The sequence below is a fragment of the Poromitra crassiceps genome (assembly GCF_964638095.1).
Source record: "Poromitra crassiceps genome assembly, contig: HAP1_SCAFFOLD_72, whole genome shotgun sequence".
NCBI classification, from domain to species: Eukaryota; Metazoa; Chordata; class Actinopteri; order Beryciformes; family Melamphaidae; genus Poromitra; species Poromitra crassiceps.
In genome coordinates this window covers 331,858-403,946 of record NW_028152252.1, presented here as the reverse complement: position 1 = coordinate 403,946, position 72,089 = coordinate 331,858, and positions in this window count along the sequence as shown.

Genomic DNA, 72,089 nt, shown 5'->3' with positions numbered 1-72,089 from the left:
TAAGAGATGTAAAAGGGTTAGATGCACATCCCACCGTCAAAAAAACAAAATCGAAAAAAAAATTTGACGTAAAAACACGTCATTGGCAGTGAACGGTTGGATTTTGTTTGACGTAAAAACACGTCATTGGCAGTGAACGTGTTAAGCAAAATCCTGTTGCTGACGATAGCCAAGATGATCGAGTTAATTTGTGCTGCTCTAATACATTGAAATAAATATGAAAGTTAGTCTTAATAACTAGCGGCATCCCTACTTAGTGAAAAATGCAGCAGTCTGGAGGATACGGCACACAAATTCAGCCATATTTAATTTGCAGGTTAGTTTTCCACTGATGTGTATTGTCAGTGACAGGCCCATCCAGACAATTTAATATGGAGGGCTTAGGGCCCAAACACTGACAGGGCACTGGAACCAGTAACTGTGAAATCTCTTCTCAGGTCCCTGCTGGAAGACATCACCAGTCCTCTGCTCACTCGGGACGCCACGAGAGGAGCCGCTCCCGATCACCTCACAGGAACAACAGGGAGAACCACTCCTCAAACAGACCCGACAGGAAGGTCCAGCAACGAGCTCCCCACCAACTGCGCCTGACTGTGGCTGACAGAGGATGACGAGAAACACATCAAGCTGAGCGCCCATTGGTTCAACACAGGTGCATCACAAACCCACAGTGAAGTGTAGAAACTTAAATTTTATATCTATTCCAAGCTGTCACTCTATATTTTACATAAATACCACCTGTAATGCCTACATTAACAATAAAATAAGTAATCTGAAGGGCTGGGTCATTTGAGCAGTGAGTGTGGGTGGCGCTAATGCATGTTTTAATCTGTTTAGAAACCGCTGTTGGACTGTGTTTAATTACCGTAAATTCCGGACTATAAGGCGCACCGGTGTATAAGCCGCACCTTCAAAGTTGACTATTTTTTTCTTATATAAGCCGCACCGGACTATAAGCCACGGGTGTTTTAATGTTTTTTTTTTTTTTTTTTTATTGTGTTTTAATGTTTAATTACCATATGTATGCTCCCATTTATTAACATTTCAACAAAACAACATAACACAACACCACCTGTGTTGTTATTTACAGTGCACACAGTGTCATACAGTGTCATACAGTGTCATACAGTGTGGTGAAAAGAGGGCAAGAGAGGAAATTAAAACAGAAGTGGATTTATAGTTAGAAAGAGTGCTAAAAAAGAGCTTTTTTTTTTTTTTTTTTTTTTTTTTTTTGAAAAAATCCATAGATAAGCCGCACCGTTATATAAGCCGCAGGGGCCAAAAAAGGCCAAAAAACGGGAAAAAAGGTGCGGCTTATAGTCCGGAATTTACGGTAGCTTATGGCTCATTTCCACCACATTTTACTGCCCTGCACAGCTCGTCACCAGTCGGCTCTACTCGTTTCGGCCCGATGGATGTTCTGCTTCGACCGCCGTTCATCTGCCCCCGCCCACAGCTGGTCGTCATAGCGACCGCATATCTGTCCTCCGCCTAATAGCCGAAGTAGGCTATAACATAACGTTACAATTAAATCCATCCACAGAACTTTTAAACTGTTTATGAAATACTGGTGCCTCTAAATGACCTACAGTGTACATGGGCAAATGTGACAATCGGCCAGGAGAATGGATATCACTTTGTAGTTAGTCAAACTCACAGGCATGCGCTGCGCGCGGACGGGAGAGGCGCAACAGAGTGAAGCCTGTACCCCGGCGGCTTCTGACCAGGCAAGACCGCGGCTTCACCAAAGACCCGCTGCGGCCTAGCGGAGCGCTGCACTCAACTAGCTTCCTGAGCAGCTGACTTTTTTCAGACAATTGAAATCACCGCCGCGATTTTATTTCACCAGAGGCGAAGGCAGCAAAACAAAAGACTGATGGAAATATACATAACAGAAGAGAAGGTAAGCCCACTAAACTGGTATGCAGCATTGCATTGACACGATTCTGCCTGACCAATCAGTCGTCAACAATGTTTTCACGTCACCGTATGGTACCGGGTTCACAGAATAGAACCCAGACGAGGCAGGTACGACAAGTAGCACGACTCGAGGCCAATACAACCCGGGCTGGGACAGTTTTTACCGGTGGAATGAGACCATTTATCAAGTCGAGCGGAGCGGGACCGCGCTACTACCTGCAGTGGAAATGGGCCATAAGTAACTTTAGTGTCACTGTAGAAGTAGAATGAAAATAGTTCTCCAGAGACAAATATCTCTGAACCCAATACAACTATCTGATATTACACTAATCATGAGAGTGATAATTGTTCAAATGATTATCATTGTAATAATAATGTGCAATATTTGTATTGTGGAATAAACTATATTTGTCAGACAGTGTAGTTCAAACCCCATAGTAGGCTGTGCACAGGAATAAGATCTAAATATCTGAGTGCTGATAGCATTGATATAGCATTGCTTTGGCTCACACCATTTTGCTTCCACAATTGAAATAAACCTATTGCAGCCCCACGGCGAGCTGTGAAGTGAAAGCAAAGCATTGGATTAAGATAGGAATAATTTCATTCCAAAACAAGATATGAAGGGGGGGGGGGGGGGTGTAATGTAAAAAATGTGGCGTGTAATCAAATTTACAGTAATAGTTATTTTGAGCTAATTTTTTGTTGTTGTCGTAAACCCAAAAAATAACGAGTCATGTTTTGGGCTCAAACGCTTCCTATAGACATTGCTGTCGACTTTGAACTGACAGCGATCTTGCGCGTTGTCTTCCAACCCTTGGTCTGGTCTGACAGGTCACATGATGTCATCAACAGGCACAACAGCATGGAGCGGTGGGTCCGACTCTTTGGGTTGTATCTCACACACACACACAATGTCGTTCACGCTATCATAAATCACTTTCTCTGAACAGCTATTTGTAAACCGTCTATTTATAAAGCATCTCGAGATAACTTGTTATGATTTGGCGTTAAATAAATAAAATTGACTTTTCCATACTGCTATAGACCTTATTCGATTGACGTCACTCACGTACGGGCACGCACACCGCCGCCATATTGTTGACATAGCGCTGCAGCTTTAAGTGACAGCCTATGTGAGAGCAGCGTTTATAGGAAGCTAGCCGCCGTTATCGTTACCTGTATCATTCCTGTTGTGTTTGGATGGTGACATGCGTTACACACGGCTGTAGTAATGACAGCAATAAAGTCCCTGTGGTTTGTTTCTATCTCTACCGTCCACAGACGTGAAGGGAGCGAGACGGAGGATACGTCAGCAGCACAGGAGAGGTGTGGATAGTTAGGAGAGACAGGTGAAACTTTCTGACAGCTCCTCACAGCAAAGTTTGTTCACCTCGTTTTTTCTTTTGTTTATTATTACAGGCATTAACGGCAGCATACAAACAACTGTGGGGTTTTTATTGCTGTCATTACCATCGCTATTTTGTAATGGAACAGAAATGACAATAAGGCTATTACTAGTTGTCAGCTGCAGCGCTGTGTGCGCGCAGGACGGTATGTCAACAATATGGTGGCGTCAGGGTTAGCGAATAAGGTCTATTATCAGAATCTAAGTTATCCTTTGGCACAAACGCTTTAGCTTTGCCATAAAATGTCTGATTGAAAAAGTAATTGATTATCACAAATTGTATTCAGTGTCCCACACTCAGATGTATGTGCTCCTAAGACTTTCTATGAATAGAAAGTAGAAAATAATTAAACGCCACAATAAGGGATTGTGTTGTGTTGGGCACGTGTAGTTTGGTAAGAAGAAATTATATATTTAATGAAATTTAGACCCAGTAGCAGCCTGTCGTTCTGTGTTGGTTTAATTGTGCTGTAGAGCAAGTTTGACATGTTTCACACTGGTGTAAAGCAGTCACCAGTTAAGAGGTTATTCATGTCATTGAAGCACTTTAACTGCTCAAAATTGATTCGACTGAGGACAGCTCCACTCGCGGTAATGTAGCATTGATTGCATTCAGGCGTAGCAAACTACTGGCCAGGAAGTTATAGCCAATTATATTACATAAGGCTGCACTGAGCAATAGACTACATGCACAACTTCTTTACTTCCTGAAATTAGTACAGCTTCTTTATTTCCTGTCCTACACTATTGGATGAACTGATGAATCAGGTGTGCCTGATGACTGTTGTGACTGCAGCACACCTGACATTAATCACTTCATCCAATAGTGATGACAGGAAATAAAGAAGCTGTACTCATTTCAGGAAGTAGTGGACTTGTGCATGTAGCCCATTGTCTCTTTACACTATGAAGGGGGAACTTAGTCAGATAAAATGATCAGAAGGTAAGAAAGCCATGGATGGATACTGCAAGGGGATTTTGGAGTTTGACTTCAGAGGTATGAGAATAAGATGAAGCAAAACGTAGGAAAGCATAATGGTAACATTGGTACAGTATATATTGTAATTCCACAATATATCCCCAGAAGAGATGGGTATACTCATGGTGCACCGTTGGGAACATCACAAAATGATTTTCAACAACACAAAAGTTTCTAATTCAGTAAACACTTCTAATCTTAATGAAATAACGTGAAGAAGGAAAATAAAGACCACGTGTTGGTGTCACAGTTTTGGACTCAAGTAGAGGTTGTGAGTGAAAGAAGCTGAGAGCAGCTGATGTATACGGCTGTTCATTGACACTTCACTGTATTACTGCTACACTACGCACCATCAGCCATCTTCTGAAGGTCCTTGAAGATGCGAAGGTGGTGAGCCAGGTCTGTGGCCAGAATGATGTCCCTCATCAAATCCAACATGCGCTGGTAGTCCTGAAAAATAACGAAAATAATATGAATATCCACATAAAGTGATATTATTTATAGTGAATTAAATCTATCTGTGAGAGAGAGAGAGAGAGAGAGAGAGAGAGAGAGAGAGAGTGAGAGAGAGAGATGTTTGGGTAATGTGTGGAGGGCAGACCTCTCACCTTCATGGGTGTTCAGAATGGCGATGGCCTGGGCAAAGTGCTGTCTGTCTCTATCATAAATAGAACATGAGAGGAAAATGTATGAATACATTTGAAGTGGGTGTTTTTCAAGGAATACTGATGCAACACAATGTAAGACACATGGGCCATTCAAAAGACTGCCAGAGCCTGAACTCAAAAGTACTGTATAGACCAAATCACCTGGATGTTTACATTTACTTCCGGGTACCCCTGGGTCCACACATTATAATGGCGGTGGACGGCACAAACTGACGTGTTGAAGACAAAAACAGACAAAGAAGACAAAAATGGTTCGTCCGTGTTGTGTTGTTGTTTAATATCATTCATAACAACACTTTCACTAACGACCAGACTAGCTAATTTACCTGTTGGACCAGACCAGAGTAGACTTGACGCTAAATTAAATTAACGTGGCGTCAGTAGCTCTGTTTGTAACGTTAACGTAACCTCGCGTCACCAGGCTCTTCTACGTTAATGAGTCTGCAAAACAGCGAGTTTGACAGACAAACAAACATTATTAGCTAGCTAACACTACATAAAACAAACACAGAAGAAAGGCTAGATACGTCGGACAAGCATGTTTACCAACCGTTTAACCATTTAAATTGAAAGTAGTCGGCCGAAAACAACGAGAGGGTTTGACAGCATTTATTTGACAACACGCACATTTAAACCTGCCGCCTTCCCCAAGTGGTACCCGGAAGTAAATTTGTTTACATGGTGACGTCACGGTGATTTGGTCTATTACAGGGACGCCGAGTTTGATGTTTGGCCACTAGGTGTCGCACTAACAACAAGACTGGCTCTCAGCCTGTGAAGTGGGTTAACTATGAACCTATCAACTCCTGTCAAAGATCATCATATATGTTTATATTATATATGTATGCATGTATGTATGTGTGTGTGTGTGTGTGTGTGTGTGTGTGTGTGTGTGTGTGTGTATATATATCATATATATATATATATATATATATATATATATATATATATATATATATATATATTAACATTTATTTATTATGTCAGCTTAGAAACATGAGAAAACTGGGTAGAAACGACAAAAACAAATAAACAGACATAAGGGTTAAAAACATACATACGATTAGAGCTAAAAGTAAGTAAAAGTGCATGTGGCAACGTGCAAATATGACAGTGTGTGAAAGTCTTTCATTGTTTGTTTGGAATACGGACGGCTGTTGGGATGAAGGAGCTCCAATAAGTGAAACGCTAAGTTGTGACTTTACCTCCATCACAGAGCAGCCAGGACAGATTGCTGAAAACACAAATAGACACAAATGACACAATCCTTAATGTACTATTTCAAATGAAACCCTGTCCTGAATAGCCCTGTATTGTGTTAGGCTACTAGTCTAGAACCTGTCACCTCTGTTACAAACCTTTAAGAAATCGAGAAAACAGGTTGTTAAAATGATGATTGGCCGTTGTAGTTAAATGATATGTGAATGATATGTAAATGATGTGTGCGCTGGAGCTTATGCATTAGCAGCCATTTACACCTGGCGTTAACATGTGTTTTCTGTGATCAGATTGCAATCACATTGTGTTTTATCACTTGAAATGCCAGGTGTAAACACCCCCAAAACGCATTGAAGGATTGCAATCTGATCGGCCAAACCACCTCCGGAGGTGGTCAGGGATGCATTGTGTACACATTGAACACAAGTGTAAATGCAATGTGTCCTCTCAATCTGGATACAGCAACTTTATGCGGATTGAGAGGACAACAATTTCTGCAGTCAGATTGCAATCAGATTGCAGAAAACACATGTTAGCGCCAGGTGTAAATGGAATCAGGTTGAAGTGATCAAATACAATCTGATCACAGAAAACGCATGTTAGCGCCAGGTGTAAATGGCCTCTAAATGGCCTCATAGAGCACAGAGGAACACTTAATATATTACACATATAGGTCTGGGTATTGGCAAGGACCTCACGATACGATACGTATCACGATACATGGGTCGCGATACGATTGTATCACGATACATTGCGATACAATACATATTGCGATATATTGCAATACTCTACATAATTTACTGAAAATTTAAATATAGAGCTAAAAATACAACACGCTGTACACCACCCAGGTAGTGTAATAATATGTACATCACTTTATATTGATAACTGATAAGTGGACAAATTGAGTCAAAACTACCGAGTGTTGAGTGTCTTACTGAAGGCACTGAAATAAAAAGTATTCTTATTATATTACTGAACACACGGCCGTGCAAAAAAATAGATATGGTATATTTTTCTGAAATATCGATACAGTATTGCGGCAAAATGTATCGTGTCCGGAAGTTGCATTATTTTGGATTAAAATTGAAGAATGGATTTCTGTTTACAGCACACATTTTTATAGCTGTCCTCTAACCAATGCTCAACAGGTTATGAACTCAATAGATGGGTTTCTGTGCAACGTCATCACACACCCTTTCATCCATGCTGCAACCAGCCTCAGCCTCCAACCTGGGACCTCAAGTCCTCCTCTGCCCAGAGCAGCTCCACCCTTTCATCCATGCTGCAACCAGCCTCAGCCTCCACAAGCCAAGCTCACTCTTCTCTGCACATTCTGGCCAGAGAGCCCATTGTAAATACTTGGACTCTCAGTAAAATACCTTGTCTGCTATTTTGTTTGTTTTTGCCCGGTCTGCCTAGTCACGACAAGATGATGGTCTTAGTAGCTCATTTCACTTCTTCTAAGATGTGTCTAAATAATTGCATCATTAATGGGATACAATGGTTATAAAACTCTGGCAAACCCTCAGCTTCGCTCATGGCTGCTCCAGCTCCAAAACATGTCAACATGGCAGTGCTTGTAGACACCAACGTTTGGCTTCAAAACGGCCCTTCAGAAACCTACATGTATGGGTGATGTCACACTCACTACGTCCACTTTTCTTTACAATCGATGCTTTAACCAAAAGGCTTGCCATCCTGTTCACTCTTTCCCTATGAAAAATGCTGCTAAACTGCTGTAATTCTCCCCTCAGTGTCAAGCCTTCATAGCCCTGTCACCAGCCTGCAGTGCGCATGTGTGGGTCTCATACCTCGTGACAGTCCTGCTGAAACCTCTGGAGCTCCCACATGTCGTTGAGTTTCTCCAGCCATTGCTGGGCCAGTTCTGGTTCCCCCTGAGAGAGGGACAGACAGACAGACAGACAGACAGACAGGCAGACAGACAGACAGACAGACAGACAGACAGACAGACAGACAGGCAGACAGGCAGACAGACAGGCAGACAGACAGACAGGCAGACAGACAGACAGACAGACAGACAGGGGACTTAGTTCAAAGGTAAAATAACTAAGATCTATACTGTCCCATAGCACTAAATTGTACCTGTACTGTATAAGATGGGGTTGTTGATCAGCTGCTCTGACAGCTCTCTGGCTTTCAAAACTCACTTTCCAGCATGTTCTCTGTTTTTGGAATAAAAAGTCAGCATCCATTTTACTTACAACCTAATGATATTTTGAAATTGTTCTAATGAGCATCCTCATCTCTATTGTGACAATGTGATTTTATCATTTATCCAACAGAAAAGGTGGGAAATCATATAATGCATGAAATAAGATATTTATTTGCTATAAATCATGTCACTATTTACTATTTATAGCAAATAACTACTTTTTTGTGCATTAGGCTACCGTACATGGTTTACCATCTTCTTTAGAGACCCCATTGGTAACTGATTTGCACTGCCTTTTTTATATGGGTCACTTGGCACATGTAGTGAATTAAAGTGAAAAATGTGAATTTATATTTCTGAAAATTAGCTACTTTACAAAACTAATCCAAGTTGTTAAAACTTTGTGTCACATGGTGTCAGAAGCTCACATGAATTGAAAAATGTAACTGAAAAACCTCAAATCCACAAAATCACTATGTAAAAAAGGCTGTAGTCTGGCGCTGTGCTGCAATTATGGTCTCAGATGGAATTGGTTGACGTTTGTCAAAAATGATCAGTACCTGCACATACCCACAGACAACATACTGTAGGTCAGTGGTCTTCAACAGGGAGTTCCGCCAATTTTTGTCAAAGTAGTTTGTGAAAAAAAACAATATTAAAAAAATAAAATAATACTGAGCAGCCTAATATTGAGTAAACTCAGCATTAATAGGCAATAATAAGCTACTTTTGACAAAAATGATCTATAAAGCAAATCTGATTAATCTACAGTATGTTCGAAACGGATTGTTTACTCCTTGCTTTTTTAATGTAATCTATTAATAAAAAGAAGTGTCAAACCCTGATATCCTCATGTGCGCTGGATTATAAATGTTATTATAAAACGGCTCTCTCAAATCAAGCAATCTGATTGGTTCACAGCCATTGTATAATTCCAGTAACCGAGTTCAATAACCCATGGCCATGGGTTATTGGTTGCCATGGCAACTCTCTTACTAAGAGAGTAATAATAAGGCTTACCTCAAATGACAACGTAGAAAAAAAAATGGCGGAGACAGCTGTCAGATCCTTGTGAATCGATCTTCGCTTATAACTTTACTAATACTTCGCAGAAAATGATGTTTTGTACAAGAATAGATGCGGGCTAATGTATTCTTTGCAAAAGAAAGGCTGTTAACCCCGCATTTAACCCCGTAACGTTAGTTGGTGTCGGCTTTGCAGAAAGCATTCAGCTTCTCAGCAAGCGCTGAGAATGCAACGCTGCGCTGGAGCTGCCTGTCGGGGATTCCAGAAAGCTCTCAGCTACTCAGCAAGCGCCAGGATTGGCCAATGTCAACTTCAGTCTCCAGAACGATCCAATCAAATCACCCGCATGTTCTTGGTATGCCGCATGTATCCCACGAGGCCGCAGGCCGAGTGGGATATATTCTTCACAACACACTGGCTCTCATGCTATATTGCTTAATTATAGGCCACACCTAAAATGTAACAATTTTATTTCAAATCGTAGGGGGTCCCTCAGTTTCGCTGTCAACCAAGGGGTACTTGGGCTGAAAAAGGTTGAAGACCCCTACTGTTTATCAAAGCACCTCACATAATATATTGTGTTGTTAATTGAATTCAAAAACCATATGGCTTTCCATATTGCTATTGCAAACGCACACCAAAGCCTACCCTACCCCCCATATACCTACATAAACACCCCAACCCCCACTGCAGCACACACACACACGCACGCACCCACGCACGCACGCACCCCCACACCCCCACACACACACACACACACACGCACACACACACACACGCACCCACACGCACACACACACACACGCACACACACGCACCCACACACGCACCCACACACGCACACACACGCACCCACACACACACACACACACACACACGCACACACAAAGCGGTCAAAGCGGAGACCTCAACCCTTGAATGAAGTCTGCACTGCCCATAACAATAAATAAAATAGTTTTTATTTTATTTTGCTGGATATTGAAATATTCCCTTACTGATAAAGGCCTGACCAATTTGGATGCAACATTTTGAAGCTTTGTCATACTATTCAACTTTTCAATACTTTTTGATAAATCAAAGATTTTGCGGTGCAAAGCCTCATGTTTTGCTCCAACTTGCTCACTATCCAACTTAATGATGATGACACATCCTCCTTTCCATGTGTTTTCTGCATGCAGGCCAGTCGTACCTGTTGGCGAGCGTGTCGATGCGCTCCCTGATGCGTTGGGAGTAGATGTTGCTCTGGCTGATCAGGCTCTCCCCGGCCTCCATCACAGCCTTGATGCGGTGCAGGTTGAGCTCCATGGTGGTGGTGAAGTCCTTGTGTTTCTTCATGGTGGCTTCCACTGTGGTGGGCAGCTCCACGTGGGCCAGGGCCGATTCCTGGAGGAGCAAGGTCAGGGAAAACATACAGTTAAGGTATGGAGATCATTCCCTGCCTACTAGTCTCACTTGCCAGACTATCTCCACACTTCATTTGGTGCTGTACCAGTGCAGGAGAGAGTCTGGCTGAACTCACTCTCATTCTGGTAGAGCGGGAAAAGAAAATGCTCTGTTATCTTTAGAACAGCCACTGAAAGTACCAAGCAGGCCTGCTTTATTGGACATCCAAATCTTCGTCAAGACTTTGTCATTTTCTGTGTAGGTTGCTAGCTTGCTAGCTAGCATTGTTGTTGTTGTTTCACAGCAGCAGAGGCATTTGAGAGCGGACAGGCAGGGAATGGAAAGGGATTTCCCTTCGCTCCGACTGAAATGGTCAGAGCCAATGGCAGAGCTTATACCTGCAGCTTGCTTCTCAGCATTGATTCAGACTATCTGCCTACCAACACGAGGGTCTCAGGTTCGAGCCCGTGTTACCTCCGGCTTGGTCGGGCGTCCATACAGGCACTGAAATAAGGACATAGATATGTACTGATCCTTGTACTGTAAGTTTGGGGAATGTTTTGGCATCAAAATACTCAAAGTGGAATATATAGCGTAAAGAATTGATGCAAAATATCGGTTTTCAGTCGGTTGAAGAGATCATACACATAAACTCTCTCTCACAAAACACACTGCCAAGAGTTTAATTAGCTATAACTACTTGTCCAGAAGATTTTAAACACGATTTCAGACGGAAGCCCGTCTTTATTGTCACACGAACACTACAACACACTCATGCTGACGGTGGCCGGTAAAATTTGTCCTCTGCATTTGACCCATCCTGGCTTGTCCTTTCCTCCGAGGGGCAGGCCAGGAGCAGTGGTCGCTTTTTCTTTCCAGCGCCCGGGGACCAACTTCGGATGTTGTCGTCACTGGTCGGATGACGATCTTCTGCATGTTTTTAGTGGGGGGTTATGTACGGAGGAACCCCCTGGGGGGTACGGCGAGAACATGCAAACTCCACACAGAAAGGCCCTTTCGACGAGATGTCCACCTGGGCAGTAGGCACTGAAGATATGGGGGGGGTCACAACTCCAGCATCCACAGCGTCCCAGGCGAGAATTTAACTCAGGACCTTCTAGCTGTGAGGCGACAGCGCTACCGACTGCGCCACCGTACTCCCGGTAAGACTGATTGCCATGGTGATAACGCTGGTTCTGCATTTGGCCTTCCAGGCTAATGTGAAGAGCTGGGTCCCTGGTAGAGATTGGTTAGCAAACCTAAAGAGACACATGCCCTGGCAGGCAAGCACGAGACACACACACACAGACACACAGACACACACACACACACACACACACACACACACACACACACACACACACACACACGAGGAGGAGTCTGGACAGCAATACCTTGTAATATTTCAGAAAGCAAACTGCTCTGTGTGTGATACTGAGTCTGGAAACAATGCAGACTGCCAGATCTGTGATTCTGTATCTTCTCCCCCCCCCCCTCCCCCCCCCGATTTTTTATTCCATTTTTATCCTCCATTAGTGCTAATTTAATTTATTTATCCTGGTTGCTACTCCACCCTCTGCTGATCTGGGGAAAGCCAAAACTGGCTCCATGCTTCCTCCGAGACATGGGCAGTTAGCCAGCCGCTTCTTTTCACCTGACAGAGGAAGCTTCACCGGTAGGACATAGCACGTGGGAGGGTCACGCTATTCCAACCAGTTCCCCTCCCTCTGAACCGGCGCCTTTAAGACCAGAGCAGGAACCACATTAGCAACCAGGATGTTGCATGTTTTGGTGAAGGGGGTTCCGATATGAAGGAAACCCCCGGGAGGCACGGGGAGAACATGCAAACTCCACACAGAAAGGCCCTTTTGACGACCCCACCCGGGCGGTGGGCACTCGAGGACATGCGGACGGGCACGCATTCCTTCAGCGTTCACAACGTCCCAGGTGGGAATCGAACCCAGGACCTTCGAGCTGTGAGGCGACAGCGCTTACCACTGCGATTCTGTATCTTCTGATCTTGGTTTGTATGTCGTAAACAGACACAGACTCATCTATAGGTCTGGAAAATGTGTTGAAGTCATATTATATTGTGATATTAACTTCCCAAAGACTGCTACGGATTATAGGCATTTTGTATTCTATGTCATAATACACACAATGGGGAGGAGAAGAACAGAGTGAGAAGTGTCTGGCAAACAAACTTCCCTAAATTATTTACTTATTTCCCAGCAAAATAAATAATATGAGATCGGTCATCAGGAGGAGGTTAAAAAACAGATGTTCCCACATTGTGCTAAAACTACACTGGAATTATAATGAAAATCAGAAACTGCAATAATCTGTCAAATAAATACAGTAATTGCAATATGATGTTTTATTGTATAACTGCATTGTATTCATATCACTCCATTTTTTCCAAAAATGCTTCACAACTAAGATAAAATTAGGGATGTTCGATATTGGCTTTTTTACCGATATCCGATATCCGATAATGTCCAACTCTTAATTTCCGATACCGATATCAACCGATACCGATATAAGCGGGCTTTTTTTCCACCAAAATTTCACGTAACAAGTTACATAATGTAGCTTAATGTAGCTGAAGAGTTTAATATATAATATGCATGTTGTGTTAAAGTTGTAAGTGTTAGAGAAGCGAGCTTGTGACCAGAAGGTCGTCGGTTCAATCCCCGGGACCGGCAGGATAAATCTGGGTGGGGAAAGTGAAAAGGCAGCGCTTGCCCCTCCCTCATTACCACCACTGAGGTGCCCTTGAGCAAGGCCCTTAACCCCAACCGCTCCAGTGGAGCTGCTCAGTGGCCAGCAGATCAGACTGTGGTTGTACTGGTCAGCTTCCAGGTATGAATGTGTGTGTGAATGTGAACAGGGCGCTCCTGAAAAAGAGAGCATTGCTCACAGTGAGACTCCCCCTGTATTAAAAAAAAAAAAAAAAAAATCGGCATGAAAACCGATACCGATATTTTCCGATATCGATTTTTTTTATGCTAATATCGGCCGATAATATCGGTAGGCCGATAATATCGGACATCCCTAGATAAAATCTTGTAAATTATGGGTTGCAAACTTTTTGTATCTGTTTTTTGATCTATTCCTATTTGTAATTGAAAAATAATGGACATATCTAGCCAATCAGACGTATAATTGACTCGATACAGTATTCTGTTAGATCTGGAATATCCTGTGAATAAAGTTGACAAATAATTTTAGCTACACACACACACACACGCACGCGGGCACGCACACGCACACGCACACGCACACACACACACACACACACACACACTTCTCAGCAGTGGCAGGTGGCCAGGGTACACATTATCGTGAAGCTACAGCGTAGATCTAGTTACTAGAAGATGCTGCATGTCCGGCCCTGCTCTAATATCACATAATGCACGGATACTGTTACAAAAAGAGACACGCACACATACACACACACACACACACACACACACACACACACACACACACACACACACACACACACACTTCTCAGCAGTGGCAGGTGGCCAGGGTACACATTATCGTGAAGCTACAGCGTAGATCTAGAGTTACTAGAAGATGCTGCATGTCCGGCCCTGCTCTAATATCACATAATGCACGGATACTGTTACAAAAAGAGACACGCACACACACACATACACACACACAGATGGATGTTCCAGTCAGATGCTGCACAGTGATGTTCTAGCTCTCTCTCTCCCCCCTTTCTCTCCCTGTCTCTCTGAGGACAGAGTGTGGCAGAACTGAGCCAGCCACACCCAGGCCATCCAGGCAAGCAGTCAACACAGTGTATCTCTATGAAGCTCTGCTGCAGTCAGACAGCCAATTCATACACAAAGAGCACACAGCTGAACAGGGACAGTTGGGAAACGTAACCATTATAAAATGATTATGGGAGCGTGTGGACAGAGCCAGTAAAACCTCCCACCTCTATGACCTCCAGTAAAACAGCATCACTCACATTGTTGTTGCCTTATTTCCACTTTACCCAAAGCTTTTTTGGACTTTGATGCTGTATTATTATTGGCTTAGTAACGTGGCATCAGTAAACACACACAGCATGCTCATGTTTAGCTTTTAGTACTACTTTTTAGCTCTCTCCTTTTCCATGATTGGAAGTTGGAAACCCTCATTAGTGTTTTGCTTGCACCTGTGTTTATCCTGCCTTTTCCACACAAAATGGCCCCCGTGAAAAGGGCCTAATACATCACTATCACCAAATAGCATCCCCACATGACATCATAATGGTCCAGGAAGTTCTGCAAATGAACAAGGAGCTCTGGGTCCAGACGACATGGAGGGAAGTTAAACATTGTTCATTTGCATATACAGTACTACTGATTTTGTCATGATACATACATATACAGTATTACTGATTGTTCATTTGCATATACAGTACTACTGATTTTGTCATGATACAAAGCTGGTTGAATATGGGCAAAGTGGCCCTTTAACACGTGTCTGGAGGCACTTCCTTTATGGCCCCCTGCTGTCCGTTTGTTTGCATGTTCTCCCCGTGCTCCCTGGGATTCCTCCATATATAACTCCCAACTAAAAACATGCAGAAGATCATCATCTGACCAGCGGTGGAAGTTGGTCTTCTCACTGCAGCTGCCCAGCGCTCCTGGCCTGACCATGGAGGAGGACGAGCCAGGATGGGTCAAACGCAGAGGACACATTTCACAAGCATGTGTGTGTGTGTACTGGCCACCGTGCATGTGTGCATGCCACGGTGTTTGTGACAAATAAAGACGGGGTTTGTCCGTCCGGTTGAATCTTAATCTTGTATGGCTCACCTGGTTGTTGAGGAAGGACTCGGCCTGTTTGACATCCCACAGGAACAGGTGGAAGATGTGAGCCTGGACCAGCACCTCCCTCCTGCTCTCCCACATCTCCAGCAGCTTGTTCCAGCCGACGTGGAGCTTCTGGAGCCACTGCTGCAGGGCAGCGTGCAGCAGAGGAGCCTCCTCGGACTCCAACAGCTCGTTCACCACCTGCAGACACTGGTAGTCCTCCTCATACCTGCCGGACACAGGACCACTTGCCTTTACACCTGGCACAGTAAAATTTGCAGTGTTAAATCAACACTTAAAGAGTTATTTTTAACACTGGCTCGGATAACATATGGTCCCACACCACAGGGTGTTGAAGTAACTCTTGACATAGTGTTGATTTTTCAGAGTTAATTCAACTCTGGAAAGAGTTCAAATTTAACACTGCATCACCCTGCTCAACACTGAATAGTGTTAATAAAATGTTACACTATGCGGAAATTAACACTCATAGTGTTAATTGCAGTGTTAATTGAAATGTTACACTATGCGGAAATTAACACTCATAGTGTTAATTGCAGTGTTAATTGCATTTGACTCCGAGAGTTAATCTTAATTTAACTCTCCATCAACGTTAAAAGTAGTTAACACTGAGTGTTAATTTAACACTTACTCTCACCAGTGTGAATGAAAATTAACTCTTTCAAAAATGTATTTACTCCTTGTGGGAGTTATTCCCACTTTACACTAAGTGTTGATTTTTAATTAACTCCTGTCAGTGTATATATAAATCTACTACTATACTGTAAAATTTGCATGTAATGTAAAAAAAACAATAAAAACTATTAATTATGTCCATGTCTTTATTTATTGAGCATTCAAACTACTCAAACTTTAAAGTGCAATGTTGGTTGAATGAACAACATGTAAACGCTTTTGGTTGCACAAACACAAAAAATACATTCTTCTTGCCTGCAGAGAACATTGACTTTACATACACACAAAATAAAAAGATCTGATACATTACAGTATAACAATAAAGTGCCTTAGACTTTCTCTTAACACTTGAGGATAATCCTGATGTTGCTATTCAACACGTTCTCACTCCGAGCACGTAGCATATTGACGCTTTGTCCCGTCCCTTGTGCGTCACTTGTTACTAACATGGTACCCTTGAGCGACCCATGAAATGACTTAAACTCAATGCAAACCCATGGAAGTAATCTTTGACACTTATGGCAACTGTCCTCCATTAGCCTAACTGCTCCCCCATTAGTCAACTGCTCCCCCATTAGGGTCTGGGGGGAGGTTAGGTTTAGGCGTGGGGGGTGGGAGAGGTTAGGTTTAGGGTTAGGGGCTGGGGGAGGTTAGGTTTAGGCATGGGGGGTGGGAGAGGTTAGGGTTAGGGTCTGGGGAAGGTTGGGTTTAGGCATGGGGGGTGGGAGAGGTTAGGTTTAGGGTTAGGGTCTGGGAGAGGTTAGCTCTTCCAGACCCTAATGGGGCAGCAGTTGACTAATGGGGGAGCAGTTAGGCTAATCAGTTGCCATAAGCGTCAAAGATTACTTCCATGGGTTTACATTGAATTTGGTCGGAAAGCCCAAGTCGTTTCATGGGTCGCTCAAGGGTACCATGTTAGTAACAAGTGACACACAAGGGACGGGACAAAGCGTCAATATGCTACGCACTCGGAGTGAGAACGGGTTGTGCCATTTGATAATATAGATAATTATCCTCTGAAATGTTAGAGACTATCTTTACATAGAAAGGTTTTCGTATCCAAAAAGAGAAAAAAAGGCAAGAACAATCATTATAAAGTTGAATTGTCAAAGGGAACAAATGACCTTTAGTTAGGAGATCTGGAAAGCAGGATTACTAAGCACGATATCTTTAAATTTAGTCTAAAATTAGATAATATTTGACCTTTCATATTGAATATTTAAAGTTTAGTTTTAGCGGTCCAAAATTAGATATTACTATTTTACGTTTCATAATTTAATATTTATGTATAGTTTTAGATATCCAATCTAAAATACAGCAGCAAAATGACGGTCTAATCCTGTTTCCCGGATTAAAATCTTTCCACTGCAATGAGAACTCAAGTAAAATGTGGACAATTAAGATTTTTTTTAACAGTATTACAATATGTTATATCCTTTGTGACAAAATCCAAGGTAGAAATTTTAAAAGCCAAATCCAGATTCAAATTAAATCAAACGAATGATATAACCACCATGAGATGCGACACCATAGAAAATGCATCAGGCTACTACACCGTCATAGATCTAGGAGTCATTCCTCAGATGGATTAATCACCTACCCCGGGCAACAGCAGTATGCAGAAAACCATCACTTCACACTTAAAACACTGCTCAATGCTGCATTAGATGGCAATATGGCACTATATAATGGAAGGAATCAGTTGCTCCATATGCCATGAGAACATCAAATGGTTTGAAGTACAACAACTCTTTGACATCAAACACTTTAAGCACCCCGCCTCGCTTGAATGCAACTTTGAATGCATGGTAATGCTCATCAAAACAAATTGTTTCTATGTCTGAAGCAATAAGAACAACTTGTTCATCTTTCACAACAATAGTCTTGATCTGACAAAACACTGGCATGTCAATGGCTACCTCAACACATACAATCAAGTCACGGCGATATTCAGTACCATGGTGCTTTACCCACTTCACTGAGAGAACATTGGTAGTTAATGGAGTTTTTAGTTTGGCTGCGATCTTAGGACCTTCTTTCAGTTCACTGAGTCCCACTGTCTTTCCTGGACCAATGGCTAATCGGTCTTGGCAAAAGGATCCCCAATGCAATGCCATGTGTCGTTGGTGCTTTTTGGCCAATGTCTTGGTGATATTTTTGAAACTCTTTAGTTGAGTCTTGAAAAAGTTATGTTTTGCCTCATAGCGCATACACCACATATGCAGAATTGGTCCAACATTCCTTATGCATCGAGGATAATGAACCATGAAGTGATGTTTAGGTAAGAGATTCCTAGCAGGAAACAAGTCCTTGAAAAGTCGATGATGCTCAACAATAATGTGTTTAAGATAGATGGTAATACCCTGTGTTAGAATAGGACTAAACACAATATTGACAATCTGTAGAAGCAACATTAAAAGATGCCAGTACTTGTCATCTCTCTGCACTAGATCACCAAATATCAATGGCATGTTGCGCAAAAAACACCAGGACTGTATGGCATTGAGGCCTAAATCATTACTTCCATCAATCAATTTAACTGCAGGAGGACGATTTCTCCTCTCAGTGTAACCATAGTTAAAGGCCTGTATTCTACCAGCCAGGTCTTTGCTGGTCAAAAAGTTCTCTTGCAGATACTGCAATGTGAGTTTGACCTCAAACTGTGCAACGCCTTCTCAAAGGTCATGCATTATATCGACAGCAAAGTTATCAGAGGTGTTGAAATACTGCAGAGAGTTCAATAAACATGAACGCTTCACACCGTAGACATGAGGTAGTGTTGGGTTTGTTTGTATAGCATGGCAATGTTCTGCATGCATTTCTTTTGTGCGCAATACCACACGTTGGTCATCTTCACAGAATAAGATTTGAATATCCGCTTTCTCAATTAGACAAAAACGACAGCAATGCCGAGCACTGAATGATTCCACAAACCCAAACAATCCATGTATTCCCAGATTATCTCCTGTGACTTGCACAATGCTGCCACGAACAGGATGTTCAAACATGGGAACTTCAATCCCATTAGTTTCAAGCACTTTTAGGTCATTGATAATTGGCTCAAGTATTGCGTTGAACCCATAGGTTTTAATGTCCTGGGCATGAAAAAGTGCACACAAATGTATGTTGACTAAAGATGAATTAAACTTGGGTGGGAAATTTCTCAATGTAAAATATATAGCCCCTAGCTTGTGGATACCTTTCTTACTTCCCAACGGATTCGAAGTTTCATATTCATCGAAAAAAAGTTGGATTTGCAATGCATCATTTTCAGTAGAAAAAAGAGGATGCCTATTCATATATGACCCATCTTTCAAATCAACATAAACACCATCCTTGGGGGTGTGACTGGCCCTGAACATATCACTGATGTTTGGATTTCCAAGAATAAACTTCAATGTTTCAAGAATAGGAACATAAGCAAATTTGTCAGTTACTACTTTCTGATCATAAGTTCCAGTAGATCTATTTCTTCTACTGTCAAACCTAACGCCAAGTACTTTTTCCACAGGTTCAACCATTCTCGATTTCTGCTGAAAATATGCATTGCGTTTTGATTCAGAATTCAATGAAGTGAAAGGGTTTTCAATTTTCTCAAAAGATTCTTCTATTTTGTCTTTAGTACTTGTATCCTGTGAAGACAAACATTTCAAAGCTGCATCTTTGGCTTGACTGTGTATCTCTAGTACTACTTCTTCCATAGACGATACAAAACTATTTACAGTAGACTGCCCGACACCTGCAACCTGAAGGTGCGCAATAGCAGATGCACACATATTAAGAGTATTCTTGTTCGATGCACATATATCAAGAGTATCGTCGGATACTGGAAAAACCTGAGAGCTAGTGGCTGTTTCTTCTAAATGTGACTGTGACTGTGCATTGTCATCAGCTACATCATCTGGTCTGACATTTACTTCATGCTCAATTTGCTCTACATGTTTTGTGTTCAAATGCTTCCTAAAACCTGAGAAGGTACCACAAGCATAACAACATCCTGCCTGAGCACATTTTAGGCGAAGTGTTTTACCAGGACATAAACCATGAATTAATTTAACATGCCTCACAAGCAAGTTGGTATTCAAAAAATGGGCCTTGCAAACAAAACAAATCATCCCCATGGTATCAAGGGCTGAGTGACATGGGAAATGCTATCCCGATAATGAGAAGGATTTTTTTCTATGATTACACGCTGCTATATTTATGCCGATATTGCTGAGCCCAAGTGTCAAATTAGCCTAGTGTAGCACTCTAGCTCTGATCTCCGCAGCACGTGCGCCCTCCTTGACTTTGCCGATGTCTATTTCATACACAGTTGTCTGCATGAAGGTGTACATGTTGTACAGCACCTGATTGTAAGAGGTTCCAAACACAAAGTGTGCCTTGAAGAGTTCATCGAAAGCACCTAGCGCACTGGTAGACGCACATGGTATGGCCTGCTTGTCGAGAATGATGAAGTAGTCATGGATGGTGTTCTTCTTCGGCCCAACAGCAAGGAGATAGGGTTGAGTCGTGGCGCTGATGGAGTCAAGATGTTCTTGGATGCTTGTTCCACTCTGAGGACAAAAGGATGTTATATATTTAAAAATCTAGAAGTAAACTGGTATAAATGGGGCAAATCTTATCAGAGCTAATAGGCTAAATTCCTACCAAAATTGTCCCGGAACAAAACATCAATGCTCTTTGCATGTCGTAAAGGAGAACTTTACTGAAAAGCCATACCGATTTATTTTTCACATGATCTCACAAATATCCAAAACAGTTTTGCAACCATTAATTTCGTTTGAGAGTTATTGAGAGTTGATTTGAGTTACGTTGTGGACCAGTGATGCCCTTTGGGCATGAATGACATCACCGGTCCACAACTTAAATCCAATCACACTGAACTCGTTCTGTATAAAACAGAGATGCTAACTCATGGAGAGTGAAAAAGGTGACAGATCTACCAGGGCAGACACAAAACCACTAGAAATCATTCATATAAGCATCTTATTTTGGGTATTTTGGGATGAAAAAGGTGACTGTCACCGAAAGGTGACTAATTTGCATCCCTGATAAAGCGTATCATCCCAGAATTGTGTCGTAGCCCATGTATCTAGATGCATATCGGATCGTCTTAGTATGGAGAGAAGCACACCCCTATCTCCCATATATATATCAATAGACTGTCAACTGACTTAACCCCTACAGGGCCTGCCTTTATTGTGTGACAATGTCAGTTTAACCACTTTAGCAGAAAAGTATTTTCCCCCAAGAATCCTATGTTAAAAGATTGTAATTTTTGCCTTAAAACACATTTTTCTTTTTACATTTGCTGTACAGGCTAAAATACTAACCTTCTTGAACACCACAAGATGCTTTTCTGCTGCGGCTGCGGACATCTTGCCGGGTCTCTTACGGCCTTGGGCTGTAGGCGGAATCAGGTGGAGCACGAGGAGAATGGAACATAAATCACTGTCCCAGCAGCCTAGAAAAGAAAAATAGTAAAATTGTCAATATGTCTTGTTTCTTCCTTGTTACTGATAGAGAGTTCAATCATCCAATGCACCAAACAACACCAAAGAAAAATCAATACCAACAGGAGAATACATTGTTCAGTAGTGGCGGGGAGAAGATTTGACACATTTTACATGAGTGCAACGCGCATACTCAGCTGTGCTGCTCATTCCACAAATGCATGTTCCTTACAAATGGGGCATAATTTAAAAGGGAAATAAACAGGCTTTCCCGTTGGAAAACATGTTTATTTCCCTTTTAAATTATGTATGAAATGAATTATGTATGAAATTATGTATGAAATGTATTGCCAAGAAGCATTGTTACAACAGAGAAATAATCTACCAAACACAAATTTCTGAACTTTTTGTTCGATGTTTATTATGACAAACTGATGTCCGTAATGCAGCATGGCCCACTACTAGCTTTGTTCATATTTGAGATACTGGTTTGAAGAGGATTCTTTTTTTACCATGGTATTTTTTGCCTGATCATTTACAGAAATAATAGGGCTGTAAAAGTGGTAATTTGTAGTCATGTTAACTAGTATTTTGAGTTCTGATGTGCTAAGAAAGTCCATCAACAAAGTCAAGAACATGTTTGAATACAACCAACCAACCTTTAAATGTTCAAACAAATCACCCAGCGCACTCCCCGAGTTTGAAGTCAATCGGACGAATGTTTCTCAAGCTAACCTGCTTTTTGTGTTGACAGTAGGTGGCGCTGTCAAATTGCAAGAAATTCAGGACTGCACTACGTCAAGTCCCCAGCAGCATACTCCCCAAGTTTGAAGTCAATCGGATGAACGGTTGTCAAGATAAACCACTTTTTGTGTTGCCAGTAGGTGGCGCTATGCCGAATTGTACGGAATTGGCACTGCACTGTGTCGAGTTCCCATCAACGCACTCCCCAAATTTGAAGTCGATCGGACGAATGGTTGTTGAGATAAGTTAAGATCAAAAAAATAAATTGCCAGTAGGTGGCGCTATGCGGAATTGCCTGGAATTCAGCTCCTTGCAGTCCTTTGGTTCCCCATAAGCGCACTCCCCGAGTTTGAAGTTGATTGGACGAGCGGTTCTCAAGATAAACCACTTTTTGTGTTGCCAGTAGGTGGCGCTGTGCCGAATTGCACGAAATTGGGCACTGCACTGTGTGGAGTTCCCATCAGCGCACTCCCCAAATTTGAAGTCGATCGGACGAATGGTTGTTGAGAGAAGTTGTTGAGCTAAAAAAAAAGAAATTGCCAGTAGGTGGTGCTATGCCGAATCGCACGAAAACAGATCACTACACTCCGTTCATATACTCCTTAGCACACTCCCAAAGTGTGAAGTCGATCCAACCAACGGTTCTCGAAATATTGAGATAAGTTGTTGAGATAAAAACAGAAATTGCCAGTAGGTGGTGCTATGCCGAATTGCACGAGAACAGGTCACTGCACTCAGTCACGCACTCCTTAGCACACTCCCAAATTTTGAAGTCGATCTGACTAACGGTTCTCGAGATACACGAAGGCCAAGCTAGAGGAGAGGAGGAACACACAGACAGGGAACACGCACACACAGACAGACAGACGCAGCCGCGAACATGATCTCCTGGCGGAGATAATAATAAAAGATCATGATCTCCTAAACTTTGTATTCAAATTTGTGGAATATTAAAGGGCAACACCCCCAAATTAGGAATTCAAATGTGTTGTTTCGATGTCCTAGGGAAGTTCAATCAATATTTGTTAACATGAGGTACTCCGTACCAAAACTATAAATTCTGGAGTTGCATCATTGAATGGGAGACTGATTTTGTGGATCCATAAATTTGTTTTAAAAGTTTTTATAGCCAATTGAGCTTTATCCTAACAGAAAGTTTTGGATTTGCGAAAGAGTTGGTATATTTTTGGACACTCATAGACCATAGGAATAACATGAATTATTAAATTGGGCATAGTTCACCTTTAAAAATCCTACAGACCAATCGGGGCAACTAATTAGCATTTTTCACTTCCCACCCAATTCACCCATTTTGTGTCTGAAAGGCAAGAGGTAACGCAGGTGCAAGCAAAACATTAACGAGGGCCCCGGCACTGGATCACCTAAATGGATTGGAAGTTGGAAACCCTAATTAATGTTGCTTGAACCTGTGTTACTTCCTGCCTTTTAAGACGCAAAATTGGGGGAATTGTGTGGGAAGTGAAAAAGGTGAATTGACTAAGAAGGGGCATGACTAGAAGAAAAACATTAACCTACCAGAGTCATCCAAGTCCTCCTCATCTGATGCGAGTTCTGCCACGAAGAGCAGCTCTTGCAGGTCACTTGTTGTGGGAAGAGTCCTGCTTTCTCGGATGATTTTTTGCTTGAATGCAGTAGGCCATCTAGAGAAAATGAGAATTTATTAATCTTGCATGGACAATTTTCAAGCACTTATCAAATCTTGAAAATACCACGTCAAAATTCAAGCATTTTCAGATTTACAGCACCTATAGGAACCCTGCACAATATGATATTATAGAGGAATCCACTTGGAAGAGTGCAAACCTCCATCAAGGCCTAAAATCTGACTGGGCTGATGAAGTCATGAATATTCACAGCACACTTTCTAACTGTATGACAAATAGGCAAGGAGATCAGGCTATCTTGGCTCAATTGTTGAGTGTCTCTGGGGTCAAATAAAATAATCATAGGCATCCAGGAATTAAGCAAAAGCAAGCAAGTAAACTAAGGGGGGGGCAGCATTTTTCCTAGCTTGTAGTTTTGTCTTGGGGGAGGCAAACAGTTTCAGACTTTGGAAACCTCTGGCCTACAGTATACGCACCTTCAGTGCTTTGCCCCCAATAAAGAAACCTTCACATTCCTTTATGCAAATTCATGGCGTCACCCAAAGAGGGTTTTACCTTTTTAATTAAAACAACCCACTAAATTGTGAGGGACATTACTTCATTCTTTGATCTTGGGTTGCAAGAAGGGAAAAAAAATTAAAACATTTTATTGGATAATTTTAGAGAATTTTAAAGTTAAAGTCAGAGTTTTTACATTGAGATTACTTTGTCTGAAATTTTGGGGTTTAAAAACACATTGCTGCATAAGTTTAGTCTCTATGCAGACCGATCAAGCTTACTCTTCTGTATAGTCACCCCAAAAAGGCCCATTCTGATACAAAAAAAACTCTGCTTCTGTGCTTGCTTAGTCCCAAATATCAAGTGAGATGTACAGTAGTGCATATAAAAACCATATTGTGAATATTCTGTATCCATAGAGTGCCAAAGTAAACGTCACTTATTGCTTCAGTATGCATACCAGAGATTTTCATCCGCCTTTTATTTTCCAATAGACATTTTGTAAAATGCTTATAAAAAAAGAGTTTTACTTGTTCAAACCAAACGGTTCAACTATATTTAGAAACGGGAGAACACAGAACATTTCACTCGGACCAAAACATTTTAAAAAAGCAGATTTAAAGAAATAAAATGTTTTTTTTTGTTTTGGTCCCAGTGAAATGTTATATGGTCTCTCAGGATTCTGGAGCTGAATCGCTTGGTTTGACCAAGTAAAACTATTTGTATAAGCATTTTACAAAATGTCTATGGAAAATAAAATGACAGATGAAATCCCTTTGTACGCATGCTGAAGCAGGAAATAGCGTTCACTTTGGCTCTCTATATGGAACAAATGAGTAGGTTTATAGGCGATACGAAAAATAACGAAGGGCTATAGGAGAACAACCTCAACTAGCCACAAGCTGGCTGAGACTAGGACTATAGACCCTTTTCACGGGGGCCATTTTGTGTCGAAAAGGGAGAATAAAGACAGGTGCAAGCAAAACACTAATGAGGGTTTCCAAATTCCAATCATGGAAGTTGGAAACCCTCATTAGTGTTTTACTTGCACCTGTGTTTACCCTGCCTTTTCGACACAAAATGGCCCCCGTGAGAAGGGTCTATTGTAGTTAGACGAACCTCTCAAGAAACCTGGATGCTGCATCTTCTCCAAAAAGCAGGACAAAGTCTTGTTCTATCTGCAAAACATAAATGACATATCAAGAGAATACATTTCAGAAAACCATTATAATCAGTATTGCATCAACATCAAATTAACATTAAATTAACAAATGTGTGTGTGTGTGGGGGGTGGGGCAGCTGACCAGGCATGTTGAAACAATGAGGGGTATACACAGAGTATTTAAAGCTGCATTCAGCGATGTTTGTGTTAAAATAAGTGTTAAATGACTATATTCCGACAGCAATCACTGAAATAGTGTGGTCAGTGACTCGTACAGACTCAAGGATGGCAGCATTGGATTCGGGGGGGGGAAAGTACATAGTATTTTATAGGCATCGCCATCTGACATTCCGTTTAGAGAAAATGCTAACTTTTCTCTGATTGGATAGTTTGAGGTCGGCGCCAATTTTGATCCAATCAGTGGCGTAGCCAGACTTGGCACATTGGGTGTGCCACAGAAAGAGAGGGTGTGCCAGGGGGCGGACCATTTGGCGGCGAATTTGGGGCTTTTCAAGCCAGATTTAGAGGGAAAATGGTGACATCTAGTGGACAAAAAAAATCACTACATAGTGTCTTGAAGGACCATGACATATCAATGTTTGCTCCTTTTCGCACTCATTAGCAGATAGAAGCAGTCAATTAAATTGTATTTTTTGGTAACATGTAAAACTACTTTGGTATCTCAAAAAAGTCTGCTGCTGCAGTGCAGGGAGGGTCTCGTTTCTCTTCTACAAAAGCAAACGGTGAGGATACAGTATATATCTTTGGAGGCTCTCAGAGAGATCTGTAGCATCAGTGTCCTCTGGCTCTGCACAAACCTCCGGTGTGTTGTTGGCTGCGTTCCCCGCTGTTAACGCCATTGTTTCGGCTGCGTATTCTTCATCATCGTCTGTCTCTTCTCCACTGTACACCACCAATACAGTGTGCGGGAACGGGTGCACTACAATCCGCACTTGTTGAGGGGGAGGGTGACAACGAGTCATCTTCTTCCTCGTCGTCAATGCGACATTTCTTGCCTTTGCCGAATAAGCTTAAAAGCGAGCTTTGTTTCATGTCTTCTTGATTTGGCGCTGCTGCTGCTGTGCGTGCATTTGTTTACTTTACGTGGACGACAGCTTAACTAGTTTCCCATGATGCTCCGGGGCACATAGGTCAGCGGAGCGTGATTTCTATTCGCACATAGGATAAGTTGGACACAGTGCATGACAGCGTTGACATGTGTTTTGCAGACAAACAAAAAACTTTTTTTACCCCATTTTTTTTGGCCTGTCTGGGTGGCATTTGCACACCCTAGCGCACCCGTGGCTACGCGCCTGGATCCAATCAGAGAAAAGTTGACATTTTCTGAGAAACGGAAGGTCCAATCGATGTATGAGTATGTATTTTTTCACCCCGATGCCGCCATCCCTGAGTCTCTATGAGTTACGTTTGCGGAGATACGCCTGCCCTGCCTGCAGGACTACAGGAGAGAGATAGATAGTGGGGGGTTGGGGGTTCCAAGTCACTGACCAAACTATTTCAGTGATTGCTGTCAGAATAAGACATTCAACACTTTTTTGAACACAAACACATTGCTGAATGCAGATTTAACACATTTGTCAATCAAAATAAAAATGTAATTACCAGGCCTTTGATGTCTTTGAACCGAGGAAATTCGGTCAAGACATCAGATGATCTCTCTGGGTCGAGGACCATGTTGTGTCGGTATTCAAATGTCATCTTCATCTTCTGCTTGATAGTGGCATCATCAGAGGAATGTTTCATCAAAGAAACTGCTTCCTTGCATTGGGCTTGGCTCAGAGTCATCTCAGGAGTAGATGAAGAATCTCTTCTAGCTGTTGGTCCTCCATCAGTCTCAGTCAGCAGGCTTGATGACTCGCCGCGCCTAGATGAAGAGCTGTTCCTCTGGATCGTTTTGAGTCTCCAAGCAATGAAACCACTGGCACCTTTAGCATCGTAGTAATGTTCCTTTGAAAATTGTAACAGTACGTGTTATCAAAGTTATGACATTAACACCAAATATTGCAGTTGTTTGAATAAATAATTATAAGTTATTGGTTTGTCACACCAGACCATTTGAGGCTATAGCAGAATAAGTGAGTGCCATGTTGAAGCGGCAGTGGTCTCGATTTGTACTATACCCCCCACCAAACTTGATTACTCAATAGAAAAGGGGGAAAAAACACTTAGTATCCATGTAGTAGGGGTGGGACGATGCATCGTCAATATCGTATTGTGTATCGATCAAAAGTGAAAACCGATACATATCGCCATATCGTCACCTTGTAAATCCACGTGGTGGAGCATACGTTTTTTTTATACGTATGGCGTATGTTCATAATTGAAAGGTCATCAAGGGATCTTGATCTCAAGTTAACCGATCAAAATAATTTGCATTTAAACATGAGAAAATTGGCACTTTATGTCGAACCACAGATCTATTTTTTAAATGTCTGGAAGAGCTCAGAAATAAAATTGTCAAATCATATTTTAGTTACTTTTTGTGAGTTAAAATAAATGCAACTGATTGTGTGTAAATGGGCATATGATATCGTCTCATATCGATCGCAGGCCGCTGAATCGAATAAAAATCGTGACAGACTTTGTGATATCAGCAAATATCGTATTGTTGTCTGAAGAATCAATATATTGTATCGTGATGAAACTTGTGATTCCCACCCCTAGCATGTAGCATGTATAGTGCACAGATCCGTTTGGATGTCTGATCTAATAATCCAAGGTTCTGCTGAATAGAGGGAATGCACCGACGCCACGCCCCCTCCCGAACACGCCCCCTCAGCCGGACTGAGCAGCACTGAGTGTCAAATTTCCAAAACAAACGTGGCTTCCGCCAGGGGTAGTAGCGAAACCACGGCTAATATAAACGATTATCTGCTTAAAATAAAGGCAGTTGGACTCGAATGTGACCCTTACAGCTTGCCAAAGAACCAGTGGTCCATGGACGTAGACATGTGGGCAGGAATAGGGTTTCCTGACATTTATATGTACTTAATATCGACGCCGGGGAAATACACAAACCAAAGCATGAAAGCATACAAGAGCCTGGACGCTGGTCCTACTTCAAGGCTGGATTTGTTGGCGACATTAAAGTAACGAGGACAGCAATGGATATTCTGGTTGTATGTGGAGAGGTACATATTTATTTTATTACAACTTTTATTAAGAAAAATATAGCATACGCTGTCACTAACACACGCTAGCTTTGTTCATAGTGAACACTGTCACTCATGTAACGTTATATCTGTGCAGGTAAAACACAGCCAGAGAATGAATGAGCCCTCATTGAAACCCTGGATAGCTGCAGAGAAGACCGGGACCGTTTCATTAGCTTTCGGCAGCCTGTAAAAAGATACCTCCGACGCCTTGTTGAATCTATTTTTACAGTCAATGGCACAACAGCACTTTCCCATTTTCGTTGTTTTCTCGCGGAAGCTGAACGCTAAACACCGTGACGCGGCGGCGCCACCTGGCTTGTTTAGACGTTTTGACACTCACTGCAGCTGATCGAGTGGGCGTACCCGCACTGACTGTCGCGTCCGTGACGTCACGTGCATTCCCTCTATAGACTCAAGATAGCCTAGTTACACCAACCCTTTAAAGTTTGTGCTTACATATCCATTTTCGGCTTGTGGGTCAGCCAGGTAAGGGAACAGGGCAATTATCCCTCGAGCATACTTCGTTCTCACAGGGGTTGGGGGTGTTGTCCTGACAAGAGCAAAGTGAATAATACAGGAAAAGATATTTTATCATATAATTTCAATTCAATTCAAATAATTTCCATTTCAATGTCTCCTAATTTATTTTACAACAATAATAAGATTCATAACAATGACGATTAAAGAAAATGGGCGAACATTTAAGGAATCACATGTTGCCATACGAGTAAAAGATATTTCATGGTAGTTGCATCAATTCTGAATAAGATAAAGCTACGGTGACAATATCATTTTACCACTCAGGTACAGTTTTGGAACTCGCCGCCAAAAGTCCACAGATAAAATCAAATTGGAGTCGGCACAGTGCTTGCAAATTGTTGCTTAAATGCTGTGTGATTCACAGATCTGAGACCTGACATATCTAGCAGGCCAAATTATCTGTTCAGGTCGCGAGAGCCGTCAACGTGCTACATTAATGAGAGCACAAGACACGGGGTGAGGAAGACACAGCTGGGTGATGTCTGTAATACTGTCAAAGTATTGCATTGTCATCTATTTTAGTTTAGTGCGGTGATCCTGAGCCAATATTATACATTTCATTTTAGATGGAATCCATGTGTAAATAAATCTACAGCAGTCACAGTCACTCATTTACATAATGAAGTTGTTTTGTCTGTAGGTTATGACCCAGGGAGGCAGGTTGTGTACTCCTGGAAACCATCTGGACACCACCATCATTTCCAGCCAAGCAAAAGGCAGTTGTATTGCTTTGTGCCTATTTAACCTTGGCAACACTGTGTACCTTGGTAGTTATCCCAATATTTCTGTATGAATTCCTAAGATTACTGGTATTCATATTTTAACAGCCACAATATTCATCACTTGACTTTTCGTTCAATAAATGTATGTGTTGCTTGAAAAAAAATATGTTAATTACCCATGATTTTCAGTCATGTCTGCACAGAGGATCTTAACCATATTTCGCCTTGTGGAGTCAGTCAGGCCTTTCGTTCGGTTATATTCCTTGATAACGCGATCTCCTCCAGGTTTCTTGGTCAGTACAGCTTCTACTAACTGTGGAAAAAACAGAGCAGAAGCACATTTCTGTCTCTCTCCTGAAGGAGACGTGGAGTTGATTTGAGTTAAGTTGTGGACCAGTGATGTCATTCATGCACAAATGACATCACTGTTCCACAACTTAACTCAAATCTAAATAACTGTCAAACTAAATGAATGTCTGCAAATTATGGGCCCTATCGTTGTACGGCGCTATCGTTTGCGCTGCGTTTGCGCGCCCCTTATTGCCATCTTCCAAGCTGCCTCTCCCCACCCTGGCCGGCCCAAAACAACCAGGGCACCGCCACCGACCCACACCCACCCCACCACCAAGCCTGCATACCCGTCCACCTCCCACCTTCTCGGTGGTAGGCTAGAGAAATAATTATGTTTTCGATTGGGGTGTTTTGAGAGGGGACTTGTTTTTGCGTGGGACCCTTACATCACCTCACAACTTGTTTTTCACTTCGAGAAACATGTCTGAGAGAGCCAAGTCACCAACCCCTAAATTAAAAGTAAAATGGAAAAAGTTGAATTTGGAGAAAAAAAATTACAGAATTTTGAAAAATTTCAATATGGAATGCGCTGTCCATGCCCACTAAATAGCGCTTGGCCTGGCCTTAAACGCTATTTTAAGGCCAGAGGGAAGATAGGGCCCCTAAAGTCCAAATGCTGCAACTTGCAGCTTTACTTAAATATGGTGCCTGCCAGAGGGAGTAATCTAAGGAAAGCGCTACTTAATTGCCTACAGTGTGGGCTTGCCTCAATAAGAAGTTATCACTACAACTGACACTTTACACAGTAACTTACACGTTTTGCTTCTTTCTCCTCATTTATGGGACGGCGAGGCAAGATAATTGTGGCATCGGAATCAGAGGCTGACGCCTCAGCGCGTGATGCCACTGAACTGCCAGATGATGAAGCCACAGGACTGGCAGATGAAGGTGTCTCCTGGGAACCTAATGCAAAATGGCAATGTTCAATGCTAATGTAATGTCTACTAAGAAAAACATTCTAATGAATTCAGAAACTTTCAAGGACCTGTGGGAACCTTGACACCGGGATGGACCTACACAGATCCAGCAAATGGAAATCAAGCAATGATGCAAGTTTACCATCATCAAATCTGATTGTGAATACACCAGCATTGGGAAGCTGCACCACTTCTTCAAAGACATCGGCGTCCACCTCGGTCCCTGCCTCATTGTACACTCTGACGCCTTCACTGACGGCTGGGATGGCGAACTTGATGAAAGCTATAGGGGGGGGGGGGGGGGGGACGGCAGGCGAGAAGAAAAAACAGAGCTTCATCCCTTTTCAAGATTTCAGGCTGTTAATGGAGAGAGAAGAGAGGCTTTGGTAGTGATAGCAAACTTATTAGACATCCATCCAATAAGCATGTCAGTCAGTCACTCAAAAAAGTATTCTTCACCATGCTCTACAGCAGGGATTTTCAAAGTCTGAGACTGTGGGCCTCACAGACAAATCTTTGAAAAGGAGCCCCCCCTCAGTCAATTCCTGAATGTCTATGGGATCATGATGTTATTTGATCCCATAGATTAGGGATGCACGATATATCGGCAATCATATCGGTATCGGCCGATGTTAGTCATTTTTTAACATATCGGTCATATCGGTATCGGTCAGATGTTGCAATGTTAATATCGGTTATCATTATCAGCCAAATTCTTCACATTGATATGAAATAATGCAGTAAATCTATGAGTTATGGGCTTTTCCAAAGGCTTTGCAAATAAAGAAATGCATAACTTTTTCAAATTCAGTGTTAACATGTGTTTTTCAGTATGTACAAAATGTGATGATCATAAAAATGTGGTTTTATACAGATCATATCGACATCGGCAAATATCGGTTATCGGCCATAACATCAATGTTAATATCGGTTATCGGCATCGGCCAAAACTTTCATATCGGTGCATCCCTACCATAGATGCAACAATTTGAGCCAAGATAGCCTGATATTGCTGTTTGACATACTTCAGACTACACCATGACTTTTCCAAAACCTTGTGGGATTTTATTTTTCCCCAAAACTTTTCCATGACCTGGAAATTGAATTTAAATTTCCATAATTGTCCATGACCGTACGGACCCTGGTGTGTGTGTGTGTGTGTGTGTGGGGGGGCGGGGGGGGGCTCACTTATAACATCATAAATCATCATGAATATTTTTCAATGAAAATGTAAAAATGATCTTTCCCTCGAATATTGCCAATCATATCGCAATTGCAATATCAGTCAAAATAATCACAATTAGATATTTTCTCAAAATCGTTAAGTCAGTTTTGGTGGAAACCTTCAGTTTCTCAAGCTGAAATAACAATTGAGGCTTGGGGGGCTTATCTACTGCACTTGTGTTTGCATAATCTGTTGTATTTTCTTGCATTTTTCAAATGAGTGATTGATGGCTTACCTGCATTCAAGAATTCCTCCAGGCTTGGTTGATTAATCTTTATAAATTTCTGATCATCGTTGATCTTAGTTTGGATCAACATCATTGCATCTGGAAGAGTAAAGCTGAGTCAGTAATGGGAATACAAAGTTAGGCTTAAATCTGGTGACATATTGGAGCAATATCGACCTACAGTAGCAACAATAATGTGGAATATATTATAAATAAAAAATATTAGCTTTCCAGTCCATAATATCTCAGGATAACTTATTCCAGGATGTTTCTCACAGTCTCGCAGTGGTTAAAGGGTTCAGTACATTTCACTCCCCACCCAATTCACCCATTTTGTGTCTAAATGACAGGAAGTAAAACAGATGCAAGCAAGACATTGATTAGGGCCCCAGCATGGAACACCAAATGGATTGGGAGTTGGAAACCATAGTGTTTTGCTTGCAACTGGTTGTCTTCCTGTCTTTTAGACACAAAATGGGTGAATTGGGTGTAAAGTGAAAGGCTAATAGGAGTAAATGCACTTTTTATAATACTCATAACAATCCTATTCAGAAATATAGACAGCTGCCAGTAAATGATGTAACCTGCAAATATTTACAAATCCTGACTTCAGTTGTTGAGTTGCTGAAATAAGGAACTTTAGGTCCACTAAAGTTAGCCTATATTTTAAAGCAAATATCCTGACAAAACGCAACATGGTTAGGTGTTAAGCTGGAAGTGCATCCGTGCATGCATTGGTTTAACGTGGATGTGAACAACGCAAGCATATTTTACACTCAGGACCACCTCACAGGTCACGGCTAACATGGCTGTATGCCAATATTATATAACGTTATCGGTAATGTGGAAAAGAAAATGATAAGACCATACTCTAAAAGATGTCCGCCAGAAATTAACGTTAGCTTGCCAGCCTGTAAACTGTGTGAGCTGCGGGCTATTGAACACACCTGTTGCTCTATCAGGTTACAAAGCGTAGCACCCCAGTTTGAGATGTCACGTTACAAATGTTACCTGCGTGCAAAATAAAAGACTAGATGGTGGAATATTTGCAAACCATGCATGAAAAACATGCTACCTTAGCGCACCTGCTGTTGAATTGTCAGAGATAGCATTATCTCAATATTGCACCGGCTAACGCTAGCTAGCTAGATAAAATAATGTACCGCATGGCGGGTGGGCGAATCCACGTTAGTTAACTACTTAGAACAGATTGAATTTACGTTATCAAACGATGACAATCACATGGACAGTATACTTTACAGCCAGCGAACGTTAAATGATTAGAAAACCGAACGACATCGACATTTATACACTTAAAAATTGGATTCTAGTCTTACCTTCAAAAGCCTCCAAGTGAGCGAAAGATGGCGGCGTCACTGAACTGAGTTTGTGGGTGGGGTTAATACTGGATGGCTACTGCATCTGCGCAGAGTTCAGAGTAAATGACAATTCCACTACAGTGATTGACACCAACACTAGGGGTAGTTGGTGCGTAGTTTGACACTGTCATTAGTCAAGATGAATCTGACAGAGTAAATTTAATCTGACAACAGTCGATCAACTCTAGGAATTTTGCTGTTTAGCCTGGTTGCAGGACTTTTACTCATGGGATTAAAATACATGTCCGGGTCCACAGAGACATTAGATTGTGTTTTCTCTTTGTATGTCCTTTAGAAAGATAGCAATGGTTTTAGGTAGACCGGCATAGAGGCAATAGCTAATGGGAATATGTCATTACTATTACTGAGGAAACTAAGTGACATCTTGTCCCATTTGTGTCATGATGCATGATGTTAATGCATGAACTAAAGGGGGCTATGGATCCATCTGTCAGATTGTTCAGTCAAACAGTAATGTTGACTTTGTGCCACTAGGGGGCGGCATTGACAATGAATGGGACTGACCCAAGGGTGGAACTACATCACTGGTGGGGGATAACATGTTTACTATAAATGTTGTATGTTTTGATACATTACTCATTTCAATACCTCTAGTCTAGTCTAGTTTGATGTTACTTTCAGCTGCCTGACACCTTGATGCTTTGTGTGCACTTCCTTGTTTCAATTGTCAACACAATATGCTGTGTTTTGTAATGTAGTTTTCTTGAAGTCACCACAGCCGTGGCTCCGCCCCTCAGCAGCTCACCGTCCGATCTCCTCTTTGAGGGCGGCGTGTTTGTTGATGAGTCTCTCCGCCTCCTCCAGAGCAGCTGGTCCGAGGCTCCGCCTCCTCCAGAGCAGCTGGTCCGAGGCTGCAGCCGTCTGAGTCTGGACCAGCCAGGTCAGGAACGAGTCCAGGTCCTGACGGGATAGAGGGAGGGAGAAGAGTCATTCACATTCTACTATTGTGCTTTCTGAAAGCAAGGCACAATCTATAAACTCCTATTTTTCGATCTGCCAAACATTTTGGGCATTCTGGGTGCTATTCGCGATTAAGTGCCATTTTCTCCACCATTGACTTGAATGGGGTTTAGAAAAATCTGGCAAAATCTTGAATTTAATTAGCTGTAGCTTAGAAACAATACCACCTAGAGCAGTGGTTCTCAACTGGTCTAGCCTCATGACCCACATTTTTCCTTAGTCATTAAGTCGCGACCCATTAATTTGCTTAGGCCAATATGCTTTTTAAAGACCCACACTGGGCGGCCTGCGGTCCGACGCTTTGCCCAGAGCCGAACGCTTTAAAGACCCAGAGTGGGCGGCCAGTGTGAGGTCAGTACCTGGAGCTGAGGTGGTCCTGACAGCCTCTGAGCTCTGTAGAAGACGGATGACCTCCATCCAGGAGCTGCTGGACTATCTGGTTGACATCTAGGATCCTTCCCATCAAGCTGTTCATCTCCTGGTCCAGGCTCTCGAACCTACAGGGAAGGGCATTTTGGAATATAATGGGACAGTCATAGTATCCACTCTTGGATACAAAAGTCAGTTTGTAACACACTAACCTGTGTGTCACCACCTCCACGTCCTCCAGCCTCTCGGGGATCTCCATCTTGTCCAGCCACTGCTCCTCCTCGTCGATCCACAGCTCACAGGCGTTGACCTCACTGAACATGCTGTAGACGGCCAGAGTGTCGTGGAGACAATGCTGCTGGAGCACCGCCACCTCAGCCACCTCTGCATACAGCTGCTCCGTCTCGCCCATACGTACCTGCACCTCCTGCACAGAGAAGAGGAGAGGAGGGGAGAGAGAGGGGAGGAGGAGAGAGGGGAGGAGAGGAGAGGAGAGGAGAGGAGAGGAGAGGAGAGGAGGAGAGGGGAGGGGAGGGGAGGAGAGAAGAGAGGGGAGTAGAGAAGAGAGAGCGTTCACACTACCAACAATATCAGCACCAAATATTCAGAGAAAAAATGGACCATGATGACTTTAGCGACGTGCTTTTACTTGACTTGCTCTCTAAAGTAAATAACAACATAGTCAATGGATTTGGGTTGATGGATTGCTGCAAAAGAGAGGAAATGGCAGAGAACATGTTTGATGGTGCTTTCATGAGATGATTGTGCTTATGAGAGCAGAGCTAATGGTGCTAATGGCCACCAAGTTTTTAGCAGTAGGTGACTCTGCACACCAAATCTATTGTAGCCTACTGTGGATCAAAGAGTCAAGTCCCCTGGAGCCCATGTTGAGAGCATGGGGTTGAAAGAAACACCTGTAACTTCACCGTGGCTAAATGGCTTTCAACAGGCTACTGGAGACACATGTGGTTAAACCCTGCTCATATTGAAAACATAGGATAATACCGCATTTTGCAGTCAGGGTGGCCAAGAGATTATGCTATTTTCTTAGCATCATGCAAGCAAAAGCTAACTAGCAAACTAGCTTCCAGGTCAGTAAACAGCCTTAGCGCTAATCCCAAAAGGTGATGGTCTTTTTCAAAAAGCGTCTTTATAGTAAACATTCTAGTTGTGAATGGGCCTTTAATCTAAAAATGCTGAGCAGCATCTTAACTAAACACAAACAGCAAACCGCCACACCAAAGCTCTTCTCGCTCAGGAGCTGCTTCCCTGGCTTCATGGTGTTCTGGGCGGGGCAGGATGGTGGCGGAGATGTAAGCATTAGTTCAAGTTGTTTTACACTGCATGCAGGGAATTCCAGTCCACATATTAAAATTTCATAATATAATTTTCTTAACACATTCACTGCCAGACGTTTTTTTTTTACTGTAGGTAGGTTCTGCCAGAGGGTTTTTTTGAGGATTCTGGCTCATCTTTCAAGACCCGAGGATTCTTTTCTGCTAAGATTTTGTGAACACACAATATCTCAAAAGAACTAATAGAATGTGTGCTTTCTCTGTCTAAAAGAGTTAGTTTGTAGAGTTAGTAGTTATGTAAGCATTAGCAGTTGAATACAGCATGGTTTCAGCGTCAGAAAAATTATTCAGAGATAAACGGCTTTTTGTGAAATTCGATAGAACAGTCACTTTAACCATTCATTTTTGGCATCAGTAAGACGTCAGACATCTAAACAATAGTTTTGAACAGTAATTTCCTCCATAACAGCAGGAAACCCCCCTCTGCTTCCAACTCCTCCCTCCGTGGGCGTTCTTCTTGGCTGCAGCGGCCGTGTCACAAGCTTGTCACCAGTCTCACTGCTTTGCTGCTGCTGCTGCCTGTCTGCGCGGCCGCTGTTTGAGGAAGTCTGGATGGACTCGCTCGCTTCTTGGAGTTTTGGTTGAGAGCTTTGATGAAGCTTTTGCGATTCTGGTCATATTTATGCTGCGTGTTTCAAAGTGTGTTCCACCCATAATCTATTATGCAAATTTGCAATCCCGCATCGCCAGCAATCAGCGCGAAAACGAAAGCGTTTTCGCCAAACCATTTTCATGAGAATGGCTTCGTCACACTGCTTTTTGCTTGCCTTCCTCTAGTCAGGAAAGCACTGTCGCCACTTAGTGGGTCGGTGGAATGGGTTGTACACGTTGTACACGTCCAATACTTATATAAGAGATGTAAAAGGGTTAGATGCACATCCCACCGTCAAAAAAACAAAATCGAAAAAAAAATTTGACGTAAAAACACGTCATTGGCAGTGAACGGTTGGATTTTGTTTGACGTAAAAACACGTCATTGGCAGTGAACGTGTTAAGCAAAATCCTGTTGCTGACGATAGCCAAGATGATCGAGTTAATTTGTGCTGCTCTAATACATTGAAATAAATATGAAAGTTAGTCTTAATAACTAGCGGCATCCCTACTTAGTGAAAAATGCAGCAGTCTGGAGGATACGGCACACAAATTCAGCCATATTTAATTTGCAGGTTAGTTTTCCACTGATGTGTATTGTCAGTGACAGGCCCATCCAGACAATTTAATATGGAGGGCTTAGGGCCCAAACACTGACAGGGCACTGGAACCAGTAACTGTGAAATCTCTTCTCAGGTCCCTGCTGGAAGACATCACCAGTCCTCTGCTCACTCGGGACGCCACGAGAGGAGCCGCTCCCGATCACCTCACAGGAACAACAGGGAGAAGCACTCCTCAAACAGACCCGACAGGAAGGTCCAGCAACGAGCTCCCCACCAACTGCGCCTGACTGTGGCTGACAGAGGATGACGAGAAACACATCAAGCTGAGCGCCCATTGGTTCAACACAGGTGCATCACAAACCCACAGTGAAGTGTAGAAACTTAAATTTTATATCTATTCCAAGCTGTCACTCTATATTTTACATAAATACCACCTGTAATGCCTACATTAACAATAAAATAAGTAATCTGAAGGGCTGGGTCATTTGAGCAGTGAGTGTGGGTGGCGCTAATGCATGTTTTAATCTGTTTAGAAACCGCTGTTGGACTGTGTTTAATTACCGTAAATTCCGGACTATAAGGCGCACCGGTGTATAAGCCGCACCTTCAAAGTTGACTATTTTTTTCTTATATAAGCCGCACCGGACTATAAGCCACGGGTGTTTTAATGTTTTTTTTTATTTTTTTTTATTGTGTTTTAATGTTTAATTACCATATGTATGCTCCCATTTATTAACATTTCAACAAAACAACATAACACAACACCACCTGTGTTGTTATTTACAGTGCACACAGTGTCATACAGTGTCATACAGTGTCATACAGTGTGGTGAAAAGAGGGCAAGAGAGGAAATTAAAACAGAAGTGGATTTATAGTTAGAAAGAGTGCTAAAAAAGAGCTTTTTTTTTTTTTTTTTTTTTTTTTTGAAAAAATCCATAGATAAGCCGCACCGTTATATAAGCCGCAGGGGCCAAAAAAGGCCAAAAAACGGGAAAAAAGGTGCGGCTTATAGTCCGGAATTTACGGTAGCTTATGGCTCATTTCCACCACATTTTACTGCCCTGCACAGCTCGTCACCAGTCGGCTCTACTCGTTTCGGCCCGATGGATGTTCTGCTTCGACCGCCGTTCATCTGCCCCCGCCCACAGCTGGTCGTCATAGCGACCGCATATCTGTCCTCCGCCTAATAGCCGAAGTAGGCTATAACATAACGTTACAATTAAATCCATCCACAGAACTTTTAAACTGTTTATGAAATACTGGTGCCTCTAAATGACCTACAGTGTACATGGGCAAATGTGACAATCGGCCAGGAGAATGGATATCACTTTGTAGTTAGTCAAACTCACAGGCATGCGCTGCGCGCGGACGGGAGAGGCGCAACAGAGTGAAGCCTGTACCCCGGCGGCTTCTGACCAGGCAAGACCGCGGCTTCACCAAAGACCCGCTGCGGCCTAGCGGAGCGCTGCACTCAACTAGCTTCCTGAGCAGCTGACTTTTTTCAGACAATTGAAATCACCGCCGCGATTTTATTTCACCAGAGGCGAAGGCAGCAAAACAAAAGACTGATGGAAATATACATAACAGAAGAGAAGGTAAGCCCACTAAACTGGTATGCAGCATTGCATTGACACGATTCTGCCTGACCAATCAGTCGTCAACAATGTTTTCACGTCACCGTATGGTACCGGGTTCACAGAATAGAACCCAGACGAGGCAGGTACGACAAGTAGCACGACTCGAGGCCAATACAACCCGGGCTGGGACAGTTTTTACCGGTGGAATGAGACCATTTATCAAGTCGAGCGGAGCGGGACCGCGCTACTACCTGCAGTGGAAATGGGCCATAAGTAACTTTAGTGTCACTGTAGAAGTAGAATGAAAATAGTTCTCCAGAGACAAATATCTCTGAACCCAATACAACTATCTGATATTACACTAATCATGAGAGTGATAATTGTTCAAATGATTATCATTGTAATAATAATGTGCAATATTTGTATTGTGGAATAAACTATATTTGTCAGACAGTGTAGTTCAAACCCCATAGTAGGCTGTGCACAGGAATAAGATCTAAATATCTGAGTGCTGATAGCATTGATATAGCATTGCTTTGGCTCACACCATTTTGCTTCCACAATTGAAATAAACCTATTGCAGCCCCACGGCGAGCTGTGAAGTGAAAGCAAAGCATTGGATTAAGATAGGAATAATTTCATTCCAAAACAAGATATGAAGGGGGGGGGGGGGGGGGTGTAATGTAAAAAATGTGGCGTGTAATAAAATTTACAGTAATAGTTATTTTGAGCTAATTTTTTGTTGTTGTCGTAAACCCAAAAAATAAACGAGTCATGTTTTGGGCTCAAACGCTTCCTATAGACATTGCTGTCGACTTTGAACTGACAGCGATCTTGCGCGTTGTCTTCCAACCCTTGGTCTGGTCTGACAGGTCACATGATGTCATCAACAGGCACAACAGCATGGAGCGGTGGGTCCGACTCTTTGGGTTGTATCTCACACACACACACACACAATGTCGTTCACGCTATCATAAATCACTTTCTCTGAACAGCTATTTGTAAACCGTCTATTTATAAAGCATCTCGAGATAACTTGTTATGATTTGGCGTTAAATAAATAAAATTGACTTTTCCATACTGCTATAGACCTTATTCGATTGACGTCACTCACGTACGGGCACGCACACCGCCGCCATATTGTTGACATAGCGCTGCAGCTTTAAGTGACAGCCTATGTGAGAGCAGCGTTTATAGGAAGCTAGCCGCCGTTATCGTTACCTGTATCATTCCTGTTGTGTTTGGATGGTGACATGCGTTACACACGGCTGTAGTAATGACAGCAATAAAGTCCCTGTGGTTTGTTTCTATCTCTACCGTCCACAGACGTGAAGGGAGCGAGACGGAGGATACGTCAGCAGCACAGGAGAGGTGTGGATAGTCAGGAGAGACAGGTGAAACTTTCTGACAGCTCCTCACAGCAAAGTTTGTTCACCTCGTTTTTTCTTTTGTTTATTATTACAGGCATTAACGGCAGCATACAAACAACTGTGGGGTTTTTATTGCTGTCATTACCATCGCTATTTTGTAATGGAACAGAAATGACAATAAGGCTATTACTAGTTGTCAGCTGCAGCGCTGTGTGCGCGCAGGACGGTATGTCAACAATATGGTGGCGTCAGGGTTAGCGAATAAGGTCTATTATCAGAATCTAAGTTATCCTTTGGCACAAACGCTTTAGCTTTGCCATAAAATGTCTGATTGAAAAAGTAATTGATTATCACAAATTGTATTCAGTGTCCCACACTCAGATGTATGTGCTCCTAAGACTTTCTATGAATAGAAAGTAGAAAATAATTAAACGCCACAATAAGGGATTGTGTTGTGTTGGGCACGTGTAGTTTGGTAAGAAGAAATTATATATTTAATGAAATTTAGACCCAGTAGCAGCCTGTCGTTCTGTGTTGGTTTAATTGTGCTGTAGAGCAAGTTTGACATGTTTCACACTGGTGTAAAGCAGTCACCAGTTAAGAGGTTATTCATGTCATTGAAGCACTTTAACTGCTCAAAATTGATTCGACTGAGGACAGCTCCACTCGCGGTAATGTAGCATTGATTGCATTCAGGCGTAGCAAACTACTGGCCAGGAAGTTATAGCCAATTATATTACATAAGGCTGCACTGAGCAATAGACTACATGCACAACTTCTTTACTTCCTGAAATTAGTACAGCTTCTTTATTTCCTGTCCTACACTATTGGATGAACTGATGAATCAGGTGTGCCTGATGACTGTTGTGACTGCAGCACACCTGACATTAATCACTTCATCCAATAGTGATGACAGGAAATAAAGAAGCTGTACTCATTTCAGGAAGTAGTGGACTTGTGCATGTAGCCCATTGTCTCTTTACACTATGAAGGGGGAACTTAGTCAGATAAAATGATCAGAAGGTAAGAAAGCCATGGATGGATACTGCAAGGGGATTTTGGAGTTTGACTTCAGAGGTATGAGAATAAGATGAAGCAAAACGTAGGAAAGCATAATGGTAACATTGGTACAGTATATATTGTAATTCCACAATATATCCCCAGAAGAGATGGGTATACTCATGGTGCACCGTTGGGAACATCACAAAATGATTTTCAACAACACAAAAGTTTCTAATTCAGTAAACACTTCTAATCTTAATGAAATAACGTGAAGAAGGAAAATAAAGACCACGTGTTGGTGTCACAGTTTTGGACTCAAGTAGAGGTTGTGAGTGAAAGAAGCTGAGAGCAGCTGATGTATACGGCTGTTCATTGACACTTCACTGTATTACTGCTACACTACGCACCATCAGCCATCTTCTGAAGGTCCTTGAAGATGCGAAGGTGGTGAGCCAGGTCTGTGGCCAGAATGATGTCCCTCATCAAATCCAACATGCGCTGGTAGTCCTGAAAAATAACGAAAATAATATGAATATCCACATAAAGTGATATTATTTATAGTGAATTAAATCTATCTGTGAGAGAGAGAGAGAGAGAGAGAGAGAGAGAGTGAGAGAGAGAGATGTTTGGGTAATGTGTGGAGGGCAGACCTCTCACCTTCATGGGTGTTCAGAATGGCGATGGCCTGGGCAAAGTGCTGTCTGTCTCTATCATAAATAGAACATGAGAGGAAAATGTATGAATACATTTGAAGTGGGTGTTTTTCAAGGAATACTGATGCAACACAATGTAAGACACATGGGCCATTCAAAAGACTGCCAGAGCCTGAACTCAAAAGTACTGTATAGACCAAATCACCTGGATGTTTACATTTACTTCCGGGTACCCCTGGGTCCACACATTATAATGGCGGTGGACGGCACAAACTGACGTGTTGAAGACAAAAACAGACAAAGAAGACAAAAATGGTTCGTCCGTGTTGTGTTGTTGTTTAATATCATTCATAACAACACTTTCACTAACGACCAGACTAGCTAATTTACCTGTTGGACCAGACCAGAGTAGACTTGACGCTAAATTAAATTAACGTGGCGTCAGTAGCTCTGTTTGTAACGTTAACGTAACCTCGCGTCACCAGGCTCTTCTACGTTAATGAGTCTGCAAAACAGCGAGTTTGACAGACAAACAAACATTATTAGCTAGCTAACACTACATAAAACAAACACAGAAGAAAGGCTAGATACGTCGGACAAGCATGTTTACCAACCGTTTAACCATTTAAATTGAAAGTAGTCGGCCGAAAACAACGAGAGGGTTTGACAGCATTTATTTGACAACACGCACATTTAAACCTGCCGCCTTCCCCAAGTGGTACCCGGAAGTAAATTTGTTTACATGGTGACGTCACGGTGATTTGGTCTATTACAGGGACGCCGAGTTTGATGTTTGGCCACTAGGTGTCGCACTAACAACAAGACTGGCTCTCAGCCTGTGAAGTGGGTTAACTATGAACCTATCAACTCCTGTCAAAGATCATCATATATGTTTATATTATATATGTATGCATGTATGTATGTGTGTGTGTGTGTGTGTGTGTGTGTGTGTGTGTATATATATCATATATATATATATATATATATATATATATATATATATATATATATATATATATATATATATATATATTAACATTTATTTATTATGTCAGCTTAGAAACATGAGAAAACTGGGTAGAAACGACAAAAACAAATAAACAGACATAAGGGTTAAAAACATACATACGATTAGAGCTAAAAGTAAGTAAAAGTGCATGTGGCAACGTGCAAATATGACAGTGTGTGAAAGTCTTTCATTGTTTGTTTGGAATACGGACGGCTGTTGGGATGAAGGAGCTCCAATAAGTGAAACGCTAAGTTGTGACTTTACCTCCATCACAGAGCAGCCAGGACAGATTGCTGAAAACACAAATAGACACAAATGACACAATCCTTAATGTACTATTTCAAATGAAACCCTGTCCTGAATAGCCCTGTATTGTGTTAGGCTACTAGTCTAGAACCTGTCACCTCTGTTACAAACCTTTAAGAAATCGAGAAAACAGGTTGTTAAAATGATGATTGGCCGTTGTAGTTAAATGATATGTGAATGATATGTAAATGATGTGTGCGCTGGAGCTTATGCATTAGCAGCCATTTACACCTGGCGTTAACATGTGTTTTCTGTGATCAGATTGCAATCACATTGTGTTTTATCACTTGAAATGCCAGGTGTAAACACCCCCAAAACGCATTGAAGGATTGCAATCTGATCGGCCAAACCACCTCCGGAGGTGGTCAGGGATGCATTGTGTACACATTGAACACAAGTGTAAATGCAATGTGTCCTCTCAATGGATACAGCAACTTTATGCGGATTGAGAGGACAACAATTTCTGCAGTCAGATTGCAATCAGATTGCAGAAAACACATGTTAGCGCCAGGTGTAAATGGAATCAGGTTGAAGTGATCAAATACAATCTGATCACAGAAAACGCATGTTAGCGCCAGGTGTAAATGGCCTCTAAATGGCCTCATAGAGCACAGAGGAACACTTAATATATTACACATATAGGTCTGGGTATTGGCAAGGACCTCACGATACGATACGTATCACGATACATGGGTCGCGATACGATTGTATCACGATACATTGCGATACAATACATATTGCGATATATTGCAATACTCTACATAATTTACTGAAAATTTAAATATAGAGCTAAAAATACAACACGCTGTACACCACCCAGGTAGTGTAATAATATGTACATCACTTTATATTGATAACTGATAAGTGGACAAATTGAGTCAAAACTACCGAGTGTTGAGTGTCTTACTGAAGGCACTGAAATAAAAAGTATTCTTATTATATTACTGAACACACGGCCGTGCAAAAAAATAGATATGGTATATTTTTCTGAAATATCGATACAGTATTGCGGCAAAATGTATCGTGTCCGGAAGTTGCATTATTTTGGATTAAAATTGAAGAATGGATTTCTGTTTACAGCACACATTTTTATAGCTGTCCTCTAACCAATGCTCAACAGGTTATGAACTCAATAGATGGGTTTCTGTGCAACGTCATCACACACCCTTTCATCCATGCTGCAACCAGCCTCAGCCTCCAACCTGGGACCTCAAGTCCTCCTCTGCCCAGAGCAGCTCCACCCTTTCATCCATGCTGCAACCAGCCTCAGCCTCCAACCTGGGACCTCAAGTCCTCCTCTGCCCAGAGCGGCTCCACCCTTTCATCCATGCTGCAACCAGCCTCAGCCTCCACAAGCCAAGCTCACTCTTCTCTGCACATTCTGGCCAGAGAGCCCATTGTAAATACTTGGACTCTCAGTAAAATACCTTGTCTGCTATTTTGTTTGTTTTTGCCCGGTCTGCCTAGTCACGACAAGATGATGGTCTTAGTAGCTCATTTCACTTCTTCTAAGATGTGTCTAAATAATTGCATCATTAATGGGATACAATGGTTATAAAACTCTGGCAAACCCTCAGCTTCGCTCATGGCTGCTCCAGCTCCAAAACATGTCAACATGGCAGTGCTTGTAGACACCAACGTTTGGCTTCAAAACGGCCCTTCAGAAACCTACATGTATGGGTGATGTCACACTCACTACGTCCACTTTTCTTTACAATCGATGCTTTAACCAAAAGGCTTGCCATCCTGTTCACTCTTTCCCTATGAAAAATGCTGCTAAACTGCTGTAATTCTCCCCTCAGTGTCAAGCCTTCATAGCCCTGTCACCAGCCTGCAGTGCGCATGTGTGGGTCTCATACCTCGTGACAGTCCTGCTGAAACCTCTGGAGCTCCCACATGTCGTTGAGTTTCTCCAGCCATTGCTGGGCCAGTTCTGGTTCCCCCTGAGAGAGGGACAGACAGACAGACAGACAGACAGGCAGACAGACAGACAGACAGACAGACAGACAGACAGACAGGCAGACAGGCAGACAGACAGGCAGACAGACAGACAGGCAGACAGACAGACAGACAGACAGGGGACTTAGTTCAAAGGTAAAATAACTAAGATCTATACTGTCCCATAGCACTAAATTGTACCTGTACTGTATAAGATGGGGTTGTTGATCAGCTGCTCTGACAGCTCTCTGGCTTTCAAAACTCACTTTCCAGCATGTTCTCTGTTTTTGGAATAAAAAGTCAGCATCCATTTTACTTACAACCTAATGATATTTTGAAATTGTTCTAATGAGCATCCTCATCTCTATTGTGACAATGTGATTTTATCATTTATCCAACAGAAAAGGTGGGAAATCATATAATGCATGAAATAAGATATTTATTTGCTATAAATCATGTCACTATTTACTATTTATAGCAAATAACTACTTTTTTGTGCATTAGGCTACCGTACATGGTTTACCATCTTCTTTAGAGACCCCATTGGTAACTGATTTGCACTGCCTTTTTTTATATGGGTCACTTGGCACATGTAGTGAATTAAAGTGAAAAATGTGAATTTATATTTCTGAAAATTAGCTACTTTACAAAACTAATCCAAGTTGTTAAAACTTTGTGTCACATGGTGTCAGAAGCTCACATGAATTGAAAAATGTAACTGAAAAACCTCAAATCCACAAAATCACTATGTAAAAAAGGCTGTAGTCTGGCGCTGTGCTGCAATTATGGTCTCAGATGGAATTGGTTGACGTTTGTCAAAAATGATCAGTACCTGCACATACCCACAGACAACATACTGTAGGTCAGTGGTCTTCAACAGGGAGTTCCGCCAATTTTTGTCAAAGTAGTTTGTGAAAAAAAACAATATTAAAAAAATAAAATAATACTGAGCAGCCTAATATTGAGTAAACTCAGCATTAATAGGCAATAATAAGCTACTTTTGACAAAAATGATCTATAAAGCAAATCTGATTAATCTACAGTATGTTCGAAACGGATTGTTTACTCCTTGCTTTTTTAATGTAATCTATTAATAAAAAGAAGTGTCAAACCCTGATATCCTCATGTGCGCTGGATTATAAATGTTATTATAAAACGGCTCTCTCAAATCAAGCAATCTGATTGGTTCACAGCCATTGTATAATTCCAGTAACCGAGTTCAATAACCCATGGCCATGGGTTATTGGTTGCCATGGCAACTCTCTTACTAAGAGAGTAATAATAAGGCTTACCTCAAATGACAACGTAGAAAAAAAAATGGCGGAGACAGCTGTCAGATCCTTGTGAATCGATCTTCGCTTATAACTTTACTAATACTTCGCAGAAAATGATGTTTTGTACAAGAATAGATGCGGGCTAATGTCTTCTTTGCAAAAGAAAGGCTGTTAACCCCGCATTTAACCCCGTAACGTTAGTTGGTGTCGGCTTTGCAGAAAGCATTCAGCTTCTCAGCAAGCGCTGAGAATGCAACGCTGCGCTGGAGCTGCCTGTCGGGGATTCCAGAAAGCTCTCAGCTACTCAGCAAGCGCCAGGATTGGCCAATGTCAACTTCAGTCTCCAGAACGATCCAATCAAATCACCCGCATGTTCTTGCGGTCCCGCCTTACAGTAGTGTTTCAACTGACTCTATCAGAATGACATGCCAGTCGGAGTCGGACTTATAGTATTATTATTATTATTATATTATCATACTTGGAAACCGTTTTATAAAAGCAATATAGCACTCGAGCTGCGTGTGTTGTGGAATATATCCCCCTGATCAGCTGTTATCCCACGAGGCCGCAGGCCGAGTGGGATATATTCTTCACAACACACTGGCTCTCATGCTATATTGCTTAATTATAGGCCACACCTAAAATGTAACAATTTTATTTCAAATCGTAGGGGGTCCCTCAGTTTCGCTGTCAACCAAGGGGTACTTGGGCTGAAAAAGGTTGAAGACCCCTACTGTTTATCAAAGCACCTCACATAATATATTGTGTTGTTAATTGAATTCAAAAACCATATGGCTTTCCATATTGCTATTGCAAACGCACACCAAAGCCTACCCTACCCCCCATATACCTACATAAACACCCCAACCCCCACTGCAGCACACACACACACGCACGCACCCACGCACGCACGCACCCCCACACCCCCACACACACACACACACACACGCACACACACACACACACACACACACGCACACACACGCACACACACGCACCCACACACGCACACACACGCACCCACACACACACACACACACACACACGCACACACAAAGCGGTCAAAGCGGAGACCTCAACCCTTGAATGAAGTCTGCACTGCCCATAACAATAAATAAAATAGTTTTTATTTTATTTTGCTGGATATTGAAATATTCCCTTACTGATAAAGGCCTGACCAATTTGGATGCAACATTTTGAAGCTTTGTCATACTATTCAACTTTTCAATACTTTTTGATAAATCAAAGATTTTGCGGTGCAAAGCCTCATGTTTTGCTCCAACTTGCTCACTATCCAACTTAATGATGATGACACATCCTCCTTTCCATGTGTTTTCTGCATGCAGGCCAGTCGTACCTGTTGGCGAGCGTGTCGACGCGCTCCCTGATGCGTTGGGAGTAGATGTTGCTCTGGCTGATCAGGCTCTCCCCGGCCTCCATCACAGCCTTGATGCGGTGCAGGTTGAGCTCCATGGTGGTGGTGAAGTCCTTGTGTTTCTTCATGGTGGCTTCCACTGTGGTGGGCAGCTCCACGTGGGCCAGGGCCGATTCCTGGAGGAGCAAGGTCAGGGAAAACATACAGTTAAGGTATGGAGATCATTCCCTGCCTACTAGTCTCACTTGCCAGACTATCTCCACACTTCATTTGGTGCTGTACCAGTGCAGGAGAGAGTCTGGCTGAACTCACTCTCATTCTGGTAGAGCGGGAAAAGAAAATGCTCTGTTATCTTTAGAACAGCCACTGAAAGTACCAAGCAGGCCTGCTTTATTGGACATCCAAATCTTCGTCAAGACTTTGTCATTTTCTGTGTAGGTTGCTAGCTTGCTAGCTAGCATTGTTGTTGTTGTTTCACAGCAGCAGAGGCATTTGAGAGCGGACAGGCAGGGAATGGAAAGGGATTTCCCTTCGCTCCGACTGAAATGGTCAGAGCCAATGGCAGAGCTTATACCTGCAGCTTGCTTCTCAGCATTGATTCAGACTATCTGCCTACCAACACGAGGGTCTCAGGTTCGAGCCCGTGTTACCTCCGGCTTGGTCGGGCGTCCATACAGGCACTGAAATAAGGACATAGATATGTACTGATCCTTGTACTGTAAGTTTGGGGAATGTTTTGGCATCAAAATACTCAAAGTGGAATATATAGCGTAAAGAATTGATGCAAAATATCGGTTTTCAGTCGGTTGAAGAGATCATACACATAAACTCTCTCTCACAAAACACACTGCCAAGAGTTTAATTAGCTATAACTACTTGTCCAGAAGATTTTAAACACGATTTCAGACGGAAGCCCGTCTTTATTGTCACACGAACACTACAACACACTCATGCTGACGGTGGCCGGTAAAATTTGTCCTCTGCATTTGACCCATCCTGGCTTGTCCTTTCCTCCGAGGGGCAGGCCAGGAGCAGTGGTCGCTTTTTCTTTCCAGCGCCCGGGGACCAACTTCGGATGTTGTCGTCACTGGTCGGATGACGATCTTCTGCATGTTTTTAGTGGGGGGTTATGTACGGAGGAACCCCCTGGGGGGTACGGCGAGAACATGCAAACTCCACACAGAAAGGCCCTTTCGACGAGATGTCCACCTGGGCAGTAGGCACTGAAGATATGGGGGGGGTCACAACTCCAGCATCCACAGCGTCCCAGGCGAGAATTTAACTCAGGACCTTCTAGCTGTGAGGCGACAGCGCTACCGACTGCGCCACCGTACTCCCGGTAAGACTGATTGCCATGGTGATAACGCTGGTTCTGCATTTGGCCTTCCAGGCTAATGTGAAGAGCTGGGTCCCTGGTAGAGATTGGTTAGCAAACCTAAAGAGACACATGCCCTGGCAGGCAAGCACGAGACACACACACACAGACACACAGACACACACACACACACACACACACACACACACACACACACACACACACACACACACACACACACACGAGGAGGAGTCTGGACAGCAATACCTTGTAATATTTCAGAAAGCAAACTGCTCTGTGTGTGATACTGAGTCTGGAAACAATGCAGACTGCCAGATCTGTGATTCTGTATCTTCTCCCCCCCCCCCTCCCCCCCCCGATTTTTTATTCCATTTTTATCCTCCATTAGTGCTAATTTAATTTATTTATCCTGGTTGCTACTCCACCCTCTGCTGATCTGGGGAAAGCCAAAACTGGCTCCATGCTTCCTCCGAGACATGGGCAGTTAGCCAGCCGCTTCTTTTCACCTGACAGAGGAAGCTTCACCGGTAGGACATAGCACGTGGGAGGGTCACGCTATTCCAACCAGTTCCCCTCCCTCTGAACCGGCGCCTTTAAGACCAGAGCAGGAACCACATTAGCAACCAGGATGTTGCATGTTTTGGTGAAGGGGGTTCCGATATGAAGGAAACCCCCGGGAGGCACGGGGAGAACATGCAAACTCCACACAGAAAGGCCCTTTTGACGACCCCACCCGGGCGGTGGGCACTCGAGGACATGCGGACGGGCACGCATTCCTTCAGCGTTCACAACGTCCCAGGTGGGAATCGAACCCAGGACCTTCGAGCTGTGAGGCGACAGCGCTTACCACTGCGATTCTGTATCTTCTGATCTTGGTTTGTATGTCGTAAACAGACACAGACTCATCTATAGGTCTGGAAAATGTGTTGAAGTCATATTATATTGTGATATTAACTTCCCAAAGACTGCTACGGATTATAGGCATTTTGTATTCTATGTCATAATACACACAATGGGGAGGAGAAGAACAGAGTGAGAAGTGTCTGGCAAACAAACTTCCCTAAATTATTTACTTATTTCCCAGCAAAATAAATAATATGAGATCGGTCATCAGGAGGAGGTTAAAAAACAGATGTTCCCACATTGTGCTAAAACTACACTGGAATTATAATGAAAATCAGAAACTGCAATAATCTGTCAAATAAATACAGTAATTGCAATATGATGTTTTATTGTATAACTGCATTGTATTCATATCACTCCATTTTTTCCAAAAATGCTTCACAACTAAGATAAAATTAGGGATGTTCGATATTGGCTTTTTTACCGATATCCGATATCCGATAATGTCCAACTCTTAATTTCCGATACCGATATCAACCGATACCGATATAAGCGGGCTTTTTTTCCACCAAAATTTCACGTAACAAGTTACATAATGTAGCTTAATGTAGCTGAAGAGTTTAATATATAATATGCATGTTGTGTTAAAGTTGTAAGTGTTAGAGAAGCGAGCTTGTGACCAGAAGGTCGTCGGTTCAATCCCCGGGACCGGCAGGATAAATCTGGGTGGGGAAAGTGAAAAGGCAGCGCTTGCCCCTCCCTCATTACCACCACTGAGGTGCCCTTGAGCAAGGCCCTTAACCCCAACCGCTCCAGTGGAGCTGCTCAGTGGCCAGCAGATCAGACTGTGGTTGTACTGGTCAGCTTCCAGGTATGAATGTGTGTGTGAATGTGAACAGGGCGCTCCTGAAAAAGAGAGCATTGCTCACAGTGAGACTCCCCCTGTATTAAAAAAAAAAAAAAAAAAATCGGCATGAAAACCGATACCGATATTTTCCGATATCGATTTTTTTTATGCTAATATCGGCCGATAATATCGGTAGGCCGATAATATCGGACATCCCTAGGTAAAATCTTGTAAATTATGGGTTGCAAACTTTTTGTATCTGTTTTTTGATCTATTCCTATTTGTAATTGAAAAATAATGGACATATCTAGCCAATCAGACGTATAATTGACTCGATACAGTATTCTGTTAGATCTGGAATATCCTGTGAATAAAGTTGACAAATAATTTTAGCTACACACACACACACACGCACGCGGGCACGCACACGCACACGCACACGCACACACACACACACACACACACACACTTCTCAGCAGTGGCAGGTGGCCAGGGTACACATTATCGTGAAGCTACAGCGTAGATCTAGTTACTAGAAGATGCTGCATGTCCGGCCCTGCTCTAATATCACATAATGCACGGATACTGTTACAAAAAGAGACACGCACACATACACACACACACACACACACACACACACACACACACACACACACACACACACACACACACACACACACACACACACTTCTCAGCAGTGGCAGGTGGCCAGGGTACACATTATCGTGAAGCTACAGCGTAGATCTAGAGTTACTAGAAGATGCTGCATGTCCGGCCCTGCTCTAATATCACATAATGCACGGATACTGTTACAAAAAGAGACACGCACACACACACATACACACACACAGATGGATGTTCCAGTCAGATGCTGCACAGTGATGTTCTAGCTCTCTCTCTCCCCCCTTTCTCTCCCTGTCTCTCTGAGGACAGAGTGTGGCAGAACTGAGCCAGCCACACCCAGGCCATCCAGGCAAGCAGTCAACACAGTGTATCTCTATGAAGCTCTGCTGCAGTCAGACAGCCAATTCATACACAAAGAGCACACAGCTGAACAGGGACAGTTGGGAAACGTAACCATTATAAAATGATTATGGGAGCGTGTGGACAGAGCCAGTAAAACCTCCCACCTCTATGACCTCCAGTAAAACAGCATCACTCACATTGTTGTTGCCTTATTTCCACTTTACCCAAAGCTTTTTTGGACTTTGATGCTGTATTATTATTGGCTTAGTAACGTGGCATCAGTAAACACACACAGCATGCTCATGTTTAGCTTTTAGTACTACTTTTTAGCTCTCTCCTTTTCCATGATTGGAAGTTGGAAACCCTCATTAGTGTTTTGCTTGCACCTGTGTTTATCCTGCCTTTTCCACACAAAATGGCCCCCGTGAAAAGGGCCTAATACATCACTATCACCAAATAGCATCCCCACATGACATCATAATGGTCCAGGAAGTTCTGCAAATGAACAAGGAGCTCTGGGTCCAGACGACATGGAGGGAAGTTAAACATTGTTCATTTGCATATACAGTACTACTGATTTTGTCATGATACATACATATACAGTATTACTGATTGTTCATTTGCATATACAGTACTACTGATTTTGTCATGATACAAAGCTGGTTGAATATGGGCAAAGTGGCCCTTTAACACGTGTCTGGAGGCACTTCCTTTATGGCCCCCTGCTGTCCGTTTGTTTGCATGTTCTCCCCGTGCTCCCTGGGATTCCTCCATATATAACTCCCAACTAAAAACATGCAGAAGATCATCATCTGACCAGCGGTGGAAGTTGGTCTTCTCACTGCAGCTGCCCAGCGCTCCTGGCCTGACCATGGAGGAGGACGAGCCAGGATGGGTCAAACGCAGAGGACACATTTCACAAGCATGTGTGTGTGTGTACTGGCCACCGTGCATGTGTGCATGCCACGGTGTTTGTGACAAATAAAGACGGGGTTTGTCCGTCCGGTTGAATCTTAATCTTGTATGGCTCACCTGGTTGTTGAGGAAGGACTCGGCCTGTTTGACATCCCACAGGAACAGGTGGAAGATGTGAGCCTGGACCAGCACCTCCCTCCTGCTCTCCCACATCTCCAGCAGCTTGTTCCAGCCGACGTGGAGCTTCTGGAGCCACTGCTGCAGGGCAGCGTGCAGCAGAGGAGCCTCCTCGGACTCCAACAGCTCGTTCACCACCTGCAGACACTGGTAGTCCTCCTCATACCTGCCGGACACAGGACCACTTGCCTTTACACCTGGCCCTAACACATTTCTCTCATCCAGATTGTGTCTAGTTACGGTTTAGCCTGGTTGCAGGACTTTTACTCATGGGATTAAAATACATGTCCGGGTCCACAGAGACATTAGATTGTGTTTTCTCTTTGTATGTCCTTTAGAAAGATAGCAATGGTTTTAGGTAGACCGGCATAGAGGCAATAGCTAATGGGAATATGTCATTACTATTACTGAGGAAACTAAGTGACATCTTGTCCCATTTGTGTCATGATGCATGATGTTAATGCATGAACTAAAGGGGGCTATGGATCCATCTGTCAGATTGTTCAGTCAAACAGTAATGTTGACTTTGTGCCACTAGGGGGCGGCATTGACAATGAATGGGACTGACCCAAGGGTGGAACTACATCACTGGTGGGGGATAACATGTTTACTATAAATGTTGTATGTTTTGATACATTACTCATTTCAATACCTCTAGTCTAGTCTAGTTTGATGTTACTTTCAGCTGCCTGACACCTTGATGCTTTGTGTGCACTTCCTTGTTTCAATTGTCAACACAATATGCTGTGTTTTGTAATGTAGTTTTCTTGAAGTCACCACAGCCGTGGCTCCGCCCCTCAGCAGCTCACCGTCCGATCTCCTCTTTGAGGGCGGCGTGTTTGTTGATGAGTCTCTCCGCCTCCTCCAGAGCAGCTGGTCCGAGGCTCCGCCTCCTCCAGAGCAGCTGGTCCGAGGCTGCAGCCGTCTGAGTCTGGACCAGCCAGGTCAGGAACGAGTCCAGGTCCTGACGGGATAGAGGGAGGGAGAAGAGTCATTCACATTCTACTATTGTGCTTTCTGAAAGCAAGGCACAATCTATAAACTCCTATTTTTCGATCTGCCAAACATTTTGGGCATTCTGGGTGCTATTCGCGATTAAGTGCCATTTTCTCCACCATTGACTTGAATGGGGTTTAGAAAAATCTGGCAAAATCTTGAATTTAATTAGCTGTAGCTTAGAAACAATACCACCTAGAGCAGTGGTTCTCAACTGGTCTAGCCTCATGACCCACATTTTTCCTTAGTCATTAAGTCGCGACCCATTAATTTGCTTAGGCCAATATGCTTTTTAAAGACCCACACTGGGCGGCCTGCGGTCCGACGCTTTGCCCAGAGCCGAACGCTTTAAAGACCCAGAGTGGGCGGCCAGTGTGAGGTCAGTACCTGGAGCTGAGGTGGTCCTGACAGCCTCTGAGCTCTGTAGAAGACGGATGACCTCCATCCAGGAGCTGCTGGACTATCTGGTTGACATCTAGGATCCTTCCCATCAAGCTGTTCATCTCCTGGTCCAGGCTCTCGAACCTACAGGGAAGGGCATTTTGGAATATAATGGGACAGTCATAGTATCCACTCTTGGATACAAAAGTCAGTTTGTAACACACTAACCTGTGTGTCACCACCTCCACGTCCTCCAGCCTCTCGGGGATCTCCATCTTGTCCAGCCACTGCTCCTCCTCGTCGATCCACAGCTCACAGGCGTTGACCTCACTGAACATGCTGTAGACGGCCAGAGTGTCGTGGAGCCAATGCTGCTGGAGCACCGCCACCTCAGCCACCTCTGCATACAGCTGCTCCGTCTCGCCCATACGTACCTGCACCTCCTGCACAGAGAAGAGGAGAGGAGGGGAGAGAGAGGGGAGGAGGAGAGAGGGGAGGAGAGGAGAGGAGAGGAGAGGAGAGGAGAGGAGAGGAGAGGAGAGGAGAGGAGAGGAGGAGAGGGGAGGGGAGGGGAGGAGAGAAGAGAGGGGAGTAGAGAAGAGAGAGCGTTCACACTACCAACAATATCAGCACCAAATATTCAGAGAAAAAATGGACCATGATGACTTTAGCGACGTGCTTTTACTTGACTTGCTCTCTAAAGTAAATAACAACATAGTCAATGGATTTGGGTTGATGGATTGCTGCAAAAGAGAGGAAATGGCAGAGAACATGTTTGATGGTGCTTTCATGAGATGATTGTGCTTATGAGAGCAGAGCTAATGGTGCTAATGGCCACCAAGTTTTTAGCAGTAGGTGACTCTGCACACCAAATCTATTGTAGCCTACTGTGGATCAAAGAGTCAAGTCCCCTGGAGCCCATGTTGAGAGCATGGGGTTGAAAGAAACACCTGTAACTTCACCGTGGCTAAATGGCTTTCAACAGGCTACTGGAGACACATGTGGTTAAACCCTGCTCATATTGAAAACATAGGATAATACCGCATTTTGCAGTCAGGGTGGCCAAGAGATTATGCTATTTTCTTAGCATCATGCAAGCAAAAGCTAACTAGCAAACTAGCTTCCAGGTCAGTAAACAGCCTTAGCGCTAATCCCAAAAGGTGATGGTCTTTTTCAAAAAGCGTCTTTATAGTAAACATTCTAGTTGTGAATGGGCCTTTAATCTAAAAATGCTGAGCAGCATCTTAACTAAACACAAACAGCAAACCGCCACACCAAAGCTCTTCTCGCTCAGGAGCTGCTTCCCTGGCTTCATGGTGTTCTGGGCGGGGCAGGATGGTGGCGGAGATGTAAGCATTAGTTCAAGTTGTTTTACACTGCATGCAGGGAATTCCAGTCCACATATTAAAATTTCATAATATAATTTTCTTAACACATTCACTGCCAGACGTTTTTTTTTTACTGTAGGTAGGTTCTGCCAGAGGTTTTTTTTGAGGATTCTGGCTCATCTTTCAAGACCCGAGGATTCTTTTCTGCTAAGATTTTGTGAACACACAATATCTCAAAAGAACTAATAGAATGTGTGCTTTCTCTGTCTAAAAGAGTTAGTTTGTAGAGTTAGTAGTTATGTAAGCATTAGCAGTTGAATACAGCATGGTTTCAGCGTCAGAAAAATTATTCAGAGATAAACGGCTTTTTGTGAAATTCGATAGAACAGTCACTTTAACCATTCATTTTTGGCATCAGTAAGACGTCAGACATCTAAACAATAGTTTTGAACAGTAATTTCCTCCATAACAGCAGGAAACCCCCCTCTGCTTCCAACTCCTCCCTCCGTGGGCGTTCTTCTTGGCTGCAGCGGCCGTGTCACAAGCTTGTCACCAGTCTCACTGCTTTGCTGCTGCTGCTGCCTGTCTGCGCGGCCGCTGTTTGAGGAAGTCTGGATGGACTCGCTCGCTTCTTGGAGTTTTGGTTGAGAGCTTTGATGAAGCTTTTGCGATTCTGGTCATATTTATGCTGCGTGTTTCAAAGTGTGTTCCACCCATAATCTATTATGCAAATTTGCAATCCCGCATCGCCAGCAATCAGCGCGAAAACGAAAGCGTTTTCGCCAAACCATTTTCATGAGAATGGCTTCGTCACACTGCTTTTTGCTTGCCTTCCTCTAGTCAGGAAAGCACTGTCGCCACTTAGTGGGTCGGTGGAATGGGTTGTACACGTTGTACACGTCCAATACTTATATAAGAGATGTAAAAGGGTTAGATGCACATCCCACCGTCAAAAAAACAAAATCGATTTTTGAATTTTTGACGTAAAAACACGTCATTGGCAGTGAACGGTTGGATTTTGTTTGACGTAAAAACACGTCATTGGCAGTGAACGTGTTAAGCAAAATCCTGTTGCTGACGATAGCCAAGATGATCGAGTTAATTTGTGCTGCTCTAATACATTGAAATAAATATGAAAGTTAGTCTTAATAACTAGCGGCATCCCTACTTAGTGAAAAATGCAGCAGTCTGGAGGATACGGCACACAAATTCAGCCATATTTAATTTGCAGGTTAGTTTTCCACTGATGTGTATTGTCAGTGACAGGCCCATCCAGACAATTTAATATGGAGGGCTTAGGGCCCAAACACTGACAGGGCACTGGAACCAGTAACTGTGAAATCTCTTCTCAGGTCCCTGCTGGAAGACATCACCAGTCCTCTGCTCACTCGGGACGCCACGAGAGGAGCCGCTCCCGATCACCTCACAGGAACAACAGGGAGAACCACTCCTCAAACAGACCCGACAGGAAGGTCCAGCAACGAGCTCCCCACCAACTGCGCCTGACTGTGGCTGACAGAGGATGACGAGAAACACATCAAGCTGAGCGCCCATTGGTTCAACACAGGTGCATCACAAACCCACAGTGAAGTGTAGAAACTTAAATTTTATATCTATTCCAAGCTGTCACTCTATATTTTACATAAATACCACCTGTAATGCCTACATTAACAATAAAATAAGTAATCTGAAGGGCTGGGTCATTTGAGCAGTGAGTGTGGGTGGCGCTAATGCATGTTTTAATCTGTTTAGAAACCGCTGTTGGACTGTGTTTAATTACCGTAAATTCCGGACTATAAGGCGCACCGGTGTATAAGCCGCACCTTCAAAGTTGACTATTTTTTTCTTATATAAGCCGCACCGGACTATAAGCCACGGGTGTTTTAATGTTTTTTTTTATTTTTTTTTATTGTGTTTTAATGTTTAATTACCATATGTATGCTCCCATTTATTAACATTTCAACAAAACAACATAACACAACACCACCTGTGTTGTTATTTACAGTGCACACAGTGTCATACAGTGTCATACAGTGTCATACAGTGTGGTGAAAAGAGGGCAAGAGAGGAAATTAAAACAGAAGTGGATTTATAGTTAGAAAGAGTGCTAAAAAAGAGCTTTTTTTTTTTTTTTTTTTTTTTTTTTTTGAAAAAATCCATAGATAAGCCGCACCGTTATATAAGCCGCAGGGGCCAAAAAAGGCCAAAAAACGGGGAAAAAAGGTGCGGCTTATAGTCCGGAATTTACGGTAGCTTATGGCTCATTTCCACCACATTTTACTGCCCTGCACAGCTCGTCACCAGTCGGCTCTACTCGTTTCGGCCCGATGGATGTTCTGCTTCGACCGCCGTTCATCTGCCCCCGCCCACAGCTGGTCGTCATAGCGACCGCATATCTGTCCTCCGCCTAATAGCCGAAGTAGGCTATAACATAACGTTACAATTAAATCCATCCACAGAACTTTTAAACTGTTTATGAAATACTGGTGCCTCTAAATGACCTACAGTGTACATGGGCAAATGTGACAATCGGCCAGGAGAATGGATATCACTTTGTAGTTAGTCAAACTCACAGGCATGCGCTGCGCGCGGACGGGAGAGGCGCAACAGAGTGAAGCCTGTACCCCGGCGGCTTCTGACCAGGCAAGACCGCGGCTTCACCAAAGACCCGCTGCGGCCTAGCGGAGCGCTGCACTCAACTAGCTTCCTGAGCAGCTGACTTTTTTCAGACAATTGAAATCACCGCCGCGATTTTATTTCACCAGAGGCGAAGGCAGCAAAACAAAAGACTGATGGAAATATACATAACAGAAGAGAAGGTAAGCCCACTAAACTGGTATGCAGCATTGCATTGACACGATTCTGCCTGACCAATCAGTCGTCAACAATGTTTTCACGTCACCGTATGGTACCGGGTTCACAGAATAGAACCCAGACGAGGCAGGTACGACAAGTAGCACGACTCGAGGCCAATACAACCCGGGCTGGGACAGTTTTTACCGGTGGAATGAGACCATTTATCAAGTCGAGCGGAGCGGGACCGCGCTACTACCTGCAGTGGAAATGGGCCATAAGTAACTTTAGTGTCACTGTAGAAGTAGAATGAAAATAGTTCTCCAGAGACAAATATCTCTGAACCCAATACAACTATCTGATATTACACTAATCATGAGAGTGATAATTGTTCAAATGATTATCATTGTAATAATAATGTGCAATATTTGTATTGTGGAATAAACTATATTTGTCAGACAGTGTAGTTCAAACCCCATAGTAGGCTGTGCACAGGAATAAGATCTAAATATCTGAGTGCTGATAGCATTGATATAGCATTGCTTTGGCTCACACCATTTTGCTTCCACAATTGAAATAAACCTATTGCAGCCCCACGGCGAGCTGTGAAGTGAAAGCAAAGCATTGGATTAAGATAGGAATAATTTCATTCCAAAACAAGATATGAAGGGGGGGGGGGGGGGGGGGGTGTAATGTAAAAAATGTGGCGTGTAATAAAATTTACAGTAATAGTTATTTTGAGCTAATTTTTTGTTGTTGTCGTAAACCCAAAAAATAAACGAGTCATGTTTTGGGCTCAAACGCTTCCTATAGACATTGCTGTCGACTTTGAACTGACAGCGATCTTGCGCGTTGTCTTCCAACCCTTGGTCTGGTCTGACAGGTCACATGATGTCATCAACAGGCACAACAGCATGGAGCGGTGGGTCCGACTCTTTGGGTTGTATCTCACACACACACACACACAATGTCGTTCACGCTATCATAAATCACTTTCTCTGAACAGCTATTTGTAAACCGTCTATTTATAAAGCATCTCGAGATAACTTGTTATGATTTGGCGTTAAATAAATAAAATTGACTTTTCCATACTGCTATAGACCTTATTCGATTGACGTCACTCACGTACGGGCACGCACACCGCCGCCATATTGTTGACATAGCGCTGCAGCTTTAAGTGACAGCCTATGTGAGAGCAGCGTTTATAGGAAGCTAGCCGCCGTTATCGTTACCTGTATCATTCCTGTTGTGTTTGGATGGTGACATGCGTTACACACGGCTGTAGTAATGACAGCAATAAAGTCCCTGTGGTTTGTTTCTATCTCTACCGTCCACAGACGTGAAGGGAGCGAGACGGAGGATACGTCAGCAGCACAGGAGAGGTGTGGATAGTTAGGAGAGACAGGTGAAACTTTCTGACAGCTCCTCACAGCAAAGTTTGTTCACCTCGTTTTTTCTTTTGTTTATTATTACAGGCATTAACGGCAGCATACAAACAACTGTGGGGTTTTTATTGCTGTCATTACCATCGCTATTTTGTAATGGAACAGAAATGACAATAAGGCTATTACTAGTTGTCAGCTGCAGCGCTGTGTGCGCGCAGGACGGTATGTCAACAATATGGTGGCGTCAGGGTTAGCGAATAAGGTCTATTATCAGAATCTAAGTTATCCTTTGGCACAAACGCTTTAGCTTTGCCATAAAATGTCTGATTGAAAAAGTAATTGATTATCACAAATTGTATTCAGTGTCCCACACTCAGATGTATGTGCTCCTAAGACTTTCTATGAATAGAAAGTAGAAAATAATTAAACGCCACAATAAGGGATTGTGTTGTGTTGGGCACGTGTAGTTTGGTAAGAAGAAATTATATATTTAATGAAATTTAGACCCAGTAGCAGCCTGTCGTTCTGTGTTGGTTTAATTGTGCTGTAGAGCAAGTTTGACATGTTTCACACTGGTGTAAAGCAGTCACCAGTTAAGAGGTTATTCATGTCATTGAAGCACTTTAACTGCTCAAAATTGATTCGACTGAGGACAGCTCCACTCGCGGTAATGTAGCATTGATTGCATTCAGGCGTAGCAAACTACTGGCCAGGAAGTTATAGCCAATTATATTACATAAGGCTGCACTGAGCAATAGACTACATGCACAACTTCTTTACTTCCTGAAATTAGTACAGCTTCTTTATTTCCTGTCCTACACTATTGGATGAACTGATGAATCAGGTGTGCCTGATGACTGTTGTGACTGCAGCACACCTGACATTAATCACTTCATCCAATAGTGATGACAGGAAATAAAGAAGCTGTACTCATTTCAGGAAGTAGTGGACTTGTGCATGTAGCCCATTGTCTCTTTACACTATGAAGGGGGAACTTAGTCAGATAAAATGATCAGAAGGTAAGAAAGCCATGGATGGATACTGCAAGGGGATTTTGGAGTTTGACTTCAGAGGTATGAGAATAAGATGAAGCAAAACGTAGGAAAGCATAATGGTAACATTGGTACAGTATATATTGTAATTCCACAATATATCCCCAGAAGAGATGGGTATACTCATGGTGCACCGTTGGGAACATCACAAAATGATTTTCAACAACACAAAAGTTTCTAATTCAGTAAACACTTCTAATCTTAATGAAATAACGTGAAGAAGGAAAATAAAGACCACGTGTTGGTGTCACAGTTTTGGACTCAAGTAGAGGTTGTGAGTGAAAGAAGCTGAGAGCAGCTGATGTATACGGCTGTTCATTGACACTTCACTGTATTACTGCTACACTACGCACCATCAGCCATCTTCTGAAGGTCCTTGAAGATGCGAAGGTGGTGAGCCAGGTCTGTGGCCAGAATGATGTCCCTCATCAAATCCAACATGCGCTGGTAGTCCTGAAAAACAACGAAAATAATATGAATATCCACATAAAGTGATATTATTTATAGTGAATTAAATCTATCTGTGAGAGAGAGAGAGAGAGAGAGAGAGAGAGAGAGAGAGAGAGAGTGAGAGAGAGAGATGTTTGGGTAATGTGTGGAGGGCAGACCTCTCACCTTCATGGGTGTTCAGAATGGCGATGGCCTGGGCAAAGTGCTGTCTGTCTCTATCATAAATAGAACATGAGAGGAAAATGTATGAATACATTTGAAGTGGGTGTTTTTCAAGGAATACTGATGCAACACAATGTAAGACACATGGGCCATTCAAAAGACTGCCAGAGCCTGAACTCAAAAGTACTGTATAGACCAAATCACCTGGATGTTTACATTTACTTCCGGGTACCCCTGGGTCCACACATTATAATGGCGGTGGACGGCACAAACTGACGTGTTGAAGACAAAAACAGACAAAGAAGACAAAAATGGTTCGTCCGTGTTGTGTTGTTGTTTAATATCATTCATAACAACACTTTCACTAACGACCAGACTAGCTAATTTACCTGTTGGACCAGACCAGAGTAGACTTGACGCTAAATTAAATTAACGTGGCGTCAGTAGCTCTGTTTGTAACGTTAACGTAACCTCGCGTCACCAGGCTCTTCTACGTTAATGAGTCTGCAAAACAGCGAGTTTGACAGACAAACAAACATTATTAGCTAGCTAACACTACATAAAACAAACACAGAAGAAAGGCTAGATACGTCGGACAAGCATGTTTACCAACCGTTTAACCATTTAAATTGAAAGTAGTCGGCCGAAAACAACGAGAGGGTTTGACAGCATTTATTTGACAACACGCACATTTAAACCTGCCGCCTTCCCCAAGTGGTACCCGGAAGTAAATTTGTTTACATGGTGACGTCACGGTGATTTGGTCTATTACAGGGACGCCGAGTTTGATGTTTGGCCACTAGGTGTCGCACTAACAACAAGACTGGCTCTCAGCCTGTGAAGTGGGTTAACTATGAACCTATCAACTCCTGTCAAAGATCATCATATATGTTTATATTATATATGTATGCATGTATGTATGTGTGTGTGTGTGTGTGTGTGTGTGTGTGTGTGTGTGTATATATATCATATATATATATATATATATATATATATATATATATATATATATATATATTAACATTTATTTATTATGTCAGCTTAGAAACATGAGAAAACTGGGTAGAAACGACAAAAACAAATAAACAGACATAAGGGTTAAAAACATACATACGATTAGAGCTAAAAGTAAGTAAAAGTGCATGTGGCAACGTGCAAATATGACAGTGTGTGAAAGTCTTTCATTGTTTGTTTGGAATACGGACGGCTGTTGGGATGAAGGAGCTCCAATAAGTGAAACGCTAAGTTGTGACTTTACCTCCATCACAGAGCAGCCAGGACAGATTGCTGAAAACACAAATAGACACAAATGACACAATCCTTAATGTACTATTTCAAATGAAACCCTGTCCTGAATAGCCCTGTATTGTGTTAGGCTACTAGTCTAGAACCTGTCACCTCTGTTACAAACCTTTAAGAAATCGAGAAAACAGGTTGTTAAAATGATGATTGGCCGTTGTAGTTAAATGATATGTGAATGATATGTAAATGATGTGTGCGCTGGAGCTTATGCATTAGCAGCCATTTACACCTGGCGTTAACATGTGTTTTCTGTGATCAGATTGCAATCACATTGTGTTTTATCACTTGAAATGCCAGGTGTAAACACCCCCAAAACGCATTGAAGGATTGCAATCTGATCGGCCAAACCACCTCCGGAGGTGGTCAGGGATGCATTGTGTACACATTGAACACAAGTGTAAATGCAATGTGTCCTCTCAATCTGGATACAGCAACTTTATGCGGATTGAGAGGACAACAATTTCTGCAGTCAGATTGCAATCAGATTGCAGAAAACACATGTTAGCGCCAGGTGTAAATGGAATCAGGTTGAAGTGATCAAATACAATCTGATCACAGAAAACGCATGTTAGCGCCAGGTGTAAATGGCCTCTAAATGGCCTCATAGAGCACAGAGGAACACTTAATATATTACACATATAGGTCTGGGTATTGGCAAGGACCTCACGATACGATACGTATCACGATACATGGGTCGCGATACGATTGTATCACGATACATTGCGATACAATACATATTGCGATATATTGCAATACTCTACATAATTTACTGAAAATTTAAATATAGAGCTAAAAATACAACACGCTGTACACCACCCAGGTAGTGTAATAATATGTACATCACTTTATATTGATAACTGATAAGTGGACAAATTGAGTCAAAACTACCGAGTGTTGAGTGTCTTACTGAAGGCACTGAAATAAAAAGTATTCTTATTATATTACTGAACACACGGCCGTGCAAAAAAATAGATATGGTATATTTTTCTGAAATATCGATACAGTATTGCGGCAAAATGTATCGTGTCCGGAAGTTGCATTATTTTGGATTAAAATTGAAGAATGGATTTCTGTTTACAGCACACATTTTTATAGCTGTCCTCTAACCAATGCTCAACAGGTTATGAACTCAATAGATGGGTTTCTGTGCAACGTCATCACACACCCTTTCATCCATGCTGCAACCAGCCTCAGCCTCCAACCTGGGACCTCAAGTCCTCCTCTGCCCAGAGCAGCTCCACCCTTTCATCCATGCTGCAACCAGCCTCAGCCTCCAACCTGGGACCTCAAGTCCTCCTCTGCCCAGAGCGGCTCCACCCTTTCATCCATGCTGCAACCAGCCTCAGCCTCCACAAGCCAAGCTCACTCTTCTCTGCACATTCTGGCCAGAGAGCCCATTGTAAATACTTGGACTCTCAGTAAAATACCTTGTCTGCTATTTTGTTTGTTTTTGCCCGGTCTGCCTAGTCACGACAAGATGATGGTCTTAGTAGCTCATTTCACTTCTTCTAAGATGTGTCTAAATAATTGCATCATTAATGGGATACAATGGTTATAAAACTCTGGCAAACCCTCAGCTTCGCTCATGGCTGCTCCAGCTCCAAAACATGTCAACATGGCAGTGCTTGTAGACACCAACGTTTGGCTTCAAAACGGCCCTTCAGAAACCTACATGTATGGGTGATGTCACACTCACTACGTCCACTTTTCTTTACAATCGATGCTTTAACCAAAAGGCTTGCCATCCTGTTCACTCTTTCCCTATGAAAAATGCTGCTAAACTGCTGTAATTCTCCCCTCAGTGTCAAGCCTTCATAGCCCTGTCACCAGCCTGCAGTGCGCATGTGTGGGTCTCATACCTCGTGACAGTCCTGCTGAAACCTCTGGAGCTCCCACATGTCGTTGAGTTTCTCCAGCCATTGCTGGGCCAGTTCTGGTTCCCCCTGAGAGAGGGACAGACAGACAGACAGACAGACAGGCAGACAGACAGACAGACAGACAGACAGACAGACAGACAGACAGGCAGACAGGCAGACAGACAGGCAGACAGACAGACAGGCAGACAGACAGACAGACAGACAGACAGGGGACTTAGTTCAAAGGTAAAATAACTAAGATCTATACTGTCCCATAGCACTAAATTGTACCTGTACTGTATAAGATGGGGTTGTTGATCAGCTGCTCTGACAGCTCTCTGGCTTTCAAAACTCACTTTCCAGCATGTTCTCTGTTTTTGGAATAAAAAGTCAGCATCCATTTTACTTACAACCTAATGATATTTTGAAATTGTTCTAATGAGCATCCTCATCTCTATTGTGACAATGTGATTTTATCATTTATCCAACAGAAAAGGTGGGAAATCATATAATGCATGAAATAAGATATTTATTTGCTATAAATCATGTCACTATTTACTATTTATAGAGAATAACTACTTTTTTGTGCATTAGGCTACCGTACATGGTTTACCATCTTCTTTAGAGACCCCATTGGTAACTGATTTGCACTGCCTTTTTTTATATGGGTCACTTGGCACATGTAGTGAATTAAAGTGAAAAATGTGAATTTATATTTCTGAAAATTAGCTACTTTACAAAACTAATCCAAGTTGTTAAAACTTTGTGTCACATGGTGTCAGAAGCTCACATGAATTGAAAAATGTAACTGAAAAACCTCAAATCCACAAAATCACTATGTAAAAAAGGCTGTAGTCTGGCGCTGTGCTGCAATTATGGTCTCAGATGGAATTGGTTGACGTTTGTCAAAAATGATCAGTACCTGCACATACCCACAGACAACATACTGTAGGTCAGTGGTCTTCAACAGGGAGTTCCGCCAATTTTTGTCAAAGTAGTTTGTGAAAAAAAACAATATTAAAAAAATAAAATAATACTGAGCAGCCTAATATTGAGTAAACTCAGCATTAATAGGCAATAATAAGCTACTTTTGACAAAAATGATCTATAAAGCAAATCTGATTAATCTACAGTATGTTCGAAACGGATTGTTTACTCCTTGCTTTTTTAATGTAATCTATTAATAAAAAGAAGTGTCAAACCCTGATATCCTCATGTGCGCTGGATTATAAATGTTATTATAAAACGGCTCTCTCAAATCAAGCAATCTGATTGGTTCACAGCCATTGTATAATTCCAGTAACCGAGTTCAATAACCCATGGCCATGGGTTATTGGTTGCCATGGCAACTCTCTTACTAAGAGAGTAATAATAAGGCTTACCTCAAATGACAACGTAGAAAAAAAAATGGCGGAGACAGCTGTCAGATCCTTGTGAATCGATCTTCGCTTATAACTTTACTAATACTTCGCAGAAAATGATGTTTTGTACAAGAATAGATGCGGGCTAATGTCTTCTTTGCAAAAGAAAGGCTGTTAACCCCGCATTTAACCCCGTAACGTTAGTTGGTGTCGGCTTTGCAGAAAGCATTCAGCTTCTCAGCAAGCGCTGAGAATGCAACGCTGCGCTGGAGCTGCCTGTCGGGGATTCCAGAAAGCTCTCAGCTACTCAGCAAGCGCCAGGATTGGCCAATGTCAACTTCAGTCTCCAGAACGATCCAATCAAATCACCCGCATGTTCTTGCGGTCCCGCCTTACAGTAGTGTTTCAACTGACTCTATCAGAATGACATGCCAGTCGGAGTCGGACTTATAGTATTATTATTATTATTATATTATCATACTTGGAAACCGTTTTATAAAAGCAATATAGCACTCGAGCTGCGTGTGTTGTGGAATATATCCCCCTGATCAGCTGTTATCCCACGAGGCCGCAGGCCGAGTGGGATATATTCTTCACAACACACTGGCTCTCATGCTATATTGCTTAATTATAGGCCACACCTAAAATGTAACAATTTTATTTCAAATCGTAGGGGGTCCCTCAGTTTCGCTGTCAACCAAGGGGTACTTGGGCTGAAAAAGGTTGAAGACCCCTACTGTTTATCAAAGCACCTCACATAATATATTGTGTTGTTAATTGAATTCAAAAACCATATGGCTTTCCATATTGCTATTGCAAACGCACACCAAAGCCTACCCTACCCCCCATATACCTACATAAACACCCCAACCCCCACTGCAGCACACACACACACGCACGCACCCACGCACGCACGCACCCCCACACCCCCACACACACACACACACACACGCACACACACACACACGCACCCACACACACACACACACACACACGCACACACACGCACACACACGCACCCACACACGCACACACACGCACCCACACACACACACACACACACACACGCACACACAAAGCGGTCAAAGCGGAGACCTCAACCCTTGAATGAAGTCTGCACTGCCCATAACAATAAATAAAATAGTTTTTATTTTATTTTGCTGGATATTGAAATATTCCCTTACTGATAAAGGCCTGACCAATTTGGATGCAACATTTTGAAGCTTTGTCATACTATTCAACTTTTCAATACTTTTTGATAAATCAAAGATTTTGCGGTGCAAAGCCTCATGTTTTGCTCCAACTTGCTCACTATCCAACTTAATGATGATGACACATCCTCCTTTCCATGTGTTTTCTGCATGCAGGCCAGTCGTACCTGTTGGCGAGCGTGTCGACGCGCTCCCTGATGCGTTGGGAGTAGATGTTGCTCTGGCTGATCAGGCTCTCCCCGGCCTCCATCACAGCCTTGATGCGGTGCAGGTTGAGCTCCATGGTGGTGGTGAAGTCCTTGTGTTTCTTCATGGTGGCTTCCACTGTGGTGGGCAGCTCCACGTGGGCCAGGGCCGATTCCTGGAGGAGCAAGGTCAGGGAAAACATACAGTTAAGGTATGGAGATCATTCCCTGCCTACTAGTCTCACTTGCCAGACTATCTCCACACTTCATTTGGTGCTGTACCAGTGCAGGAGAGAGTCTGGCTGAACTCACTCTCATTCTGGTAGAGCGGGAAAAGAAAATGCTCTGTTATCTTTAGAACAGCCACTGAAAGTACCAAGCAGGCCTGCTTTATTGGACATCCAAATCTTCGTCAAGACTTTGTCATTTTCTGTGTAGGTTGCTAGCTTGCTAGCTAGCATTGTTGTTGTTGTTTCACAGCAGCAGAGGCATTTGAGAGCGGACAGGCAGGGAATGGAAAGGGATTTCCCTTCGCTCCGACTGAAATGGTCAGAGCCAATGGCAGAGCTTATACCTGCAGCTTGCTTCTCAGCATTGATTCAGACTATCTGCCTACCAACACGAGGGTCTCAGGTTCGAGCCCGTGTTACCTCCGGCTTGGTCGGGCGTCCATACAGGCACTGAAATAAGGACATAGATATGTACTGATCCTTGTACTGTAAGTTTGGGGAATGTTTTGGCATCAAAATACTCAAAGTGGAATATATAGCGTAAAGAATTGATGCAAAATATCGGTTTTCAGTCGGTTGAAGAGATCATACACATAAACTCTCTCTCACAAAACACACTGCCAAGAGTTTAATTAGCTATAACTACTTGTCCAGAAGATTTTAAACACGATTTCAGACGGAAGCCCGTCTTTATTGTCACACGAACACTACAACACACTCATGCTGACGGTGGCCGGTAAAATTTGTCCTCTGCATTTGACCCATCCTGGCTTGTCCTTTCCTCCGAGGGGCAGGCCAGGAGCAGTGGTCGCTTTTTCTTTCCAGCGCCCGGGGACCAACTTCGGATGTTGTCGTCACTGGTCGGATGACGATCTTCTGCATGTTTTTAGTGGGGGGTTATGTACGGAGGAACCCCCTGGGGGGTACGGCGAGAACATGCAAACTCCACACAGAAAGGCCCTTTCGACGAGATGTCCACCTGGGCAGTAGGCACTGAAGATATGGGGGGGGTCACAACTCCAGCATCCACAGCGTCCCAGGCGAGAATTTAACTCAGGACCTTCTAGCTGTGAGGCGACAGCGCTACCGACTGCGCCACCGTACTCCCGGTAAGACTGATTGCCATGGTGATAACGCTGGTTCTGCATTTGGCCTTCCAGGCTAATGTGAAGAGCTGGGTCCCTGGTAGAGATTGGTTAGCAAACCTAAAGAGACACATGCCCTGGCAGGCAAGCACGAGACACACACACACAGACACACAGACACACACACACACACACACACACACACACACACACACACACACACACACACACACACACACACACACACACGAGGAGGAGTCTGGACAGCAATACCTTGTAATATTTCAGAAAGCAAACTGCTCTGTGTGTGATACTGAGTCTGGAAACAATGCAGACTGCCAGATCTGTGATTCTGTATCTTCTCCCCCCCCCCCCTCCCCCCCCCGATTTTTTATTCCATTTTTATCCTCCATTAGTGCTAATTTAATTTATTTATCCTGGTTGCTACTCCACCCTCTGCTGATCTGGGGAAAGCCAAAACTGGCTCCATGCTTCCTCCGAGACATGGGCAGTTAGCCAGCCGCTTCTTTTCACCTGACAGAGGAAGCTTCACCGGTAGGACATAGCACGTGGGAGGGTCACGCTATTCCAACCAGTTCCCCTCCCTCTGAACCGGCGCCTTTAAGACCAGAGCAGGAACCACATTAGCAACCAGGATGTTGCATGTTTTGGTGAAGGGGGTTCCGATATGAAGGAAACCCCCGGGAGGCACGGGGAGAACATGCAAACTCCACACAGAAAGGCCCTTTTGACGACCCCACCCGGGCGGTGGGCACTCGAGGACATGCGGACGGGCACGCATTCCTTCAGCGTTCACAACGTCCCAGGTGGGAATCGAACCCAGGACCTTCGAGCTGTGAGGCGACAGCGCTTACCACTGCGATTCTGTATCTTCTGATCTTGGTTTGTATGTCGTAAACAGACACAGACTCATCTATAGGTCTGGAAAATGTGTTGAAGTCATATTATATTGTGATATTAACTTCCCAAAGACTGCTACGGATTATAGGCATTTTGTATTCTATGTCATAATACACACAATGGGGAGGAGAAGAACAGAGTGAGAAGTGTCTGGCAAACAAACTTCCCTAAATTATTTACTTATTTCCCAGCAAAATAAATAATATGAGATCGGTCATCAGGAGGAGGTTAAAAAACAGATGTTCCCACATTGTGCTAAAACTACACTGGAATTATAATGAAAATCAGAAACTGCAATAATCTGTCAAATAAATACAGTAATTGCAATATGATGTTTTATTGTATAACTGCATTGTATTCATATCACTCCATTTTTTCCAAAAATGCTTCACAACTAAGATAAAATTAGGGATGTTCGATATTGGCTTTTTTACCGATATCCGATATCCGATAATGTCCAACTCTTAATTTCCGATACCGATATCAACCGATACCGATATAAGCGGGCTTTTTTCCCACCAAAATTTCACGTAACAAGTTACATAATGTAGCTTAATGTAGCTGAAGAGTTTAATATATAATATGCATGTTGTGTTAAAGTTGTAAGTGTTAGAGAAGCGAGCTTGTGACCAGAAGGTCGTCGGTTCAATCCCCGGGACCGGCAGGATAAATCTGGGTGGGGAAAGTGAAAAGGCAGCGCTTGCCCCTCCCTCATTACCACCACTGAGGTGCCCTTGAGCAAGGCCCTTAACCCCAACCGCTCCAGTGGAGCTGCTCAGTGGCCAGCAGATCAGACTGTGGTTGTACTGGTCAGCTTCCAGGTATGAATGTGTGTGTGAATGTGAACAGGGCGCTCCTGAAAAAGAGAGCATTGCTCACAGTGAGACTCCCCCTGTATTAAAAAAAAAAAAAAAAAAATCGGCATGAAAACCGATACCGATATTTTCCGATATCGATTTTTTTTATGCTAATATCGGCCGATAATATCGGTAGGCCGATAATATCGGACATCCCTAGATAAAATCTTGTAAATTATGGGTTGCAAACTTTTTGTATCTGTTTTTTGATCTATTCCTATTTGTAATTGAAAAATAATGGACATATCTAGCCAATCAGACGTATAATTGACTCGATACAGTATTCTGTTAGATCTGGAATATCCTGTGAATAAAGTTGACAAATAATTTTAGCTACACACACACACACACACGCACGCGGGCACGCACACGCACACGCACACACACACACACACACACACACACACACTTCTCAGCAGTGGCAGGTGGCCAGGGTACACATTATCGTGAAGCTACAGCGTAGATCTAGTTACTAGAAGATGCTGCATGTCCGGCCCTGCTCTAATATCACATAATGCACGGATACTGTTACAAAAAGAGACACGCACACATACACACACACACACACACACACACACACACACACACACACACACACACACACACACACACACACACACACACTTCTCAGCAGTGGCAGGTGGCCAGGGTACACATTATCGTGAAGCTACAGCGTAGATCTAGAGTTACTAGAAGATGCTGCATGTCCGGCCCTGCTCTAATATCACATAATGCACGGATACTGTTACAAAAAGAGACACGCACACACACACA